At 36.2% G+C, this 69,192-nt stretch overlaps 1 protein-coding gene and 4 long non-coding RNA genes across 5 annotated transcripts; 4 read left to right on the plus strand and 1 right to left on the minus strand.

Annotated features, from left to right (window-relative positions):
- Positions 1-7,053: 7,053 nt before the first annotated feature.
- LOC116169901 lies at positions 7,054-7,531 on the plus strand. Its single transcript, XR_004145111.1, has 2 exons — positions 7,054-7,186; positions 7,237-7,531. It is a non-coding gene; the product is annotated as an uncharacterized LOC116169901 (long non-coding RNA).
- Positions 7,532-28,146: 20,615 nt separating this feature from the next.
- LOC116169550 lies at positions 28,147-29,791 on the plus strand. The gene is made up of 2 exons (XR_004144990.1): positions 28,147-28,370; positions 29,551-29,791. It is a non-coding gene; the product is annotated as an uncharacterized LOC116169550 (long non-coding RNA).
- A 17,571-nt stretch (positions 29,792-47,362) lies between these two features.
- Positions 47,363-49,943, plus strand: LOC116167597. The gene is made up of 3 exons (XM_031482992.1): positions 47,363-49,170; positions 49,232-49,438; positions 49,493-49,943. Exons 1-3 carry the CDS (start codon positions 47,389-47,391, stop codon positions 49,625-49,627), a joined length of 2,124 nt encoding a protein of 707 aa, XP_031338852.1. The 5' UTR covers positions 47,363-47,388; the 3' UTR covers positions 49,628-49,943.
- A 1,861-nt stretch (positions 49,944-51,804) lies between these two features.
- LOC116168660 lies at positions 51,805-52,514 on the plus strand. Its single transcript, XR_004144806.1, has 3 exons — positions 51,805-51,819; positions 51,876-52,087; positions 52,227-52,514. It is a non-coding gene; the product is annotated as an uncharacterized LOC116168660 (long non-coding RNA).
- Positions 52,515-53,874: 1,360 nt separating this feature from the next.
- LOC116169671 lies at positions 53,875-57,563 on the minus strand. Its single transcript, XR_004145026.1, has 3 exons — positions 57,332-57,563; positions 54,113-57,270; positions 53,875-54,060 (listed from the first exon to the last, which is right to left on the minus strand). It is a non-coding gene; the product is annotated as an uncharacterized LOC116169671 (long non-coding RNA).
- Between the last annotated feature and the right edge of the window lie 11,629 nt (positions 57,564-69,192).

Here is a 69,192-nt window from a genome sequence, read left to right on the forward strand (position 1 = left end):
CGAATAGAAAGCGTAAAATACCGGAGATACCGCAAACTGTGATGTAGACATCGCAACCGATAAAGATTATCTCGAGTTTTCAAGAGTTTTGTTGTTCCGGTTAAATATATTTGCACAATTTTCAATTTTTAAAGGTAATCCGCAGGCTGATATATAAAAGGATACTTTTCATTTTTAAAGAAATCAAAGCCATTAGATCATACAGCTTTTTATTTAAAATTCTCTGTTTCTCTGTAGGACAAATCAAATACATAAAGTTGTGTGGTGTGGTACAACAGAACGAGGGGTGGATTCCATTAGTGTTAAAAGAAGTTTAGGCGAGGTGTTTTCCCAATAAATGTCACACGATTTGTTACTAACTCCTTCAGAGAAAACCAAATGTTGGGTTTGTAAGAACTTGATATTGATAGTTTTATGTTATGGTAAATCTATTTCCTTTAAATAGCACTAAATGCCGCCATTTGCCTCAGATTTTTGCCAGTCACCATTACCACCTCCAGTCCTTTCGTCAGAAATGCATTTGAAATTGAACATATAAAAAGAAGAGCACGGTTTGTGAGAGGGGAATTCAAACTCAGATTTTCTTTGACTCTTTGACTTAGAAACAGCATACCAAGACCAAAGACCTTTTCCAAATCTCCTTTACCTCATAACTCGCAACCTGCCTTATTTTTGGCCTACGTTGCCAAATCCCGAACCCCGATTTACAAATTTGATAAAGAATCCGGCTGCAAAATTTCGGTCGTCCATCCGTTCTCTTTGCATCCGATAGACATGAAGCCATCGAGCGAGCAATCGGACGATTGGGAGAAATCAACTTACCGCTAAAAATTAAACAACTCGTCAGTACAACTTGACTCAAACATTAAACTGGGCACTCAGGCCCAAAGGGGACTCGTACTTCAGTATTTCTTCGCAGTATGGTGTTACTTCCCTGATTTTTATGTGCCTAAATAACTATTAAGCGTTTCAAACAGGTTAGAACGATTAGACTAAGTGTTTATGGTCCACTTTACAGTCGAATGCTGATTCGTTTTAGCGTCGCACTTTCGCTAGTGTTCGTATGGCGCAATAAGGGTTTTCTTTAAATCTTGTTAATAACCAATGAATTACTTAATTGTGTTAGACCCCTTACACTTTTATTATTATTGCCAATGAAGCTACAAGCTGCACAGACAAATTATCTCAATGGTTTCTACGGCTGGCCGCTTTCACTTACTAGCTGAATTCAAATTCACGAATTATGCTCTAAAACTGTCTTAGCTAACCGCTTAAAGCTTAATGCCCCACTAAAAAACTCTTTATTGATTTGATTACCACTTTCTTACATATTTCAGAATCCGGTTACAGCCGCTAGTTTCACTCGTTCACCGAATAAAATTCATCCCCTTTCACTAATGGTTCGTTTAGAAAAACTTCGGTCGTTAAGAACTAAACACATAGCGGTTCTCATGACCTGATTAGGAGCGGATTCAAACCATCAAAAAATGACACGTATCGTCCATTAAGTCTGTCTTATCGCCACACAGACTGGTGCTAACAGCTGTTTCACGCAAACTACTAGTGACACATCCGGTTACCATTGACTTCCAAAACATAGAGCGGCGAACTTAATTGGAAACCAATGACTTAAAACAATAAAGCAACCATAAAACTCAATACTAAAAAACGCGCAGCCCTAAATAAAGTCAACCCTAAACTCTTAACTTATTCTTAATCGTTCAAAGTATCCAAATTTAATAAAAGCTCTATTAAAAAAGAAAATTTTGAAACGCTTTCCTTTCTACTATAACGGTTGCAGCTAATAGTCAGAGAAGTATGAGTTTAATTGTAGCTGTTTTCATGGGCAAATACAGAATTGTTGGGCCAGTTCCAAGCAAAAAATCATCGGAAGCCGAACACGATCGGACATTTTTTGACAGTTTACATTTAACGTTAATGTGGATACGTGAATTTCTGCAACATACAATTTCGGGAATCATCGTTCTGGGCTTTTGCAATACCGTCAGCACCCGCAATCTTGCAATCTCAAGCAAATGTAATAATTACAATTCTACGGTATCAAATAGGTACCAGTATGCAATCAAACGTTAATTACGGAATCACGAAAATAATAAAAATTACCTTTGAATTCTGGTCGTAGCGGTCATTTGAATTCAGAAGGGCGTGTTCTTCAAATTTGTAACAGACAGCACAAATAAACAAATAAAAGGTGTAGTGAATCGCGCTGCAACTAAAATATTGCAAATTAGCAATTCTGACACGGAGCTTAATCATATACCAAAAACTGAAATTAATCCTCAAACAGAATCAATTATTCGAATGACTGTCACAAACAGATTGATATTTCTAAATATGGGCCCGGCAGCATCTCTCATATGTTTTGAAACCAAGTTTGCTTTGGCAATTTTTGTCAACGTTAGTTACAATGTAATGCACAGTAGCCCAGAAGTTAGTTTGCAATTTTGTCAGGAACTCGTTAATGATATGATTCAGTTGAAGCTGGACTGTGGTGCTAAGGGTCCCTGGTTCGAATCCGGGTTCGGGCATGGATATTTGTAAATGTATAGTGGGTTGGGTTGGTAGAGCAGCCTTGGCTGAAACCCCGCCCACTCAAAAATAAAGGCAAATATAATTAAATAAATAAATAAATAAATAAATAAATAAATAAATAAATAAATAAATAAATAAATAAATAAATAAATAAATAAATAAATAAATAAATAAATAATAACGTCTTTATTACATGTAAATCCAAAGGGCGAAGTTCACCTAGGGGTAACATCGTAAATTCACTATAGAAGTACTTCAAGGTAATTTCTTTTCATTTAATATTCATTAATCACGAAACATTTGGTTTAATTGCCTCGAAATAAATGCATCACATGGTGGGGGCGGAATTTAAGGAAAGGCTGCCACAATTATTGGATCAGTACTTTGTTTTACCTAAAATGTATCCTGTGCGAAATTATGCTAATAATTATCAATTAAAATTAAGCCGCGTGAAATTAATTGATATTAAGTTCTCAAATTTGCGAGCAGTAAATTAAATTAAATTTAGCTGAAAGGATGAACTATTTTCTTTTGCTTGTCTTTTTTGTATTTTACTTTATAGTTTAATTGTATCATTCCATGAACATAAATACTGGAGTAATCATAACAAGAAAAACGTTAATCATCAATCCAGATATGCGCGATTCAGTTTCTTTACTGATAATTTGCACAAAACGGAAATAATAAAGACATAAGTCAGTACTTTATCGCCTTTCAATTCTTCAACGTTGAAATTTCCTTCTAACTGTGCGATTTTCAATAATCCATTAAACGTCCCTAATTTCGTCTAATGCAAGGCCTAATTCATAAACAAATGCCAACCTCCATAAACAAATCGCAAGCAAAAGAAAACAATAAGCGCTAGACTCCTTAGTTTACGAGTTCACTGCGTTACATGTTCTTGCCAAAAGCTTGCGCTGAACTTAGTCCAGCTTTCGAACAGTTCAAACAGTTTTCATTGATTTTTCTTTGATAATTTTCATATGTGATAAAATGCATGATATTAAAACGCCTCAAGATTGGATTTCTGAACCAAGCAAGATTTCGCATATGACATTCTAACATGAATTAGTAGACTAACTTACGAACTTCACGAAAGGAATTTTAAAAGCACCCTATTGACAAAATGGAAAAAATGGGATTCTTTATGCGGAGTGTAGTGGGTAACAATGAGTAATATTAGCACAAGGTATGCAAATTAACTAGCGGAATGGCCTACAACCGTTGGAATCCGAATCCCCAGGCAATCCCCCCCTTCTATCCCTATTGTAGGGGTTATAGAGTTACTGGAAACGCGATTAAACGACCTTTGATCAGTTTGTTACATTTGATAACCGATACGTTTGAGTAATGCTGCAGTTACACTTCATTAACGCTAATTTTATAATGACTAAACAAATACTTTCCGAAGCCCCTGTCGATTTTTCCATTAAAATTTGAACGTGTCAGTTGATATGTAATTGAACGAGCTCAAAAATTGTAATTTTCTCTCTTTTTAAAGCAATGTTAGCAATATTTTTATAATTTGTTTACCTTTCATGTGTTTGATAAAATACGGTTGACTCAAACATTAAAAATTGCGAATGTTTTTAATTCAGTCTACCCACATTCTGCAATTTAACGTAAATACAAAATGTGCATAAGAAATTTAAATTAAACACTTAAGTGATCAAAAGAAGTCACAAACAACGTTGAAGGTGGAACGATGATCAGATTTTGCATAAATATGTGCAAGATATCGTCTGACAGGCACTTTAACTTCATTAATTACGTCAATTTTGTTGGCATGGCTTGTCTAAACGCATCAGAATATAAGCTCTAGGGTGTTTGAAACCAGCAACTTGGAATTAACTTGGTTAATTTTGGAGTTTACGATATTAAAACTGCAACTTCGCTTGTGATTTGATTTATTTGATGTTAATAAGATGAAAAATTAAATTTACTTGGCCTACAGGTTAATACTTAATTTGAGATAATAATATATAAACTTCCCAAACACTAATTTCTCTTTACAATCTTCTTTGCTTTGAGAAAAGTATTTCAAGCGCTTCATTCGAGGCATTGATTTAGTGCACTTCAAATAGATTAATTTCTGGAACATTAATGCATGCTTGAGTAGGTTAAAGTTTGTTTGTTGTTATACAGGGCGTAACAGAACGAGTGGAATTCCATACAGCAAAAAACATATTTTAAAATACCACGATCTTATTAAAATACATTTTTCAGGTATGCTTCATGCTTATTGCCTTATTCTTGCTTGATCCAGTGGTTTGTGATTTGAGTACCCGTAGCCCTAGCTCGTAGCGCAACTATAATTGTTGTGTAAACCTATAATAATGATGGGTCAGCCTGTTTGTGAATTTAAATTATTTTTTGGCGTAAATGAGGTCATTCATTTGAGATTGAACACAATTTGAATCATGATATTTGAATTTGAAGTCAATGTGATTTTGTTAAGGATTATTTGATGTTTGATTTTGTTTAAATAATTGTCTTTTTATTTTGATTTGTAATTGTAAAGTTATTTTGTACCTCGGGAAATATTTGCATAATATTTGTGAAAAGTTATCACCGGTCGTTGCGATAAGAAGTGTTATCGCACGGTTTTTCATTTATACGAAGACGCGCAGAAATTCCAGTAGAGAACAAGCGGAAACTGAGAGAGTAAAAACAGTCGGTCTTGCCAGTTATAAAGTTTTACACTGGGTCTTTTAATAAGGGTGAGTAGATGTTGAAATGGAATAAAAAAAAACTATGCGAGAGTCTTGTTTTAATTAAAAGGTTTACGTATGCCATTAAGTGCCGAATATGGCATCGTTCAAATAACCCCCTCGGCTTCTTACGGTGGCACGGATCTGAGTGATCTAATTTTCAAGGACTTTTAGGCATAGATCCGGCTGAATTTGGGTGATGGCCTGTGTTTCGCTCACGTTTAGGTTTTCGGGTTTTCGATCGATTGTGGTTTATTTGTGTATACCTGAGAATTCAAGAAACCCACAAGAAAAAGCCTCCTGAGATACACAACACAACCTTACCCTGGTGAACCTCGCCTGGGTTGGTATCGTCCCATATACCGCATCTTCGCTTGTTAACATAACCATTGATGATTTATCGAGTTTTGGGGCGACTCTGAAGGGCACGCAACGTTTGCACTAACGAACACTCATTTTGATAATAAAGTTTTATCATTTGAAAGTGCTATTTAATCGTGTAGCTTGCCATGGTGATTTCGCATAAGTAACTGACTAATAAACAAAAGATTTGACAGATGTCACCTAAACAAAATGGCCGCCACGGGCAACGAAAATTAACCCACTCCGATTGAAAAACCCTGTAGAAGGAAGTCAACTTTGTGCTATAAGAAATGTTTAATACTCCGCAGTTTAAAGTGAGTGTTTAAGTTTTACGAAGAAGTAGTTGGCTTCTAGTACCAGTTAAAGGGAGTTTGTCCACTATCAAAGAGCCAATAATACATCAGAATTACAACGAACCGAGTGTCGTTTAATCCTGCGAATCTATCACCTGCGAGTAAGGTGCGCGTAACGCAGGATTCAAGATTCAAGTGCTATAACTAAAGTCAAAGTTTCCAAAGTATCATCGGTTGGTGCGTTGGTGCGTCAGTTATAGAAAGCGCAGTTACGACCTGCTATTTTGAATTATTTCACACTTTTTAAGGTAATTAAGGTTATTTTTAGTTAATTTGTTGGTCGATATTTGCCTTCTGGCGCTGAGTACATATTTTTCTTTCAGCTTATTTGTTTCAACTGCAAATGTTCTACGTTGTGTCTCATCGAGCCCAAATTACGACCCAGATAAGAGTTCATCAAGACTGCTGATGATTGAGTTAAATTTAAATGTTGACATTTCAGCCCTAGATATACCAGTGTCCCATTTGTAATATTTTGGAGATCATGAATGAAATTACACTCGCTTGTGACAACAATTCTTGTTTATATGTTCTATCCTGTTAATTATTTTATTTTTTTAGCCCTGTCAACCTAATTTTGCAGTGAGCCGCTCTTACTGCTCCACCTAGAAGGTTCAAATACATTTTCGTATATTCCCACTATTAGTTTTGTCATTTGCATATTTTTGTAATAAATAAGTTTGCGTACACTTCTCTTCAATTTCCTCATTAGAAAAGGCACAAGAAACTTCTCGTTTTCATACAGTCCACTTAATTATATAGTCGTTTGCTAGTAGCGCATCACACACTAGCAGACCTCCATTATACACTTTATTCTAGTAGTTTTATGAAAGATATCAAGGTGCTCATGAGTCACAATTATATACTTTTAGCTGTTGTAAAGTAAATTTCATCAAAATTGTTGACAATTTGCGTTATTTAAAACAGATAAAAAAACAATGAAGGAAATCTCTATTATCAAACAATGAATTTAATTACCCAAATTGATTTCCCATATCTGTTATTTTAGTCGCTGTGGGGAATTTTTTTTGATATGTTTGGATTACTTCTGATATAATACACGAGCCCTATAATATCTAATCAGTTCAGTTACAATCCATCTACAACAAGGCTGCAACAGCGTCATGAAGCTCCAAATCTTAGTTTTCGCATTAATTTTCTCCGTAATATTCACCGTGGTGTACTCTGTTCCAGCAGATGGCGCAGGTTGTATGACTATTTTCGAATCTATGGCCATTATTTTGCGTTCTTTACAGGATTGCTAGTTCGATCGAATCGCAAAATTTACTGCAAAGCGGCATCTCCAACACCTAATGATACGAAGTCATACAATGAAGCATGCAGAGCACATTGCATCAGATTTCATGGCAAAAGGACAGGTTCTTGTACCGGCAGATACTGCAAATGTGCTTAATTGTTTTTCAAAATAACATTTCGTGGTTTAAGTGTTAGTACGTAAGATTTCGCTGTTTAATTGGTCTATATTTAGTGACGTGGAGGATCGTTTTCAAACAAACTATTTTGTAGAATTAAAGCAGCATACCAAAGGTATGAAATAACGGTTTTTTGATACCATACAAAGGTTGACGAGTCGATCCCAACATTAGATTTTTAAGGGAAAATTCAAATTTGGACACTTTGTAGTGACGCTATTTGGAGTTATGACGTCAGCAATGCTTTTTTTTTTATAGAATCCTGTATATTTGTGCGGTTTCTTTGTGGTCTTCGGCGATCGTTAGTTATTAATTCCGTAAATTTTAGTGCTATCCAATCAGTAGGTAACATAATTTTTCCAGGTAGAGTAAAAAAGGAATTAAAAGAATCAACGCGAACACAAATCCAATCGGAATTAGGAGTTTGTGGCCCTGTGACGTCAACTATATTTTCTGGTATAAGATGAAAAACACCGAAACAAAGGTTGCCAAATCAACATCAAATTAACGCGTTACAGAAACAAGCTTAACCTGTACTAATAGGTTTTCCCTTTTCATTACTTTCAATGAATAAATGGCATGTGTCGTAAACAATGCACTTCAGCTGTTTACTTTTCTATTTTAGAGTACATTAAGTGCCGCAGGGTAAATAATGAACGTCTGCGATACCTCGGGTCGGATATTGATGTCACAGGGCCACAGACTCCTGATTCCGATTCTATGAAGATTTTAGGTAACTATTACCGAAAATTTGCAACAGCAAATATCAACTCTCCAGATATCAGGTCAGATACCAAATTTTGAAGAAAGTGGATAATGTGGTTCTTATACATTAGCTAAAACGAAGCAAAATGGAAAAGTACCAAAAGTGAACCGGTCTTTTTGTTCTGGTCTTAACAAGCTAAAGAAATAAACTAATTGATAGGGGTAGAACAGGGTGATTTAAAAAATGATCTCAACAATATTACAAACAGGACACTGTTATATCTAGATCTGAACTGTACTTTAATTTTTAAGCTAGTACAAATGAATCTTTGGAGTAATCGTAGGTAATGTAGATCAAATCGGGCCTCGAAAAATATATTATTCGGCAACGATAGAAGCAGTGTAAGTAAAATCAGATACATTGGAGCAATTTACAAGACCGATATTCTCTAAGGTTTCGTTAATACTTACGGTTACAATTCAGGAAGAAATAAGTACGTCTACAGGTATAAACTTCGATATAACTGGGTGACCAGGTAGTTAATTAAGGTAGAATTAAGTAGAATTTTCCAAGCCGGTAATGTAGAAACTCATCTATAGCGTGCTTGAATTGGCAAGATGGCAGTTCATTCTCTTCCACTGTCCACTTATTTGTATCTGTCTTAAATAGGTGGATCACGGTGTTTTTTCATCGAATGTCGGTGGCTTACCTCGAATTTTTATTGCACCAACATTTTCACATAGAAAGCATCCCTTTCTTCGCGTGGTTCAGTTCAGAACATAAATTTTGTTCGTAGTTCATCGTATTTTATACCGCATCAATCTTACTTTGGACAAACCTCTTATTTCTTGTTAACCAGTCCATGGCTTCTATTCCATGGCTCATTGTCCAGGTTCCATTCCATTAATTATCAATAAGCTTTAATGGCTTCTTGATACTGCTCTATAAAATAGCCTTGCTTTCATTTCCGGTAAGTTCGCCTCGGAAGGCTCGCATCGGTAAATTCGCTCCGAACATGTCCACCCGGTATGCCCCCAAGGAAACTCGGCCTCAGGCAGGTTCGCCCCCAGAAGGTTCGCCTCCAGAAATTTGTGTTTGACATTTCTATGTGTTCTGTCCCCGCGTTTTTTTTCTTCCGGGATAAAAAGTGTCCCTTAAGTGCAAGACTAAATACGTTTATTTACTCCACGTAGTACAAAAAGCAATATTCGTTGTGCTTCAGCAATCATCAATGTTTGTGTTTAAACCAATCGTATTTATGATCACAATTAATTCATTTCTAGTGACTTTAACTATGTTTATACTCGTAGATACAGAACTGAATGTTCACAAAATACGTTTTACCTTAAGCAGCACTTTTATTCACAGAATTTCACAAGAAAAATAAAGTGTAACTTCTATACCAAAGTCACGAACTTATAAATTAAGATGGACTGCTGATCAAACAGTTGCATAGAGGTAGAAATGGCCCTACCATGGGCGCCACCATGATGTGCACATTTTAGTTATTTTCTAGGGGAACTTTCCTAGTGCTCAAGTTTTGAGACTAGGTATTGCAGCCTTGGAAAATGACACGTGTCACCGTAATTTACTAAAACAAGTTGTAAATCAGCATATGCATGATTAAAGCGCATTTTTGGTAATGCAGGTCAGTATTTTATTAGCGAAGTTTAAAATTATCGATCTCACGAGTAATTTTGGCTGCGTTAAATAATTAATTTTATTTAATTTCAATTGACGGTAGGTACGTCTTCATTTTGTAAAACAAATCACAAAGTAAATAATAAGTTTTTATACAGGTAGCGCTATCTAACGGTAAAATTATAGCACCCCCGAAACCCATATCGAAATTATTTTCTTCAATTATCGATCTCACAAGTAATCTAACTCAAAATAGACTAGTGCCTGCACATCTACACTATAGCAGAAAGCTTTTAGTGAAAATTTGAAGTCTCTAGCTATTGTAGTTGTGGAGATCTAACGCGGACAGCCGGCCTGCCAGCAATAACGAATATAATAGCGTATTTTTTTCAAAAATGCGCTAAAAACGTGAGGTTACTGTTGGGTTAATGCTTGTTTATTAGTTGATTTGAATTTCGCGCCAAGTGAGTGCACATCATGGCGGCCTCCATGTAGGTGTCATTTGTTAATTCAGCATTAGCAGTCCATCTTAAGTTATAAGTTCGTGACCAAAGTACAGCAATTAGCTCCAATATGGCGACCGGAACCAACGATCAAAAACGAGATACCCGTTGTCGCCACTGTTCTAAATTGAGTCTCTGTAATATTGACCGACCAGGATCATGAACGAAAGGGAAACGCCGATAATATAATCGTTTGGTACAAGTCATTTCGAGACGTTGTCGATATTGGGAATACCACAACAAAGAAAACACGACTCGTTCTGAACCTCACGGTGGAGTGGAAATGAATATACTTTGATTTGACAAAATTATTATAACTATAATATGTAATAAATAGCGATAAACAATCGAAATTACAAAAATTGAGAGTTATTTTTTGTGGAATAATGTTCATATTTCCGCCGTTGCGCTGTAACTCGCGGAACGTTTTTTTCGTAAGAGCAACCGCGGCGGAGTTATTCTGAAAAAACCGATTTTTTTCATCCAAGATGGCGGCGTGAGCGGTCCCCCTCCAAGGTCCAAAACATGGTTTTTGTTTCAAAGCCCAGACCTCGACAAAATATTATTAAACAATTACTACTACAATACCTTTTGTAGGCCAAAAATCACACAAACAATTATTACAAATATACTAAAATTAATACTTAACTACTTATATTACTTGTCTGGGAATTGTAATATCCAAATAAAAGGTATCCGTACACAGTACACGAAAATTGCAATTTTCAATGAACACACTTTACACTAACCACCTCGGGTAATCGCAGCATCTTCTCTTCGGGTAGACAAACATGTTCCAATAAAAAAAAACTGCGTTGACTGTGGCAAAAAACGACGCTTTTCTTGTTAACGTGCTATTTAAGGCGAAACCCTTCTTCCGAAAATCAAAATGACAACAACCAATCATACACAGTTGATAACAAAGACTATCCCCTCAACATACATTAACAGACCAAAAAATAGAGGTCGAATAATTTTTATAAATCAATTTTATATCAGATATTAAGATATAAACCCAAACTTAAATTCTAGGAAAAAATAAAATTTCATCTCTCTTAAATACTCAGAAAAGGTGATAAATCACGCCCACCTGTCAAATTAAGCATTTACAACTGATAACAGATCAAGACCCAACAATTCCTAGAAATTCTACGTTAAATAAAATAAAAATGTAAACAAAAACAACCTTGATCACTTTCTTGTATGACACAATAATCTCCATGCCGTTACATAGAACAACGGCAAATTAATAAAATTTAATTACGAAATTACGACCTTTTAAATTTCGCGCTGGCAAATAGTCATAAATTCGATCAATAAATTCAAAAACAATTCAAGAGATTCTAAAATCAATTTAGAAAGTTGTGCTTTAAGGAATATTTACTGGATAGTTTTATTGGACCACTCATCATATACAATGCTTAGTTCTGAAATAAGACCCATTATTGTAACTACGGCAGCGTATAAAATCGAACTCCGCACGCAGACTTTATGGCGATGAAGTAAATATGCATTTCATCGATAGGTGCTCAACGATAAATCCCTTCGGCATGAATATTCAAAAGTAATTAATAAGGAATAGATTCTCATTAACTTTGCACTAAGCTCGGCTTAATTAAAATTTAAATTTGAAGGACATCGGAAAGAGAGAGGATCCCTAGCTAAACAAGTCTTGCATAGCATGATATACGACAGTCAATAAAAGGGTTAAACATGCAATGCTGATTCATAATTACTGGGCCCGCCGCAAGCAAAAATACAGCCCGTTAGGTTTATAGCACGTGCGTTGATAAAAATCAGTAATTAGCAACAGTAATTATGGCAACTAACGAGGTTTTTGGATGCTCGCCGTATATTTGAATTTAAACCCCAGGATCAGGGTAGCCGCCTCTACGGTCATTTGTTTTATAGCGTATCTATGTATATAGCCTTCTCGCATAAATTTATTCAGCCGTAAAAATGGTATGTGTCCTAACATTAATTTTTTGCGCAAAAAGTACAAATCAGCAACTAATTTAATATCTACTGACGCGTCCTTATTTTATCGGATTATTCATGAACTATTGAGTGCTCTACGTAATTATAAAGGTATACCCAAACAAATTTCCAAATTAAAACAATCTTTTAAACCGTATAGGGGAAGTTAAAGACTAATGATATTTTTCAGGCGACTTCCAATGGGATTTGCATAATAATTAATAATCATCACTCGTCAATCGAGACGTTCGTTTGATATAAAAAGGAATTTTATAAATATTTAACCAACAAGAAGTGGGACAGAACTTGTCCGTGTCAGAATAAATTTTGAATTATTCTGGATCTGGAAGCAGGTAGGTACTGAAATCTCGTCAAACTTTTGACGGCGACAACTGCGTGCCTGACCTATCACCAAAACGTGAAAATGTCACAGCTGTGTAACGTACGAAAGTGTCTAGAGAGTGATAAGGGAAACCAAAAGGGTAAATATTAATCTATAAGGTGCGGCAGTAATCAAAAACGAAGTGTGGTAGGGAAAAAGGTCAGTATTTGCGCGTGTAGGATTTTCCGTGCGTAAATCTGATCGGTTGATGGCACTGTTAAGATGCATACTCAACCCAATATTATACAAGAGCATTCTTTTTTACACTTTCAACATGAGAAATGTGCTGCTTGTATGTGGTACTATTTCTAAACACTGCACGCCATAGCGCGTTAAATTATTACTTGTTTCATTATGACAGATGAATCTTGATTGGGGATGAAAAATTAGTTAATTTTTCTAATTACCTGTATAAGACGCTACTTTGTCGCACTTTAATGTAAAGGGTTATTTTGAGGGTATTCGAGTGCAACAGTACAAAAACATGTCTTTTTCAGACTAGTGCAAAAAAGTAGTGACTCTGGTTTCTGAACATTGGCCAACGAAAGAATTACTATAGGCACACATACCCGGTGACCCAATAAGACTGTTCCTCGGCCAGATCTCGGGAACCGTTCGTCGTATGACTTAGGGGTAAAAAAATTATTGGGTAAATCGGCCATGAAGAATCGCTGGAAAATATTTTCAAGTTCTAAAAATGACCACCAGAGGGCGTAACTGCCATCTTAAACTTTAAAATTGCATTTTCTTTCAATTTCGGATAATAAACTAAACATTCTTTTTTCACATTTTTAAAGAGAACCAGTTTATCTATTATTTTCGTAAAAACAAAAACTCAGTTATTTCAAAAACAAAGATGGTGTGGGGCGTTCAATTGTTTTTGCAATAACCTTCTTTAACTTCTTAATCGTTTGACCGATTTTAACAAATTTGGTATGGTTGAAAAGAGCATTCCTTGGGCAATATAGCAACCAAAATATAGTTAATTTATTTGAATCCTTCTCCGCCAGGAGGCTAGTTTTGACACTATGAAAATCAAAAAACCAAATGGAATGATGTGACTTTTTCTTTATGAAAAAGTAGCCAAATAACATCCAAAGAGGCCAGTGAAAACCGTTTTTCCAAATCTCGTTCCTAACCTCAAATATTGGGAAAATGAGATTAATGAATTAATTAAGTAATAAAAATGTTTAAATTGTATCTTAAATTTACTGTTTACGTACTTCCGGTATTTGTCGATGGCACGAAAGAAAAGCACCCTACACTTTTAGGTAGGCCTAGGAAAATTAAACAAATGAAACACGATGCATTATAAAATAATAACAGCCATAATTTGTAAATTATTCTGCTGGGTTTACATTCAGAAAATGCAGGTTTTTGAATATGTAATCTTTTCTAAAATGCCGATTTCTAACCAAGAACCTTTAACTTCTTAACCGTTTGACCGATTGTAACAAGTTTGGTATCGTTGAAAAGAGCATTCCTTGGGCAAAAAGAACATAGTTAATTTAGTTGAACCCTTCTTCGCCGCCAGGGGGCTAGTTTTGACACTATGATTCAATATCCTAAAAAAATCAAAAGGAATTATGACTTTTTTTTAAGAAAAAGTAGCCAAATAACACCCAAATATGCCAGTGAAAACTGTATTCAAAATCTCGTTCTTAACCTCAAATATTGGGAAAATGAGATAATTAATTAATAAATAAAAATGCTTAAATTGTATCTTATATGACGTATTTCCGGTATTTGTCGATGGCGCGAAAGATTGTTTGGAAAAGGACCCTACACTTTTACGTAGGCCTTGGAAAATTAAACAAATGAAACACGATGCATTATAAAATAATAACAGCCGTAATTTGTTAATTATTCTGCTGTGTTTACATTCAGAAAGTGCAGTTTTTTGAATTTGTAATCTTTTCTAAAATGCCGATTTCTAATCAAGAAGCATTTGATATGCTGGCGGCGATGGTTCGTGGTCGATCCGGATAACGCAAATAGAAGATGCGGGCAGCGATGATCGCATTTTGAAAATACTCAAAATATATCGCCAGCATATTAAATGCTTCTTGGTTAGAAATCGGCATTTTAGAAAAGATTACAAATTCAAAAAACTGCACTTTCTGTATGTAAACACAGCAGAATAATTTACAAATTACGGCTGTTATTATTTTATAATGCATCGTGTTTCATTTGTTTAATTTTCCAAGGCCTACTTAAAAGTGTAGGGTGCTTTTCTTTCGCGCCATCGACAAATACCGGAAATACGTAAAAAGTAAATTTTAAGATACAATTTAAGCATTTTTATTTATTAATTAATTAATCTCATTTCCCCAATATTTGAGGTTAGGAACGAGATTTTGAAAAACAGTGCTGTCGTACAACGTTGGTCACGCTGTACGGCACCTGGAAAAAATACAATAATACAACAATAATAGTACAACAAAAAAATACACACACGCGTAACGTAGTTATGGTCTACCTGACTTTAGACGGGAAAGTCAATGACGCCATACTCGTCGGATAGTTCAACCTCGGCGCGATTGGTGCACTCGTGGCCGTGGAGTTCAGTCCACTTTGTAGCAAGATGTTCTCCAGAGAAGTGAGTTCAATTCCCGGATCCATAAAATCTGCAAACAAAAGAAAACTCCCAAGCTGCAGAGCTCGAAATTCAATGAACTGAACATGTCTGAAGGGCCTCGCGTGACTCGTCGTAAGTTCACAAGTACTATACTTTTTCGACCAGCCTCTCCAGAAGGAACCATAACATTCGCGTGTAAAAGTCGACCATGACTTAACAGTGCAGTTCGCAAAGATAATAAATACGTACTAAAGGTAACAAATTAATTGAATGCGATAGCTTATGACCCTGAAGGGGCAAAATAATGATCAATTATTACGCTCAATAGTTACGGAAGTTGTTTCTTGGTTGTGGATCGAGTGTTGATATCAAATCCGGTGCATGACCCATTCACCTCATTTAGCAAATGGCGGCTCCCATCGCCAGATGGAAATTCCGTCAAAATATTAAAAACCCTAAAAGAAAATAACAGGTAACCCTCTTCGGTGATAACCTTAAAATGTACACACCTATGGCGTACTTAGAAAAAAACGCAATTATATCCTCCTTACTATTGGAGTTAATTGGGACAAATCTTTCCAAACAATATTGCGGAATCCCCAAATTAAATTAATTTAATCGCCAAAAATTCATAAGATATAGGTTGCGGCAATTAAAATCCCATGTGTTTTCAAAACTAACGCCTTACTAACGTGCACTCGGGCGCAGCTTGAAATCAAAATAGGAAAATAAATGTTGACCATCGATAACAACTAATCGTAGCGCCACAAAAATTGCTCGCTAAAAATTGCGTGTTTAAAATTGCAAGGTTACGACTGGTGCGAGGATCATTCAATAAGTAAATATTGGGTGCTTTGTATTGAAGAAAATAAACCGTTACATCGTACATCTTTCCACGCTTGCAGTGATGTAATGATAATTAATGCGCGTTTAAGCGTGACGAAATTCAACATGAAAAGCAATATTTTGTTAAGCTGGACTGGTGGTACGAATGTCGCTGAGCTGCGTAGGTTGTAGGGGGCAGGATCGCCAGACCAAATTGGGATGAAAGTGATTGCACGTTTGTAGATCTTGGGTTTCTTGCTGTCTAATGAACTCCAGGAGTTCTAAGTTTTGTTGCAGCTTCTTGAAAATTCTGTTGACGCGTGGTAGAAAAGGCAATAACTCCGTAAACTTCCAATGCCAGACTTGAGTTTCTTTCCTCTAAAGATACGATGATCCCCCTCTTTCCTCCCAGGCATCAACATTCACAAGTCAGAGTCGGTATTTTCTCTCAGAACCACGGAATGTTCTTCAGATACTTACGCCCGCTGCTGTAGGCACGATGAAAGCGTCAGCATCGTCTTACTCTTACGCTTGAAGTACTCTAACGCCAGCAGCTCTGAGATGCCATGAGAGCATATTGATGAACTTGTTTTGTTCATTGGTAAAAACAGCTTGCGGTATTGATGTTGGAATTTTTAATTGATAAAAAACCATATTGAGGTAAGTACGCATGTAACCATGTAAACGGGTGTTTGTATTTTAGCCTTGGAAGGAAATTGATGTTTATTTCATTGTTTTATATATTTTGACCCGAATTGGGATATTATGCAACCGTGAGGAGGCTAAAAGGGGAATTACCATGTAAAGTAATAATCGCGGTTAGAAAGGCAAATTCATTTTACATGTAAATAAATAGGATCATAAAATCTGCTTTACGTATGTATATTCAGAATAAGGTGAGTAAATAAGTCACTATAATATGCGCAAGGAGAGTGTTCAAATGCGTCTCTTCAGAATGGAGTTCAAACTAACAAAAGAGCTGCGCAAACCTTATAAACGTTTCGTAGTAGGATAGGCGGAACTTATGTACAATAGATAACGAGCGATCAAAAATGAGTGGAGGTCGAGTCGCCTTTGGAAGTTCAAGTTACGCACGATTTCACATGTAAACAAGAATTGCAACTCATTTTTGATCGCATAGTAGTAAGAGAAAGGGTATAAATATAAGCGCATTCGCGCTCGGATTAAGTGATTCCACGGGTTTCTCAGGCGGCCCGTGTGCTTTCCACTATACCTAAATCCTGGGTGCGGACCCAGACCATTTGATATTGAAGCATCCACAAAAGCACATCGAGAACTTCTAGTGCATGAAAAATCGAGGTATTTATAAACAATTACCTGTGTCATAATCTCCCCGTTGTAGTATTATCCCGTTGTCGAATTATCCGTTGCAGATCAGACTCATTATAGCTTATTAGTATAAACTTCATATACCCATTAATGTAAAGACAAGTTTAACTACCTACTTGCGTCGCCTTAAAACGGTGTTTTGTGAACGCCAATTATGCCTATAAAATTTAAACTTATGCCAAGACATTTTTAATGTACTTACATATCACAGTTCGCCTTATTATTATTGTACATAATATTTGTAAAGATAGATGTAATTTTCATTTAGCACCTGGCGGTGATTTATTTGACATTAAGTTAGTTTCATATACGATAATGAATAAAGGTTGAATATTTCCTAGCAATCCAAAGTATGATTTTGCGAATAAATGTGGCCTAACCATTTACGTTACAGGATCGTGCCGCCCTCCAGCCCTCGCCATTTACTCTTACAATAAAGGCGATATTTTAAGAAAAAATAAGGACCGTTAACCTTGAATAAAGATTTTTATTTAATCCTTTTCCCATTATCCTTGAGGCAAGAAGAGGGCTATTAACCGGCGAGCATCCAATGCATATTAATATAGTTACCCGATAAGAACACGCTCAAATTTATCATCCAGAAGAAGTAGAATAAAAGGAAAGTTAGTAACAATTGTTACAAGGGGCAAGGTACGTTGAATAATCCGCACGGGGCAGGAAATCCCATCGCAGCACTTCCAACGTTTCCTTGGCCGATTAGTAGACGTGCAGCCACGCATTGCCGTGGAGTAAAATGATTTTATGTTGTCTCACGTCGTCTTCTGGCCGTTTATGTTTCAGTGCTCGACCCAAACGGATCTTAGTAAACCTTTTCTGTGACCATGACCAAGTTTCATCAACTCTTGATGTACCACTACTGTCTGGTCCCACTGGATGCAAAACATTATCTTGTATCCATGGACACATGTGTTTGCGCTTTGGATTATCCCAGAAGATTCACTTTTCATCTCCAGTGACAATACAATGCAGAAATCCCTCTCTCTGTTGCCTTTGAAGAAGGATTTTGCAAGTGATTTTTCGTCGTTCCATGTCTCTTTCGTTAAACTTGAATGGAGCCAATTTTCCAAGCTTCCGGATCTTTCACGGCTGGAAAATGTTGATTGAGTATCATTTAACCCCCTTGTCAGATCTTCCTTCGTTTGAGTGAAATGTTCATCAAGCAATATGCCTGCAATTCGGCGTTTTCGAGCTTTTCCGGTGCTCCTAGACGTTCTTTTCCTGCAATATGAAAATTTTCTAGCGTTAAACAAATATTTTCCCGCACACAAATAAATCTTTCTTCACTGAATATTGTAGACAGATAAATGAATCTTAAATTTAAACAAGTAAGAAGCTTTTTGCCTTAAGACGAGTAACGGCGTATTTTCCCAAAATTTAATCGATATGTAAGGCATGTTTTTCCTCACTAGAAGCATTTGTGGTTAAAATTTCAACAAAATATAGTAAGTATAAATAAGAAAGTCGAGCCCTCGTCTATTTATCTTTCAGATTTTTCTTGGCTCAGGTGCCCGAACTATAAGCCACCGAATTGAAAAAGAATAAACTAAATATTTTGAAAACTGTAGAAGTAGCATTGTATAATACACCTTCCAACATGAGTTGGGAAATGCGCTAAAAGAATCAGATGTTAAAGTACTGGAAACTACAGCTATCTGGCAAAAATTAACCGAACTTATTAAGGAGTGACGCAGCTCGTTCATGGTTTTGAACTTTCTGTCTGTCCGTCCGTCTGTGTACATGATAACTCACGAACAGTTTCCAATCTTCCAATTCTGTCTTCAGTAATAGGTAAACAACAGTCAAGAGACCAGCTGATTAAATTTTCGTTATTTGGATTTTCTCTCCGTCCGTCTGTTTGTCGCTCGTTGTCTATACTGGTCTGATACAGATTATGTTATGAATTTATGATCACGGAGTCGATGTGTCAATAATTGCAGTCACATATAAAATTTTTAACGCAACGAACGTGTAAATGATAATACGTGTCAGAAGATTTTTTCAGGCCATAAAACCGATAACTGAATCATCCAGTCCTTGTTTTTAGTATGATAGTTGTTGTACTTTGATCGATCAAATTAAAGAATAGGAAGAGTTAAGAAGAATCTATTTCGAAATTAATTTATAGTGAAATTGATAACAAAAACTGATAACCCAATTAATTAAATAAGTTGGCAATATTTTCATAATCGAAGATAACTGTTTGTAGTCGGGTATTTACATTGTTCAAGCACTTGGGTGAAAGGGGATTTTCAACATTTGCATATCGGATTAAATGACGTCCCTTGTAAGTATAAAAAGAGGCCATACACATCCTGAAGCCAACAGACTCAGTCAAACCATTCAATATGAACAAAATCTTCGTTTTCGTTTTATAGTGCAGCGGAGAGAGCCGCGAAATCGTTCAAAAAATTTTTTCGGAGTAGAAAGAATTGGGACCCACACCATTTTGTTCAGAAATGTTTGAACCTTCAGAATCTCGCTTTACGACATTTTCCCGTGGTCCTGACAAAAGTTATAGGCCGCTAAAGTTGAATTTTACTCATTTTCGCGCGCGCGACTAGACCACCGAAAGTATTTATTTTCTCAGCAACTAAGCGATATACATCAATAATTCCTTTTGTAAAATGAAAGTACATTTATAGCAGAATCTAAAGCATTCAATTTACCTACCTTGTTATGCACAGTTTTTAGAAAAATGACCATCAACTTCCAAAATTCGTGTAGCAGATGAAAAGTGCGCACTTTGAACTCTCATAACTTTTTATTTCACGATATCGATTTCCAATATTTATAGCTCATTCGATGCTCCAAAGCATTGTGATTATTTTATTTTCTATAACATTACCGTGAATTTTTCATAATAAAAAAGTTACGGTCATTTAAGTAAAAACCTACCGACCTCACCGAGTCGGTAATCGCGAGTGAGACGGAGAGGGAAGGATAGTCAGCAGCGTTCGCTAAACAAGGAGCGATGCTTAAGAGATTTTACTTTACTAAGAAATTTCTCTCCGAATACCAAAACTAGCTATTTAGGCCGTTTAGTTTACAAATGCATTCCGCCGAGTTGCATTGTAAAATCTCAAACAATTCATTAACTCCATGTATCTCAGTTCTTTGGTGAAATATATAGGTACAAATAGGTACCTTTCCCTGTAAATTTTGGGGGTTACTCCACATTAGGTATCTCTTGTGCTGTGCTGTATATTGCAAGATCAGCAGTAACAACGGTATGATTTTGTCCCAAAGATTTAGGCTTCATTCATTCATTCATTCATTTTTATTTAATTCCTTCCACAAATAACATTTGTATGGAACAAGTCAATATAACATTAATTAAACAAACGAACAGTTAAACAAACAAACAATTAAATATTGGAAGATATAAAAAATTCTTGTATGTTGTAGAAACACCCATTGACTAGATAATCGTACAATTTCTTTTTAAATTTTTTCCATGTAAGGCAAGTTCGATGGTTAGGATGGTATTGTAGCTCGCTGCTGGAGAATTCAAAAACGGCATAGGTATATTATATTGAATGGTAGATACCGGAACTTACTTAGGAGGATTATCAGCAGGTACTTAGGCTGTTAAAGTCAGTTATCTGGTCGTTATCTAGTGATAGGTAAACGAGGAATTTGGATTTCTTCTGTCGATGTATCTCGCTTTTGAAAAAAGACTGTGCGTTGAATTTTTTTCGTCTGTTTCCACAGAATATAGCCTACTTATTCTCATTCTGTGACGGTTTCCTCGTTGATGTCGAAGTTATTAATGGTCGCTGTGATAAAATTATCATTTTTTATTTGACAAATTTTTGTGAAATGTAGGTAGACACCCTTAGCAGAACATGTAATATTGACGTTTACTGTACTTGTTATGCCACTGTCGGAGAACATTTTCTGACCCGAAAGACCAATTTGCAAATGAGTGTAACTTTTGTTTGAAAAATGACCTTAAGAAAAACTGTTCAATAATTTTGTTCCGTAAGTATGTACCTAGACAACAAACTTCGTGGAATTTTGTCAATTTTCGTTGTCCGGCCAAGAATTGCAGTGGAATTATTTTTTTCGAATTTTCAAAAACTAATTTCAGATTCAAAAACCACCAGATACCAAATTTCGTCGAAATCAACATTTTTTCGCACCCCTATTGAGGGGTGTGTCCTTTTGCGGTAGGAATTTTGAAAAATTATTTGCAAAACCGGAAAGGGCATACAGCAAAACCTATTCAAAGACTTACCACCAGTCTCTGTAACTGTTGCTGAGAAAAAAAGAAACTTTACCACTTTTTTGAGGGTGGCTCCTAAACGAATACATGGATTTTTTTTTTTTTGGTGTTTGGATCCATCGTTCCTTGAAATGGGGGTTGAAATATATTGTGTGATCAAAACTCTCTAAACCTTTCCCATATAGTTTTTATTCGTTGAAGTTTTTAAAAATAAAAGCGACTATAGCTTCGGCGTACTGCCATCATCCGGCGATGTGAAATTTAACAGGAAAACGGTAAGTTACAAACGTTGAAGACGAATAAGACGAACATGTTGTTTTTTAATTATTAACTGGCCGAAGCCAAGTGAAAAAACCTGAAGGGTGGTTAAACCGGAAAGGTTGTCCTAAGTTTCAAAACGAATTATTATCAAGCCTTGTTAAGTTAAGACAACCAACCGGAGGGTTGAATTATTACATTAAAAGTTGAAAGTTGAATTTAACACATTTCAAAAGAACCGGGGGGAAAAAATAAACTCATAAAAGTTTTGAACCTATTGAGATGACGACATATTTAAATTATTTAAGTTAAGTTTAAATTCGAGATCATGCAGACGGCATGTCTAGAAATGATTGACCACCAGGTTTACCTATCACTAGATAACGACCAGATAACTGACTTTAACAGCCTAAGTACCTGCTGATAATCCTCCTAAGTAAGTTCCGGTATCTACCATTCAATATAATATACCTATGCCGTTTTTGAATTCTCCAGCAGCGAGCTACAATACAATCCTAACCATCGTCTAGTGAAATAAAAAAACAAGCCTGAATCTTTGGGACAAAATCATACCGTTGTTACTGCTGATCTTGCAATATACAGCACAGCACAAGAGATACCTGATGTGGAGTAACCCCCAAAATTTACAGGGAAAGGTACCTATTTGTACCTATATATTTCACCAAAGAACTGAGATACATGGAGTTAATGAATTGTTTGAGATTTTACAATGCAACTTGGCGGAATGCATTTGTAAACTAAACGGCCTAAATAGCTAGTTTTGGTATTCGGAGAGAAATTTCTTAGTAAAGTAAAATCTCTTAAGCATCGCTCCTTGTTTAGCGAACGCTGCTGACTATCCTTCCCTCTCCGTCTCACTCGCGATTACCGACTCGGCGAGGTCGGTAGGTTTTTACTTAAATGACCGTAACTTTTTTATTATGAAAAATTCACGGTAATGTTATAGAAAATAAAATAATCACAATGCTTTGGAGCATCGAATGAGCTATAAATATTGGAAATCGATATCGTGAAATAAAAAGTTATGAGAGTTCAAAGTGCGCACTTTTCATCTGCTACACGAATTTTGGAAGTTGACGGTCATTTTTCTAAAAACTGTGCATAACAAGGTAGGTAAATTGAATGCTTTAGATTCTGCTATAAATGTACTTTCATTTTACAAAAGGAATTATTGATGTATATCGCTTAGTTGCTGAGAAAATAAATACTTTCGGTGGTCTAGTCGCGCGCGCGAAAATGAGTAAATTTCAACTTTAGCGGCCTATAACTTTTGTCAGGACCACGGGAAAATGTCGTAAAGCGAGATTCTGAAGGTTCAAACATTTCTGAACAAAATGGTGTGGGTCCCAATTCTCTCTACTCCGAAAAAAAAAACTACCTCAAATAAGCGAGTTAGCGCCGGCTCTCCGCTGCACTATTAGTTGTATCCGTTGTGTTTGCCGTTGTATCGGCCGTACCTTTGCAGGAGGAGCCTAACAGTAAGTGAGATTGTACTTTTTTTTTTATTATACCTGAATCACAATTTCATTATTTCGTAGTGAATACTAGTTGTTTTTATCAGACTTCATAGCTGCCACAGTCATCTCAAACAGACCTTGATTCATGTCTATATTCAACACTTTGGTAGTTATCTAAAACGTTTAATCGATTTGCGTTACTCTTTTGAATAATTTGATTTGATTTACCTATGCCTGATACGTGATTCGTGAAGTTAGCATCGAAAATTTTTCAAAGCTCAAAAAATAGCACTAATCTATTACGTTTCATTGGCCACAGGTCCGCTAGTTCGTGGGAAACGAGCCATTTCCTGTAGAGCAGCTTCTTCGCGTCCAAACAATCCGGCCTCCTACAACGAAGCTTGTAATGCACATTGTATTTTGAATGGGAATCGAGGAGGTGTATGTGCCAGTGGCACTTGCGTTTGTTTGGGTTAATGGTTTTACCATTTAATAAGCGGTTCAATGACTTTACCTAACTAGCCATACATTTAATGTAAAAACAACAACAATAATATATGAAATTGATGATGATATACTATAGCAATGAAAATAATTTTCCTACCCCATGTTTAGCACATTACTGTCTCCCAGACTTTTCCAAACCCATCAGGAGGATGTAATTGTATTAAACCGTGAGCCTTACCAGCGCGACCCATAAATATGTTAAGGCCCAGCAAATTTTGTTTCAACCAAATTGACATTGAGGGAATAGAAAAAGATAAGAAACAAGGGACAAATACATTTAATGACTAACTTACATTGAAATCGGATGAAGACCATTGACAATTCAAAAATTCGTTTGTCGTAGAAACTTTGTTTTTTAAAAAATGTTTTAATTTGAATTTTTAAAATTTTGGGTAGCCTTACTACGTCGCTAGATAATTTGTTTAAAAAGCTCCATATCCACTGCATTGCAATCTCATATATTGATGCCTCACCAGTTCACCACCCCTGGTACTTACCGTTGGCAACTCTGGGAAAAAATACGAGCAGAGCGACCTACCTTTCAAGTCGAAACGGTGGACGTTTTGTGTAATAGGTTCTTGTGCGTGTTGGGACGTGATACAATATAATCGGGAAGAGAATTAAATAAAAGACAGAACTTTTGTGCGTAAAAAATGACAAGAACAAATATAGTATATTAAGATACAAGTGTATAATCAAGTCTTTAAAGCACGCGCAACGAGTTTAAGGGCACGACGCAAAGCGGAGTACCTTTAACGTTGCAAGTGCTTTAAAGACCAATTATACACGTGTATCTTAAAGTATTTTTTATTATACCTGCAGTATAATTTAAAAATAGGAAATACAATGAAGTCATATTGACGTTATACTCGAATACATGTCTAATTAAGTGGGCTGGGTGTTCGTAATTTCACGATTGCCATGGAAATGTCACTTGACGTTTGCTTATAAAAATCATCGTCTTTGTGAATTAAACGATTTCCGTTGAAAAAGATAATACACCGTCCATTAAATCGATTGTTGTAAAATCTAAACAAACGTTGGTAGGTGTAAAATCCAAGCCTATTATAAAGAATATGAAAAGTTGTTTCCATGGATGAATAGGAAGTTACTTACGAATACAGTCTTAAATGCATCCATAATGCTGGCATATATGAAGGAAATGTATTTAAATCTTCTATATTTTGGTGCATTCATTCAAAACTTTAAAGCAATGCTGCGATTAAAAAGTGGAACAGATTTGGAAGCATACCCTAAATTACGCGCGTTTGTGAAAGCTTCAACCAAAGGATAGGTACAAAAGCCAAAGAAATGTTCTGCATTTACAGAAAGCGACCTAAGAGGATTTTTTATTTCATCCAGATGACAGTTTCAAAAGTCATACTTGAAGTATCGTTACTTAGCAACTTTAAAGCACGTGTGTTTTAAAGGCCCTTTTTCGCACGCATTTGAGTGTTTAAAACGGAGATTGTGATTCAGGTATAATAAAAAATATATTACGCACACAAGACCATACCAGGGAAACCTTCTACGGGACAAAAACCCCGGCATAGGCCACACAAATACATGAAATAAATCACCTACAACAACGAAATGCAAGAGAACGTACAAACAAAACATGAACAACAAAATTGTATGATAAATCTCATCAGGTAATCGAATCAAATACAATTAAACAAATTCATAAAAACAAAACGTCATAAATGCAGTGGAAAACTTCACGTGAATACAAAAAAAAACCTAATAAAACAAAATAATGGCATAATCACCTGCACAGTATAACAAACAATAAACATGATTCAGATAACGGTAGCCCCTCTCTTCAAAAATCCTAAATGGAAACCCCATACTTGTGACACATCGTGGGAAAGCTACTGAAAAATGCTCTCCAGTGGTACCAATAAAGTCAATATTCATTAAGGCAATTTAACAAAAATTTAATAATTAAAAAAAACATTAAATGTTGACATTGAGGGATTTATGGCAAATTGGCCAAGAACTTCAACCTGAGCTGTTTCATTAAGCAATCTTGGTTGCTTTTTTTTATTGACTTACAGTACAGCTAAACGTGTGGAAATAATATTCATTTATGGCTCCGAAACTCGATCATCTTATAGAACAGCTAGAACGTTTAATGAGAGACATCCCGAGAGAAATGTAAGTCATGCCTATGTCCAAGATTTGGTCGCTAAATTCAAAGAAACGGGAACTGTTACAAACAATTTCAAATTTGACTTCAAAATCTAGATTCTAAAGCAAACAATGGCAACGATCAAACTCCTCGAATTCCAAAACGATCACTTACACACATTTTGAAGGCACCTGCACTAAAGTTTAGGTAAGAATCAACAAAATTAATCATAATTAAGCATGAGATATCTTCCGGGTCTGTTAAAGGGGTCGTATAAACACACGATTTGCATGATTTTACACAAACAAAATTTAATCTACACACACAAATGAACGTAAACATAAAATCCTAATGATCAAAATTGGACTACAATTCAGCGTCTCTTTGAACATACCCCGCATACACCTTCGAATACAAATTAAACAAAATCGAGAAATCCTCCAATACTTACTTACAGTTTTCGGTTACAAATCCCAATATAAATCCGGGCACACAGAAACAACGCACTTAACTAAAACGTAACGCACTAAACGTGATCTTCTTAAATTGTTTTCCAAACAGGTTGCAGAAGCGTTGATTATATTCCAAATTTGATTTAACTGGTTGAACGCAAACACACCGATGAATGGATGGCTGTCCGTTTAACGTGGATCACAACTTCAATGAAAACTGTTATCCCAAACTGTACGTACGATTTCTTCAAAACTTTAACTTGAACTTGGTTGTGATTACCATGTATTGAATTCTCTTTGACGATCAACAAAATTGTTTACACGACGAAAGGCAAAGACTTCGCCACCAAACTTTAGTAGAAACGCGCGTCTTTTAATTAAGGACAGCAACTCGGCCTCAAAATTGACAAAAGGCTTCATCCAACGAACCGCAACTCGGTCTCGCTCCGTTAACCTTGAATGAAGATATTTGAGTTTTTATTTAATCCTTTATTCCTTATCCTTAAGACCAGAATAGGGTTATTAACCGACGCGCAGCCGAGGCATATTAATATAATTACCCAACAAGAACCACACCCAACCAGAAAAAGTAGGAGAAAAAGGAAAGTTAGTAACATCCGTTACAAGGGGCAAGGGTACGTTGAATAAGCCACTTGGGGTAGGAAATCCCATCGCAGCGCTTCCAACCCTTCCCTTGATCGGTTTGCACACGAGTAACTTTAGCGCATTTTCCATGCATTGAATAGTATACTTCCCAAAAGGTAATCGATGTGTGAGGCACGTTTCTCCTCACTAGAAGCATTTGTGGTTAAAATTTCAACAAAATATATAATAAATAAGAAAGTTGATAATGCCCAGCCTACGCATGCGTCCATTTATCGTCAAGACTTTTCTTGGCTCAGGTGCCAGAGCTGTAAGCTACCGAATTCAAAAAGAACGAACTAAATATTTTGAAAACTGTATGAGTAGTTAAGACCTCGGACGGACGGAGAAAGTACTGATTAACGAGCGACCCAGCTCGTGCATGGTTTTGGATTTCTGCCCGTCCGTCCGTCTGTGTACATTATAACTCACGAACGGTTTCCAATCTTCCAATTCTGCTTTCAGTAGTAGGGAAACAACGATCAAGAGACTAGTTGATTAAATTTTCGTTATTTGGCCTTTCTCTCCGTCCTTCTCTGTCGCTCGTTGTCTATATTGGTCTGATACAGTTTATTTATACAGGTTATGTAGTTTGGACGATCACGGGACCGATATTGGAATATTATAGTCTATACAATTTTTAACGCAAAGAACGTATAAATGATAATTCGTATCAGGCCACAAAACCGATACCTGAATCATCCATGGCCCATATGAATAAAAGGAAGCATATGCTTATACTTGCAAAATTCAAAGTAAATACTCGTAAGTGCTCTTTCACACTGGGCGACTTAGCAGCGCTACTAAACAGACCAGTATGAAGGGGCACTTACGAGTATTTACTTTGAATTTTGCAAGCATATGCTTCCTTTTATTCATACGGGCCCATGTTTTTAGTATGATAGTTGTACTTTGATCAATCAAATTAAAGAATAGGAAGGTTAAGAATCTATTTCAAAATCAATTTATAGTTAAATTGATAACAAAATTTGATAACCCACTCAATGAAATAAGTTGGCAATATTTTCATAATCAAACATAACTGTTTGTAGTCGGATGTTTACATTGTTCTACGCACTTGGGTCAAAGGGGAATTGTAACATTTACATATCGGACTAAATGACGTAGGTACCTTTTAAGTATAAAAAGTGTCCATACACATTCTGAAGCCAACAGACTCGGTCAAACCATTCAATATGAACAAAATCTTCGTTTTCGTTTTAGTTGTATCCGTTGTGTTTGCCGTTGTATCGGCCGTACCTTTGCAGGGGGAGCCTAACAGTAAGTGAGATTGTACTTTTTTTTATTATACCTGAATCACAATCTCCGTTTTAAACACTCAAATGCGTGCGAAAAAAGGCAATTAAAACACACGTGGTTTAAAGTTGCTAAGTAATGATACTTCAAGGATGACTTTTGAAACTGTCATCTGGGTGAAATAAAAAATCCTCTTAGGTCGCTACATGTAAATGCAAAACATTTCTTTAGCTTGTACCTATTCTTTGGTCGAAGCTTTCATAAACGCGCGTAATTTACGGTATGCTTCCAAACCTGTTCCACTTTTTAATCGCAGCATTGTTTGAAGTTTTGAATGAATGCACCAAAAGATAGAAGATTTAAACACCTCTGACATTTCCTTCATATATGCCAGCATTATCGATGCATTTAAGACTTTATTCGTAAGTAACTTCCTATTCATCCATGGAAACAACTTTTCATATTCTTTATAATAGGATTTACTGATGGATTTGGATTTTACACCTACCAATGTTTGTTTAAATTTTACAACAAGCGATTTAATGGACGGTGTATTGTCTTTTTCAACGGAAATCGTTTTATTCACAAAAACGATGATTTTTTAAGCAAACGTCGTGACATTTCTATGGCAATCGTGAAATTACAAACACCCAGCCCACTTAATTAGACATGTATTCGAGTATAACGTCAATATGATTTCATTGTATTTCCTATTTTTAAATGATTCTGCAGGTATAATAAAAAATACTATAAGATACACGTGTATAATTGGTCTTTAAAGCACTTGCAACGTTAAAGGCACTCCTCTTCGCGCCGTGCCATTAAACTCGTTGCGCGTGCTTTAGCCTTGATTATACACTTGTATCTTAATATACTATTTATTTAAGTATATATACAGTTTGAGACGAATGTAAGTGATCTTGTACTACAATGCATGAAAATATACTATTACTATTTTGTAGCGAATGTACTAGTTGTTGTTTTTATCAGACTTAATAACTGTTACTGTCCACTGTCAACTCAAATAGGCGTTGATTCATGTCTATATTCAACACTTTGGTAGTGATCTAAAACGTTTAATCGATTTGCGTTAAACTCTTTTGAATAATTTGGCCTTTGATCTAGCTATGTCTGGGGCGTGAAGTCAGCATTGCAAATCAAGCTTAAAAAATAACACTAATCCATTACGTTTCATTGTCCATAGGTCCACTAGTTCGTGGGAAACGAGCCATTTCCTGTAAAGCAGCTTCTGCGTGGCCAAACAATCCGGCCTCCTACAACGAAGCTTGTAATGTACATTGCGTTTTGGGTGGAAATCGGAGAGGTGTATGTGCCAGTGGCACATGCGTCTGTTTGGATTAATGCAAATTAGGATTTGCCATAAATTTAATGTGAAAGCAACAATAATAATATTATACCAATAATATGAAAATAATTTTCCTATACCTCATTATTGTCTCCAAGGCTTTTCCAAGCTCCTCAGGAGGATTTAATTGTATCAAACCCATAATTACATGAACCATATCAACGCGACCCACAAGTATTGTATGGCGCCAGCAAGATTTGTTTCAAAAATGTTGACTTCGAGAGAATTATATCTCTTATTTTGAGGTTGAAAGAATGTGTTATTCAGTTATCAATTTCAGATGCCTCAACCCTTTTTACTAACTTGTATTTTTCTTGAAGCGTGTTTATGAATAAGAATCGTTGTTCTATTTTATTTTCCTTGAGGCGAAGAAATTCAACAAGAGGTGGCCAAGGTAACACAAAACAGGAAATAATGGATTCCATTCCTAAAAACAAAAAAGTATTGCAAAACGAGAAACTAGATGAACTCAGCTTATATGTAGTCTCACTACCTTTCTACATGAAAAATATGCACACATTTAAATGCTTATTATTCCTAAACAGTCTAAAGCAGTTATATGCTGTTCAGAAAAACACATGACAGTGGCAGTAAGACTTTTCCTATCTCCTGTTACTTTATCAGACTCCTGTCAAAACTAATACATTATAGTTATTAATGATACAAGATCGATATGAACATTATAATGAAGCGCGTGTAACGTGAAAATCACGAGGCGGAGTGGACCGTCACCGTTCCGTCGCCGTTACGTCACCGTACCGTCAACGAAACGTCAAATATCTTTACAATGAAACCTATAGACATATTCAGACTACACCGTTACGTCACGGTCAAGATTTGTCAACGAGAATATTTTACGTTACGTTACGGGTTTAGATTAAATTTGGAATTATACGCACGTTCTATAAATCTATATGAACGTTGTTAGGTACAAATGAACAAAGTTAATCATAATTAATCATGAAACATGTATCAGGATTGTTAAAGGGATCGAATAAACACTACACGATTTGCATGATTTAACACAAATAAAATTTATTCTACACACACAAATGAAAGTAGGTAAACATAAAGTCCATTTTTCGGTTCCAAATCCCAATAAAAATCCGGGCACACAGAAACTAACGCACTTAACCAAAACGTAACGCACTAAACGTGCTCTTAGTAAATTCTTTTCCAAATAGGGTGCAGAAGCGTTGATTGTATTCCAAATTTGAATTAACTGGTTGAACGCAAACACTTAGCCGATGAATCGATGGCTGTCCGTTTAACATGGATGACAACTTCAATGAAAACTGCCATCCCAAACTGTACGTACGATTTCTTCAAAACTTTAGCTCGAACTTGGCTGGACTCTTGGTTACCACGTATTGAATTCTCTTTGACGATCAACAAAATTCTGTACACGACGAAAGGCAAAGACTTTGCCACCAAAATGCTTCTTATAACGAACCGCATTTCGCCCTGGAAATTGGCAAAATGCTTCTTCTAACAAACCGCAAACTCAAGTACGTAAAAGTGTGTTCCTTCCTTAAACAAATCGAAATTTAATCTAATTACCTGAGTGTGGCAACTCGAGAAACTAATCAAAGCTTCGATACAGGACACTTCTTCAGCCACGTAGGCAGATTTTACGCGGAATTATCTTATCTAAAATACACAATTTTCTACGAAAACAAACAGTCGTTTTTTTCCGATTAAAATGCATCTTATCTCTAGATAATTACATCAACGCTTTACAAAAGTAAACGAAGTGCGCAATAAATTAAATCTGAACTGACACAAAAAAAAATGATTTAACAGAACAAATTTACAACGAAAATGAGATAAAATTTCCTTTCGTATATTGCTATAGACTGCCAGTGAAACGTTTTTGACGTTGACATTTGTCGGAACCGATGTGCGGTCGCGTTAAAAATAGGAGGTGCACATCCTGGATAGACATACTACAACATAGCGAAAACAGATTTGCAAAAAGTGAATGCGTTTTCCTGTAATCGCGAACATGAACGAGCGGCCGTTTGAGATGATAAAATGATCATACTCATAAATTAATTAAAAAAATCTACGACCGCTTCGTATCAATTCAGCTATAAGTAACATATAACAGTGACTACAACATTAAATTTTGTATAAAATGGTACAAACAGATACCATACCGTCCATCTGCGAATGCGCGATTTTGCCCAAGGGCTTTTCAGCTTTTCGTCTTTGTTTTATTATCTCAATTTTTTATCTCAATGCAGTACCTCCCTTACTAACTTGCGGATGGAAAAAATATGCAAGATGTTTCATTTAGACAAATCGGGAAAAATGTGCTTACTATCTTTAAAAATTACATCCTGTGTATGACAAGAGAAGGATATTGAAACTTCGGGCATAATCACCTGTATTTTTGTGTATGAAGTGATTTTTCATTCGAGAACTTCCCAAAAAACCTTGTGTGTGTTCTTGAAGCTACCGATTGAATAACGCTACGATTTGGGAAATAAGTAATAATGAACGTTGAGTGCCATAGAACTTAGAAGTAGGAAAAGTATACAAGATGTGCCACCTAAACGCATTGATGACGCCACAACACCAAATGGCGTGTAGATAAAATGATGCGTGTAATATTTCTTTAAGCAGTAACTTTTATTTGAAATCTCTTGAACCATTAAATTAAACAACGAAATCTTATGTACTAATACTTAAACCAACAAATATTATTTCGAAAATCAATTAAGTACATTTGCAAAATTTGCCGGAACAGGTGCCCCCTTTTTTGCCATTTAATATGCAATGTGCTTTGCATGCACCATTGTATGATTTCGGATCATTAGGTTTGGACGATACAGCTTTGCAGGAAGTTTCGCGTTTTGCTCGCACCATCAACCCTGTAAAGAACACAAAACGTTACCAACGGCCATTAATGTGAAAATAGTGATAGTACCTGCGTCATCTGCTGGAGCAGCAAACACAAAGGCGAACATTACCGATAAAATTAACGCAAGAACTAAGATTTGGATCTTCATGATGTTGTTGCAACGTTGAACTGATTTGATATTGTAGGACTCCCTTTATATATCACAAGTAAATAAGCATATCAGGAAAAAAATCCCCTGCAATGACCAAAATAACCGATATGGGAAATCAATTTGATTCATTGTTTGATAATAGAGATATTTTTTCATTGTTCTTTATCTGTTTCAGACAATCCCAAATTGTCAAAAATTTCAATGAAATTTACTTTTGCATAACTGTGATTAATATTAGGTACTCATGAGTACATTACACTGTTTTCAAGATAAGACGGTCACTTTAATATTTCTTTTATTTGGTGAGATACGAAAAATTTGTCTAATATAACTGTATATGTGACATTACGATCTATCCGATCGCATATTGACACTTCCGGTAACACCAGAATTTGAGACTTTTGTTTTTCAAATACAGTCACTATGTTATCTTCGATATTGGAAAAGAACAATCCGTTTGCTGAGTATCCGTGTTACCTGTGTATCCTGCCAGCACAGGGCGTGATAGATTTTATAAGTTTTCAATCACGAATTTTTCCATTTTTGTTATATATCAACCATAATATGCTTATTTTATGTTGTCGTACAGCAAATTGATTGCTATATTCAAAGATCTTAAAAAACATAGTCATTGCTTTTGAAAAACAAAAGTTGCTTCCAATTCCGGTTAAATCGGTAGTGATACCCGAAGTTTTAATATGCTATTGGATAGATGTCACATGTCACCTATAATAGTATATTAAGAAACAAGTGTATAATCAAGCGTACAAACAAACATTAAACGTTGCAAGTCCTTTAAAGACCAATTATATACGTGTATCTATAGTATTTTTTATTATACCTGCAATATAATTTAAAATTAAGATGGAATAAAGTGGATTAATAGGAAGCATCTTTCAAACAAGGTCTTAAATGCATCGTTCATGCTGTCATATATGAACGAAATGTCAAAGGTAGAAATTTAAATCTTCTATCCTTCGATGCATTCATTCAAAACTGCAATCAATATTGCGATTGGAAAGTGGAACAGATTTGGCAGCATACCTACTCTAAACCACGTGCGTTTGTGAAAGGTTCCCACAAAGGACACGGGCCAAAGACACCTTTTCCATTTTCAAAAAGCGATCCGAGAGGATATTTTATTTCAATCTTAAATTACAAACATAGTTTCATATGTCATATTTGAAGTAACGTTACTTAACAACCTTTAAAGCTCGGCGTGTTTTAATCGCCTTTTTACGCACGCTTAGGCGTGTTGTAAACAGCGATTCTGACGCAGGTATAATAAAATAGTATATTTCATTAGGAGTCCGGAAAGCAGGCTTTTTCCGTGCGCGCGTGGCGAATTCCCGTGTGAGGCGTAGCGTATCATTTATTAAAAAAATATACAGACTTCACGGAATAAACTCCCGTGGGTCGACTTCTTCCGGAATACTAAATTGACCTTAAGCCTAAATATTTTTCACTCGCCCAATCCTACACCTTCCACGCTCCAGTAGACTATATTGTGGCGTTTCCACTCTTATCTGTTTCCCACTAGCTTCTTATCTTAACGCGCTTTATGTTTTCGATATTAGTTCTGTTCTCATTCATTTTGAAACGGTACATGTTGCGTCCCCAAACTAGAATAAAATATCCTTTCGTTTTTCCTTTAATGAAAATACCCTGTACATGACCGTTTTGCCTTGCCTGTATATATTCCTATTTGTTACGTGTGCGCGCATGAGCCGCAGAAGCGCAATATGTGTACTCGTCGCGCAGAATTCGTCCCATTCTTCGCTTAGAAGCCATCGACTCAACTACGTTGAGAAGTCGCCGTTAATCAATGGCCGATTAGCCTTCGTCGTTCGCATATAGATCTCGATCGATCCACAACGAGTCAAGATGTCGCCGTGCAGTTCGCAACATCGTTATTAACAAGCAGAACGTCAAAGCACCGCACATCAATAAGAAGATTTCGTTGTAACAAAATCGACAAATTCGACAACTTCGTAGAATAGAGCAATCTTCGCCATTGCAACATCGCCTTCGTTGTTAATGGACTTCGAAACAACACGTAAGTTCCTTTGTTTACATTATCCCTTCGTAACTTTACCATATTCTAGTAGCCGTCGTGCCTACGTCAACCATATTCAATAGAAATTCATTTACTTTGTATTTTTGATAATAAACACGTTTATTTATGTGTCTATATTCTTTCATTCCCAGCATAAACAAGGCCTTGGAAGTAATTCATAATTACAGTCCACTTACAATCAAATTCTTTGTTATCCAAGCCCCCTTGTACGGTACAGTACACGTATAAAATTTCTATATCGGCAATTTTATATAATCGGTACCTAAATTTCCTAAGCCTAAAGCGACCACTTATTACATTCTGCATTTTAGAGACGTATAGAGGAACCCGCTTTTGAAGCTTGGAACCAGCGTCCCGACGAGCGCCGTATTGAAGTCACTTTCGTTCCTAACTACAACAAATTATGAAGATTTTTACAAATCCTGACGTGCAATCCTCTTCGAAAAAGTACGATATAAAATTTCAAATTTTTTAGAACATTTTGCATTTTGTATTAACCTACAGTTTTACATTTTTGCAAAATAAGAAATATATTTTGTATTTCGGCAAATCATGAACTACCGTTTAAAATTTCTACGTTACATCAGGACGCATACTTTGTACTTCGGAAAAACAAATCCTTACGTCTTGTATTTCTGCAAAACAGGAAACAAATTTTGCATTTTTGCAAGAAAATGCAATTCCATGGTTTTACGCAAAACAAGATATTCGTTTTGTTTTGTAGTTCCGGCAAAGCAGGTAATACAGTTTCAATTTTCAAAAATACTGGCAATAAAGTTTGTAGGTATTTCGGTAAAACAGTAAACCTATTGTATTTCCACAAATAAATGCAATTTCAAATTTCCGCAAAACAGGATACGTTTTGTAGGTATTTCGACATACCTAACAGGGTATACAATTCCAATTTTCCGCAAAACAGGAAATTCGCTAAATCAGAGAATAGAATTGCAAGTTTTCGCAAAACACGAATACAATTTGTAGGTTTTGCAGGAAATGCATTCTGATTTCTGATTCGGAAAATTTATTCAGCAGTCAGTAGTTATTTACATAAAAATCTGAAACATGCCATTGCTGGCGAGAAAATATTGAAGTACGAGGCTCCATTAAAAAGCATCGGTGACCGCCATTGGTGCCTCCATACAACCACAGTGATTGACGCTTTTGAAAAATTGAGGGAAGTTTTTTTCGTATATTAGGAATAATGTAACCAATTTTTCGGTACTACAAAACTACATTTTGCGTAGTTTTCTGCTTTTCAATATTTTTGAGCGTCAACCTGCAGTATTCAACACAACGGCCGCTTTTCCCTCACAAAACTGTCCGCCACCATATCCGTTTATGAATAATAAGCGTTTAAATACACATATTCCTAGCAAACCATGTACGTTTCCACAAAAACGGCGTCATATATCATTTTTGAACAGTTTAATTATAAGTATTCAAAGGTACCTACCTATTGCGGAAATTAGGACGGAAATAAATCTATTCACGATTGTAGACAGACAAGCCGTCGCAGACTTTTCTCTGCCTACATCCTACCTATTTCGGTCGGTAAATTTTTTATTTCAGTGGGTAGGGCATTAAAGAACTTTACGGACCAGAAGTTAGGCCCGTCAGCTCTGTAAGGTAGTCTTGCTACAACACGAATGGCCTTTCTTTGCATGCCGAAAACCCTTTTTGCACTGGCGACATGGCCCCAAATAGTGATGCAATATGCCATGTGTGACTGGCAAAGGGCAAAGTACGCTATCCTCAACACAGTGGAAGATACATAATATGCTCCGCTCACTGTAATCATGAGGGGTAGCGAACGGCCTAAATGCAAAAATACATTTCTGAGTTTTTGTGCGATTTAGAATTAGGTCGTTTGAACCAAACCATAGTTCAGTGTCCCTTAGTGCTGCTGAACTGTAGACTATAGCAACGTCAACGCTTTCACTCGAAACGTTCAGAGTAGTGTCATCCGCAAAAAATATTGATAGGGCTTTGTTGGCATGGTAGGGCATGTCATTCACGTAAATTAAGAAGAGAAGAGGTCCTAGAATGGAACCTTGTGGAACTCCCTGTTCCAGATTGGCCATGCTAGAAACTAAGTTGCCCATTTTTACCGCTTGAGCTCTATTAGAAAGGTAGGATTTCAGCAGCCGCAGTGCCATCACGTTTAGGCCATATTTTTTAAGTTTCAGGAACAAGACGTTGTGATTAACGCAATCAAACGCCTTGCTCAGGTCGCAAAAGGCTGTCACGGAGTATCTCCCTTGTTCGAAGCAATTATAATAATAATAAATGCCTTTAATTACAAAGAAATAAACAATATATGGATTACATAAGACTGGGGCGAGATTCAATTAATGGTGTTATTCACAAATGTGATCACTGCGTCGCTCGTCGCTTTCCCAGTGCGAAAGCCGTATTGGTTACCATAGAATAGATTATTAGTTTCAAAGTAGTGCCTCAAACGTCATTCTATGATGCGTTCGAATACCTTTGAAAAAACAGGCAGAAGTGAAATTGGTCTGTAGTTTGCCATATCTTCTACATTGCCCTTTTTATGTACGGGTAGAACGAGAGCCACCTTCAGACACTCAGGGAATTGACCTGACTTGATGCAGTCGTTGATCATAGGATGCTAACGGGATAACTAACATGTTGATGTTTCTTTTCATTAAGAAAGAGCTCATCCCATATATATCTTGTGCCCTACCAGAGGATAACGAAGTGATTGCATCACGCACATTATTAAGAGTAACGTCGCCGAATGTAAAGCAAAGTTTATTGGGCATAGTGAGATTAAATAGAGAGAGAGGATCCACTTTGTGGATGGTGTTGTGCGATAATATCGCGGTGGGTATATTTACAAAGTGTTGGTTCCATTGATCAGCACTATATGTTCTGTTTGCCCTATGTTTTGAAAGAAGTGCGGGAGCGTAATTTTTGTAACAAAACACAATAACATTCCATTAGTGGAAGTGTGAGAAACTTCCAATCCCACCGTCGGTTTCTTACACTGCATCGACCACCGTGCTGCTTCATAATTTAACGAGCAGTTCTCCTTATTTTACATTGTGTCAGGAATTCGACGAGCTGACTGTTATCCAAAGAGAGTTAATGGTTTTGCACCTAGCTCAAGCTCTAACAGGACGTTTATGGAATTTTATTATAAATATAATTGTTTTAAATTACGACCCTTATTTGGCAATAACTAAAAATGTATCACGTTGTTGAATGATGGGTTAACTTTAAAGGGTAGCGACCTAACCGTATATACTAGAATTCGATTTCCATTCTGCAATCTGTTGAGTCCAGTATGCTATTAAGATATCGTTGAGGTACGAAAGTACAATAAGACAAACGCATTCAAATGTTATCACTAGAAGCCCATTACGTCATATTGTCATACGCTTATGATCGAAGAGTCTACCATAATTCAATACGATGCAGTACACTTACAGCGTCTTCAATGCACCGAGAGGATGATTCTGATTAATTTGTTGAAATCGCCATTCCAATGTGTGATATTACAGAGCTTGCGAATTTTACAATGAGACGGCGTAGCGATGTGGATCCTTTCAGCATCTCCAACGCTCTGAGTAAAGGAACTAAAAAGACGTTAGTCCTGCCCCAGGAGGTAGTGTCGTCCTGCCCGTGGCATGTGGGCAAGATCACGTGCCCTTTTGGCGTAGCGATGCCCGGGCGTCGGACGGTTGCGAGTAGGATCTATTGGATGAGGCGGCGTTTAGGCGGAGCCGCTCTCGCCTCCAGGAGGCGGTAAACCTAGAATCTATCTCTCAGAAGAAACGTTTGATAAGACCTCCCGCATTAAATTTGTGTAGCAGTTCTTAAATAATGATGAGATTTTTTTGTTAAATGTATCCGAGGTATGACGTAAATAGTAATGGAAGACTTTGGCTCGATTTATATGGGAATTAAACTTGTATTTGTATCAAGGGAGTGATGAAAAATGTTTGACCTAATTGTTTCAGGAGAGCGTTGGGTGTTTAAAATATGCAGTGCGGTAGAATTTGCCATATCCACTTACAAATTAGTAGAAACAGCTCGTCGAACAACTTTTCCTGTTCAATTAGAAATGTAAATACGTCTGCAATCAAAATGAGAATAAAAGAAACCACGTTTGAGGACTGTATCTATTTCGCATTACTATCCCTGTACAATCTTTTATAGGTTCACGTAATTTGTGTTTGGGATACTGCATCTATTGCTAGTGGTAGTGCCTATACCTGGGTACCTAATACCTAACTAAAATTACTTTATCGTTGTAAATGTGTTTGTTGTTCGTGAAACTGCTAGACTGATGGCTGAAGTCAAAAATAAACGCTCCTACATGATAAAAATTTCATGGAAAACAGACATCTAGCAATTACATACTATTAGCCCTTTCCTCTACTAAATTCGTTATGGGAAAACACGCCGGTATCTATTCGAATGCAACAAAATGTCAAGAAAATGTAAGAAAACAGTGCTTGAACTTAAAAAAAACATGCAACCAGAAAATTAAACAGAAAATGATCGAACAAGTCCAATTTGTAATGAATAACAACTCAATTTATCTCATTTCTAAATCTTACGCTTTATCCCCATAGATGGGGTGGGTAACATCTTAAAAAACTTTCATTTGATACAGAGTCGTATAAAGTGAACGTTAGTCTTACTTTTCATCGCTTGGCTCCATAATAATTTCTGTTACTGTCTATTGTTCGAGATTATAGATACCTTCCACATTTCCATATGCTGTGATACCAAAGAACGAGGTTGTACCAGTTTTCGTTCTAGAGCAATACCTAATCAAAATCAAATTATCCACCCTCTTCAATTACCTCCTGAAGTTATTCCGAGACAGGATGTATGAACTGCATTATTACAGTTTTTACACGTTGTTCATTGTTGTATTCTCGAAGACTCGAATGTAGAAAATATTATTATTTCGTATAAGAGACCCCCTTTGGGGCCGAGTATTTTAATGTACGAGTTTTATCCAAATAACTTACGTTACATTATTATATATACCTACAGACTGTTCTACAAAAAGAGCTCAAGGCTATAGCGACTTCAATTATGATTTAACGATTAGCAAACCCTTTATCATTTTACTAAATGGGATAGTATAAGGTACACCTTAGCAAAAAAACATCTATCTATCTTCTCACGAACGAGCTAGCTGCATATCTTGAAAAGTTTCTACTGATGGTGCGGAATATGTTTTTCCAGCAAGACGGCGCCCCTGCCTATAACGCCAATATTAGTACAAATTGTTTGAACGAAGTGTGGATAGGTAGGTACTTCTGGGCCAATGAAATGGTGCCTTCCTCGTTCTTCAAGAAGACGAGATAAGGTTTTTTCAACATTTCCTCAAAACGCAGATTCTTTTGTTTTTAAGATTGTACGAATCTGATATTCGACTAAGTCAGCACAATCTTAACTTAGTTAGTAGAGGGGACACAAATCTTAGATCACTAATAATCATTTATTTATTTATTGTCTCTCTCTTGTTCTGGGCCCTCAACAGGCTTTCCCCAATTACAGAGTGACCCGCATAATGCTTTGTAGAGGTGCAGGAACGCCAGTTTCGGAATTCCCTTACCAAAAGAGTTTAATACTATTTGCAGAGTAGGTATTCATTCATCTTCACTAACAACTGACTAAATAATTTTCAAAGATCTACTTGGTTAACATTCAGAATACGAAATCAAGCAGAAATTCATTGGCAGAAAAAGTGTTCTAAGCTGATAATCAAATCCTAGACATCTAAATGACATATCATAAAGATAAAATCCCGCTAAACACGAACTATCTATGTAACGTTGCCGCCTTCTTCATGACAGATTCAAATCCCATATTTCATAGAAATGTGGAAAAAAACAATGGTACGATCGAAACAATTGGAATATTTGGAATGCCATACGATCACATGTCATAAAACATATTCTGAAATACTTGAAACGTTTTATTTTTAGGGTTCTGGGGGCGGGCATTAAACATTAACGAGTAGCTACATGCGTAATGCGTCATAAACATTTATGTACCTACTAGTTTCTGAGATGTAACACGGTTCACAGCTTCATTTCTGAGATGTAACATTTGGTATTGTGGTATAGTAGGTGTCGTAGTCGCGTATTTCATTTGAGCCACTTCACACATTTTTCTGGGGAATGGCCTTTGGAGGGTCTTTGAGTTCATCAATAGACATTTCACAATTCAAATTCGGATATGAACCTGGATACAAGCAGATTTCCTCTTCTTGGAGTAAATTTGGTGCTATTCAGTTTTTGCTCATGTTGGTACCTACTTCTGTTATTTAGTTATCCGCTATATTTACCGTATTATTGATTTTGGTCAAAATACCTAAAATCAAGTGTTTTTATTACCTAGGGACTTTATCTCATAATTTTGCAACAAAACTTTCATTAAGTACCAACAATGTCACAATTGTTTCACGTATTTTAGTAAAACCCATTAATCTTATCTACGCTTAACTCTCAAACAACTCAAGGCTATCTCGAAATGACTTGGCACACAATACATGCAATTCCGGGTTGATAAAGGGCTTAATCGCTAATCAGCGTCTACTTGATTTGACAGAACCCTTATGTTGACTGTGTATTTCGAAGTACAACAACAATATTTATAATGGGATGTCCTACGCAATCCAACACAGCAGTAGGTACATCATTTTAAAGAAGCAATTCATACCTAATTGGTAACAATGTATAGCATACCGCCAGGTTAGTATGAAAGCGTTTAGATACAGTAAGTAATAGTTTCTCACGAAACCCGCCATTTGCTAATTTATAGGATTGCACTTGAATAACCTAGAGCGTTCAAAACCAGTGTATATCCTCTAATACAGTTTTTCGCTATTAGTCCAGGCTATATAAAATTTTTTACAAAAAAAATTAGTTACAGGTTCAAACCGGGTTTTTCATGCTGGTGAAATGATTAGAAATTGTGGAAAAAAATTAAAACAGCTGAATTTTTCCGAGGATGAAATCACGGGGGTTCAAAGGGGTGGAAACTGGTATTTTGAAATTTGTGGCAAAACTATTAATTTTTAACGAAAATGTTCAATATAAAAGTTATATAGAATAAAAAATGAACAACTTTTGTATCTGCACTATTTACACGATAACCTCCAATTTTCTTAGTAAAACCGGAAAAACCTTTTTTTTCGATTTTTATTCTTATTTTTACGAAAAAAAGTCATAGGGATTTGAAATTTGGAGTAAAGATAGCTTGTTTTATGATAAAAAAGGAAACAATTTTTTGGGCCCGTAAAGTTGAACCGTTTCCGAGATCTCACGAGTTCTGAAAAAACCACCTCTTCGTCAAGGGGATGAAAAATCTATTTTTCATCGTACAAAGGTGCGCGGAGTAGCAAAATTTTCGAAGACTTATATTTTAATAAAAAAATATTCCTACAGCAAAAATTCGAGAAAATCGCCAAAAACTGGAAAAACAGTTTTAAGATATACACGGTTTTTTACATGATAAATCAACGTTTTTGCTTTTCTTTAATGTTTGCTTAAATATTCTCTTGTGTTCAACTGTTTTAGTTAAAACATCTTTATTATTTCTTTTTTCTGTATTTTTACCGCAATAAAAGCAATTCGAAATAAAATCGAATTATCTTGCTTTCTGATTCCTGAACTGTTTTATAGCTGATGCAATTGCGTTAGGCCTGTTGATAAACTTGCAAAATCTGCAATAAGAACGTTAGCTTCACCGGCCAAAACAAATGAATTGAGATGTAAAACCTGGGAATAAACTTCTTGAGGATTTTATTCATAATTCCTGTAAATTAACGATCAACAGCTTAATCCCATCAGCTGTAAAACAGACAGGAAGAAGAGTTAGTGAACAAAAACAAATTGTTCAGGAAGCAAAAGAATTATAATCTCTATAACTTTTACATTGAACATTTTCGTCTAAAATTAATAGTTTTGCCACTATTTGCAAAACACCACTTTCACCCCTTTCAACCCTCGGGATTTCACCCGCGGAAAAATTCAGCTGTTTTAATTATTTTTTCCCAATTTCTAATCATTTCACTTGCCTGAAAACCCCGGTTTCGCCCGGTAACTAATTTTTTTTGAAAATAAATTATTTTAGAGCTCAAAAATTAACAATTATCAGAAATTAACAATTATTTCATGCTTTTGCATTCTCGTTAAGGCATAAAATGTCCATAAAGGCTATTAAAATCGAAAAAAACAAATTTGAAAGTGCACTCTTCGCCTCTTGCTCACAAGCGGCTTAACGAATTTTTTTGGGACAAAAAGAACGAAATATCTCCTGTTTACGGTAATTAGGGTTCGCCCTTAGCGACTATCATCTGTTTGGTACTCTAACAATAAGCGTTCATTACACACTGATGACAAACATATTTTGGCGATCGGTGAGAAGACTTTCGGATCTCACCTGCAGCAGAATAATACACGTGTTGTCATGGGGAAATACAAAACGTTGAGTGAAGTTTATTCAAACATAAAATACAGAATTTTCAACTGTCAGGATAACACATGCCCAATCAAACGTGATCAGATTGATCCCAACACCCATGACACTATACAATAACCTTTTCACTGAACAGATTTAGTGAAGCCACCCCCATTAAATTTTGTCCAATATCAGTCAGTTTTACATCCAGACCAAGATCAAAAGCGGGAAATTAAAAAAAAGTTCATATGAACTTGTCGCGATAAATTTTCAGTCTCATTAGTGTCATGTATTTGACATTGGTTATTTATATCACACCACAGAAACTCGTTTAATTTATTATTTACACCAAACATAACATCATTTAAATCGAGTACAATATCATTACAGTAACGCAAATTTTGATAATTTGATAATTTAAATTTTTTTTGGAAGCGTTTTCCATTTAAAAAAGTGAGATTTTTTAATATGTAGTTTTGTAACTTTGGATCTACAAAAAAAACACATTGTAAGCTATTTTTTTAACGTTTCATAGTAGATGTATTTATTTGACTTTCACTTAAGGCTGGACAGTACACCTCTACCGTTTCGCCCGAAAACGCTTGATTTCGTTCCACGATATCTGCATTCTGAGGGAAGATGGAAAAGGGGTCGAATATTCCAGTGAAAGGTGAATGCTATAGCTAGACAATAACGCCGGGGATTATTAAAATGTTTTGAAATAATATTTTTTTCTGGGGGTAACGTGGAGGGCTGTTGGGTTGCCATATTTTGAAATAGAAAAAAGGAAACAAATATTCCTGGCGTTATTGTCTAGGTTTTAGTATTACAAACTTATCGCAATTTTTGAAATGTTTCCAACTTCGTGTATAGATAAGTTATCTTGGAAAAATAACTTAACAGTTTACCTCGTGAGCGCGAAAATTAAGTGTTGAGGATAGGCAGCCCACAATACATCAAGGCCTCTGGCAATATTTCTCCGGAGACATTAATTATAAATGGTCAATAAGCTGCTGCCGATAGGTAAGAGAGGTTAGAAAACTGTTCATTGTTATGTAGGTCATTTGCATAAACTAGTACCTCCTCATTCTCATAAATCTCTAATTGTTCTTTCCTCAATAAATAAATAATGAATGCGTTATAAATTATATTGGAAGTCATTATATTTACAACAGTTTCGGTGGGAAAAAGTGCAAAAGTTACAATGCCAGAGAGATAAATGGTATGCATTTTTTATGACCTTGTGTATTTCGCCCTAAAGGTGTCAAAATTAATATTTTTCAATCAATTTCGATGGTAAATAATGCCACCTTCGTTCGAAATAAATATAACTTTGGATTATAGGTAATAATTACACCGTTTACAAGTTTAGTTTGGATAGGAAAAGTGTTTTTTTAGCGTATTTTCCTCAATGTGAAAAATCGCTATTGGCTGCACTTTGTGGTTCGTTCGTCCGTCCGTCCGTCACACGTACTCCTTTTACACCACTGCACCGATTTGGGCGATATAGGACTCATTTGAAATGGTTTGGTCCAAGGATTCCGTGCATACCGATATTTTTTGGTTTTGCGCATACGCAGAGCCAACTTTCTTATCTATGAAGACATTTAAATGAAATGTTATACATAGGCATTTGGAATAAAGACAAATCTAAGACTAGGTGCAAAATTTGGTTTTGCGCATGCGCAATTTCAAATTTTTTATTTGTTAAGACATTTAAATGAAATTTTACATGTACGCACTTCGAATAAAAGTAAAACTAATGCAGTATCAAAAAATTTGTTTTGCGCATGCGCAATCTCAAATTTTTTATTAGAAAGCGGAAGCGAATAGTGATTAAAACATCGTAGAACGCTTGGAAAATATTCACTTCAATCAAATTTGATAGATGATATGGAAATAAGTAAAACATATACCTACATGAAAACAAAAAAAATAAAAGTTTATTTAAAAAAAAAGTAATATATGGATTGGTAATCGTGTATACACAGAATATACTTCTAGTAAAGGCAACCATATCGCATGTAGTAAAAATCAGAGATATGCGCGCAACCTCTCTTATTTATGGAGATATTTCTTTAAAATTTTAACCAAAGATGCTTTTAGTAAAAGCAAACATATCGCATATTGTAAAAATAAAATGCGCGAATGCGTAGATTTCCCAATGTAACTATCTTATTTATTCAGATATTGCTTTGAAATATTAACCACAGATGGTTTTAATAAAGAAAAACATAGCGATAGCCTTTTGAGAAGTACTGATAAATGCATGGAAAATGCGCTAAAATACGCGCCTTCGGGCGAAAACCTTTTTACTTGTTTCACATTCCCTTTGAAATATGTACCTACTAATCATATATTTTTGATTAGTAGGTAACTATGGCACATGTATGTTTTAAATTTACCTGACACTGCAGCCGAGGTAACATCCAATTCGTTGCTTTCGGGGTTCTCAGTGTATATTACGTCCTCTGCATTACACATTCTACACTTGGTCGTTATAACACTCACAAATCCTATCCGTCGCTCTTTGATAATATCTACATCTCGCAAACTACAGTTAAAGCCCTTATGGTTTATAGATTGGAGTTGTTCAAAAAAATATTTAATATCTACTATTCTCCGTCCAGTGATAGTAGACTTTTTTACCTCGCGAATGTCATCACTAACATTGTATTCTGATTCTACTAACAACTCTTCTAAGTCATCTGAGTTGTTATCAGTGTCCTGTGTGCACATTTCTATATCATCACAATTCACTTGAGTATCAGGACTACTACCCCTAACAAAGTTGTCATTACTTTTCTCTGAATCATCAGAACTATAGTTATCAAATACGAATTCGGATGCCGCTGAAAAGCTATTTTTCATTTTTTCTATTTGGACTTGCATTTTTTTTCATTGTTACGCTTTTACGTTTCGTTGATTTTGATGGATGTCGTCCGTATTTTCTTCCCATTTTTACCAAATCCACACAAATTAGATAATAGATGATTCGAAAAGTATTTTGCTTCGTTGTCTGTACTTAGGGATGTCAATGGACACGAAATACTGAAGAGTGCAACACGGAATCACAATGTGGATAATACCAGTAAAACAAAATAACAATCCAGTACCGTTAGTAAAAATACAGAGAAAAAAAATTTAATTACTAATCAGTCCCCTTTGCAGTCTGGTCTGACTAGTGATGTTGATGGAAATTTTACACTTTGTAACTTACAAAAATGACGGTAAAATTACAGGGAAATTTCAGAAACCCTATAAATTACTGAAATCTTTGAAATTTATGAAATTTATTAAGTTTCATAAATTACATAAATTACGGTAACTTACGTGAAATTTCATCAAGGTTAACGAGTTTCATTTTACCCCTCCCATTGCTTTTATTGGAATTATGTTGCATTGTGCTTACGGCTTACCGCGTGTCGCCTTGTGTAATTGTGCTGACTTTAGTTTTGCGTACCTATGCCTATGCGTCTCTTGTGTGTTGTGTTGACGAATCAGTAAAATAATATACCTAATCTATTGGATTCAACGAACAAGGTATCTAAATTAAATTATTAATGTTGTCACAAAATTAAGATCACATAAATCTGGTAGAACGTAGAAGTACCTATTTAACAAGTAGGTAGACAGACTTAACCCGACGTTAACTATCTGTGAAATCATATGATTATATTTATTCTACTATGTCAATGCGGTAAATTTTTAAGAAAAATAAATTGCGTTTCTACCAGATATGTGTATGATATAATATATCACGTTTTTTATGATAAATAAATACAATGATGTATCAGAAACGTCAAATTTAACGTGCAGGTTATCTGTCAAAAAACGTTATTTTGCATTGTTTAGTATAGGCAAAATAACGTTTTCTACAAATAACCTGCACGTTAAATTTAACGTTTCTGAATTCTGATACATTACAGGGCTGAATCTCGAATATTTTTCCAGCATTATGGTTAAACCAAGGTCTTCAGTGTGGATGTATTTTGAAGAATGTATAGATAGTAATAAAAAAACAACATGTGTTCAATGCAAATTTTGCAAAGAAAAATATTCAAAAAATTCCACTAGGATGAAAATCCTATTGGAAATTGCATGAAAGCCCCCACCAGTATTCGCTCTAAAATGACAGCTTCATCGCGTACGTCTAGTCCTAGTACTAGTACTAGTACTACTAGTTGTAGTCGTCATGAGAGTAATGTTGAAAAAAATACAGTACGCACTTTATCTGCCGTTACACCCGTTAAAAAATCAAATTACATTTCTAACAAACAAAGATCCATGGTAGAAAGTTTTGTAGACGTAATGAAAGTAGAAGAACATCAACAACTGACAGCCTTATTTGCAAAGGCAGTGTTTACTAGTAATACACCACTATCAATTACAGAAAACAGAAACTGGAAACTATTCTTTAAAAGACTGAGACCCTCCTTTACGTTACCTGGGCGATATCTGTTATCACATCGTCTACTTGACGAAGAATTTGAGAGAGTACAAATTCATGTGGAGGAAACTTTGAACATTTCAGAAAATTTGGCCCTTCAGTGTGATGGGTGGTCAAATTTAAGAAACGAAAGTGTCATTAACGTTATCATCACAACCCCGCGCCCTTTATTTGTCAAGTCTGTTTTAAGTGGCACTGCAAGTCATACTGCTACCTATTTAGAAGGTATCATGTTAGAGATAATCGAGAAATATGGGTCACATAAATTTAGCGCAATAGTTACCGACAATGCCGCTAATATGCGTAAAGCAGCACGTAACATACAAGAGAAATATCCCCATATTGTGTCATATGGTTGTATGGCACACACTCTTCATTTGATGTGCTCAGATATATTGCGAGTAGAATCTGTTGAGCAGATCATTGTGTCTGTTAAGAATATTGTTAAGACCATAATGTCCAGTCAGATATTGCGAGCAAAACTAGAAGAAATAAAAAAGGACATGAAACTTACAACTTCGTTAAGTATGCCTGTCAAAACAAGGTGGGGTTCACATGTTAAATCAATGGAAGATCTCGTTAAGTGCAAATTTGCCTTGCAAAGACTTAGTATAACAGAAGACACACAAAAAGTTGTTCATACTATAAAACCCGTTATCCTAAGTGAGGATTTTTGGGTCAGTGTGGAGGGTGTAATAAACCTTTTAAAGCCCATAACACAAAGTATAACACTTCTGGAAGGTGATAGTCCTTCTATTCATTTAGTGTGCAAATCCTTCAATGCAATAAATTTAGAATTTGATTCTAATTTACAACTGCTAAAATTACAAGAAACGGAGAGGAATAACATATTACAAAAATTTTCAGAAAGGCAGCAGTATGCAATGCAACCTGTCCACATGGCTGCTGATCTGTTAAATCCTCACTCTGTTGGCTCATACTTGTCAAGTGAACAAAAAATGCGTGCTATGAAGTTTATTAATGGTTTGGCAAAAGACATGATGTTGCCAACTGCAATAGCAGAATTAGGTCACTACATGGGCAAACTCCATTTCTTTGCAGAGAATTTTTTGTGGGAAGTACTACCTACGGTTGATGCAATAACTTGGTGGAAAGGTTATTGTGGAGATCTCTCACTTTCAAAATTAGCTGTACGGATTCTCACAATGCCATGTACATCAGCTGCCACCGAAAGAAGCTTTAGCACTCAAAGTTTAATTCACACAAACAGAAGAAATAGGTTAACAAGCAAAAGAGCTATAAAACTAAATTATATTCAGCACAACAGTAAATTGTTTAGTTCTCAAGAACCTACGACGGTTCAGGATGACAGAAACTTCCAGCATCAGCAATCAAATATTAATAACCCTGAAGCACCACCTACTAGCAGTTCCAAAGAAAAGTACTCACGAAAATCATTCTCAACCAATCAAGTTTGTTCAGAGAGTTCTGATTCTGACTCTGTAAGTTACATAGGTACAGTACAGCACCTGTATGTCCTATTACAATTTATTTTCTGTATAGAATATTTCGTGGACGTCGGATATAGAAGGAAATGGAAACTCTGACGATGACTTTAGTTACAATGATACCCCGTCTGATGCAGAAGAGGAGCATATTGATGAAACTCCCCAAACCAAAGGACAGAAACGCAAACGCGATACTACTTGTCTACTTAGTGCAAGTCATATTGCTGGTTCCGACAGTAAAGATGATTCATTAGAAGTACTGGTAATATAAGTGAACAAGTACCTTTTCCGATATATTATATTATTTTACTTTCAGAACTGCAGTATACATAATGCAGATGAGTCCGTATATGATCCTGATCCCCAAGAATCCCTACTCGAATCTGATCTTCAGTCAATAAGCTGTAAGTCGTTTTACAAAGAAACAATACCGATAACACGCAGAAAGTAGCGTAAAGTACAAGTACAAGTGATTCAACCATTTTAGTTAATTAAAGAAGACTGTGAATTTCTTTTTTATTAGTTTGATAAGTAGTTCATTTGTTTCGTGCTATAGCATAAGTTTATGTCTATTATACAATGTTACTTTGGGTTAGGAGTTTAAGTTTTTAGTTTTTCTTATGTTGATTTACAATATACCTACTTCTAAACGTATTACCCATGAGTCTTTTCCAGCAAAGTATCAAACATCCACACTACACAATAAAATATCTTCCAAAACTCGTATATTTCATAAATTTCATAAATTACAGACAAAACTGTAAGTTACGTCATAAATTACGTGGTAAGTTACAAAAAGATAAATTTCATGAAATTAAACATCACTAAGTCTGACTCGATTTGGAAACACTAAGTATTGCAACTTTATGAATCCACAAAACAATATTCAAAGTTCTATTAGCAATAAAAAAATAACCCGAATGGCAAAGTGAAACGAAAGACTTCTATTCCACGCTAAAATAGATAGGTAATGTAAGAATAATGATCCATACGAAACCGCTTTCTTTTTAGATGGAGCGTAGCTGTGTAATATTACCATTGAATAAAATTCGATGATATTGTGTCTTTATCATTTATAATTGGCAACCTCAAAGGAATCAGCAATCTGGTGATAAGTTTACACTTATCGCGCATACGGGCCCGATTCGGCCGCACGCGCTGCTCGTTTTATACAGATAGAAAATGTGTATTATAATAGGCAACTTTACATACTCCGTTCTGAAGTGAAAATCATGTACTGTCTAGCCTTAACCCATGATAAAAGATATAAAACCTGGAATCAAAATTTAAGTAATAATTTTGACAATATACTGACGATTGCAAATGCCCAATTATTCTTAAAAATCGAATTATCTTCAAAACTACTAGCTTTTCGGTTATTAAAAAAGACGTACAATTACCCATAGAATTCAAAAATGTATTCAAATACAGAGGGTTCTATTTAAAAAAATGTACCATTTTGGCACCCTACTTGGTAGTGACTGTATGGAAATATTGCAGCCAATATTCTAGAAATCCAGATAGACAGGGGAGCGATAAAAGATTGCTCACCGGCGAAAAGAAATGACGGCAGATGTGATGCATTCTTTCTGCGAAATAGAATGTGTCTTCTTGAGAATATTCCTTTAACTGCAAAAAATTGCTTATTTCCGAATGTTTTTAAAATGTTACCCAAAATCGTCCTGCAACCTTAATTTTCATGCTTACTTTCTGTCAGGAAGTTTTAGTTTCCATGACAGAGGCAGAGCAGACAACGTTTACTGCCGCTTGTCACTTTACTGGCCGCACCTGTCACTTTACCGGCCGGACGGTCACTTTACCGGCCGCATTTGTGACATTTCCAAATGTCTATAATGACTCCTTTCATCACTGACAGATTCTATATAACAATTGAAATTTTATATTAAAATACGATTTTGGGTAAAATTTAATACAAAACTCGTCAGTAAAATGACATTACCTGACTCGGAAGTTAAAGTAGGTACTCAGCCCCTTGAGGTCTCGCACTTCAATATTTCCTCGCCAGTAATGTATCATAAAATTGCACTCGGTCTGTGATATGAAATGCGTTAAAGCGGAAACGGTTCAAATTTAAAATTGGCAGATACTGTAACCTTCACAAAATGTACTGCGAAGTCTGTGGGAATACACAAAATTGGTAGTGTGCCCAAATTTTTGAATTTACCTGACACAAGCTCTTATGCCGGGCATTCCTTTCGTCGAACTTCGGCAAGTATTTTTACTAATTCTGGAGAAGAAGCGGCACGGAGGTGGACTTCTGCTTATTTGTTCAACATTATGTGGAACAGTCGCAAAGTTCCAAAGTCGATGTCGCCAAAAAAATTTTAGGCAGTCGATTATCAAGACACCGAACGGACTAATAAATCACTAGTGGTTCGGTAACAATGTATATTGTGTATTTAATATGACAACTAATTAGCAATAATTATTGTTCTATTTTTCAAAACAGATTTACTTTGAATCGACTCCTACCTACGACTGTCCCATTGATAGGCGGCTCTTCTATTTTATCTTTATGGAATCCTTAGGCCATGATATGGCCACTAACAGCGACTATAATCTCAGTATTATCAACCAGTCGTAAATAAATTATATTGTGAGCTGTCGGCTGTAATAAATCAAGTATATCTGCTTCGTTAATTAGTTATATAAATAATACATTTTTTCAATATTGTTAGTAATCGGGTAACTACACTGTTCTAAGTACGTGGTTTAGAGGGGAATCCTATCGTCTTTGCACATTCGGATAAAAGGCAGGCCAATTCAGTTCATGCACAAGTTGTAAGCTACAAATCTATGAAGATGTACAAGAAAGTGTTCGTTTTAGCTGTAGTTTTGTCCGTAGTATTTGCAATGGGGTCAGCCGCATCCTTTCAAGGAGAATCTATGGGTGGGTGTAAACACTTATGTATGATTTTAAAAAACGATGATCAAGTTTGACGAATGATTTAAAATGTTCGAATTTGGACAAGTTCTCTTCCACTTGTAATAATTATCCTATTATTTTTCTAATGTTGTATTATTAATAGGTCAGATCGTTCGTGAGAAACGAAGCACTCCTCTATGCAAGGTATCCTGCGAAGAAGATTGCCGTTTGAAAGGGAAAACGGGAGGCGATTGCATTAACGGATTTTGCGTATGTCCGGATTAAAAATAATCTAAAAATGCTTGCTTTCAAGTGTTACAAATAAAAAAGCGAGTAAAAAAGCTTCATTATATAAATGTTTTGTTTTTATGTAGATTGCGGTCAATAGGTTATAATGACGGTCATACGGATACCGTACTCCAGCCAAATAAATGTATTCCTTTACAAGTAATCTTTTCTTCTTGTTGTGTACACAAACACTAAATATATTTAAATGTGTCATATGCAAGCATTAAACGGCATAGGTCAGTTGAGATACACAGGGTTATCATTGAACTGTGAACAACCACATGCCACCTGAGCCCCACATTCCGGATTATTTGTTGAATATCATCATTCGTTTTTGTTTCACATCCAAAAAATCGCCACTCCTCGCTCTGGTATTTCTATCAACCAACCGTCCTAGCTGCACCTCTTCGGCAGTTCTGATGGCCGTGTCTACATCGTGTCATGCCATAAAGACAATGTGTCAAGCCAGCTCTTATTGCCAAAGTCGAAGATGACGCTAATGAATTCCAAGACTAGAACTATGCACTTTGTTTCTGTGCGTGTGGGGCTGTACAAACTTTATACCATTTCTTTGTATTTTTTTTTAATTTTTAACCCCTTTATTTTGTCAACTTTTTGAATTTCCGTTACAAGTTTGACTCGTTAGATGGCACTGTGTCTTTCCTTGAATATCATCGTGTATTAAATTACAGTGCATTTTTAACGTGCGTAGTTAGCATATGTTTTAAACAAGCCACCTGTTACCACAGTCGTCTATAATTACAAGCCATGCTGAGAAGTTTGGCAACGTTGTTCGAAAGTCAATCGGTGGGCTGATTTAAGTTTTAATGGCGTCTTGTTGCTCGTGAAAAATGGCATTTTTCCTCTCTCCTGTGTTTCGCCTTGGTGGTTTTAATACCGAAGGTAAATACTTAGGCAGTTTACAATTGTGCATAAATATTTTATTTATTTACAAAAATGACTTTAAAATTCGGAACGCTGTAAATTGGTAACTGCATCATAATGTGCTTTCCATCGAGATCTCCGAAATTGGTGAACTTCTGTCGAAAGAGGTCGAGGTGAAGCACACGCTTGAGCACTTAATTTCGGCAAAAGGACAGTAAATCGCTGTGCATCAGCGAGGTTTTATCAACGACCAGGTGCGATTCGGAATTGCAGACTTTAAGCCAGTCGCTACTCCTTCAGAACACCGACTTGACATGTCCGTGCTAGAATACCTGAAATACAAACTAATAAAATAATAATTGTATTATTTCACGATAAACACATACCGTACTTACGTACCACGTAGTTTGTAGGTCATATTTGAGCTTGTACAGGTACTTTGAACAATTGCAAGTGCTTGTAAAGGGTCCAGTAACGCGTAGCTTGCTTTGGAGGTTATGACAACAAATCGATATATTTCGTTTAGCAACTTACCTGAATAATAATTTCTTTTCATTCCATACGGAGTAACACAAATTGTCGCAATCTCGCTCTGTTAAAACAGGTAAATAGGAATATTACACCCAAAACACATATAAAATACACCTAAAATTTGTCAAGTTGAATTAGGAAATCGGCCTACCATGCAGTGTTGGCATAATTCTCAGCACTGCTTGTAAATATAGATGGTTGAGCTGTTACGTAATGAGTACATGTGGGGCTATATTTTTAATTGTTCTCGACAACCTGTGTTTCCATTACTAACGTATATCCTGTTAGTTTAACTGTAAACTGTTTTGTTCAATTGCTTTATTAAGAAATCTTGGCACATGTCACCATTTAACAATCCAAGGTTTTCTTGACTTTTTTCATCTCACATTGTAAGTACGCTTTATTTGATTACAAATGTCTAAATTAAATGTGGTTCCACTGAGGAAAAGTCGCGATTGGCACTCGAAATAGCTGGACTTCCAAATAAATAGTTGAATTTACGTTCGCCTAACAAATACCATCGATTTAACCCTAACGAAGGCCGATTACTTCCCATCAATTAAGTAAAGTTAACGTTTGACATGTTCAGCAACTCCAACTCGTCTCGCTCCGATCGATGTTGAAATCCAATGAGCTCAGGACCGCCCACTGCACGCAGCAATTCGAGTTTCGGTTCGGCCAATCACAGGTAGGTAGGTTTCAACGCGACTTTTTCGTCACCCTCCAAGTAGACTGTGCACGGACCGCGCATAAAACAGAAAATGACACTGTTCTTCGGAAATCTCGCAATCCTCCTAATTTTCTCTGGAGTGCCGTGAAGGATCGTCTTCGATGTAGTGGCTGGATGGAGATGTCTTCGCTCGGTTCTTTCTCTTGATTTTCTTAAAAAAGTCGCCTCAATTCACTATTACAAGAAAACGCGCTTATGATTTACGGGCGCGACTGGTACAGACGTTGCTCCGTGAAAAGACGGCTTTTGTTAATTCGACAGCGATAGCGAGCACAGACGGATTCAAATCGTTCTACTAGCTCTAAATGAATTATTTACAATGACTCGGACTTTGACCTTAGCGTTAATACTCGATATTTATATGCAGTTTTTTCCCTAATTTACATTATGGTGAACACAATTCTATTTACGCCGCGATTATTACTTATATTTAATTTCCTTTCTGGTGGCCATATTTAAAATCCACATTCGGATACAATCAACAATGAACTGAAATAAATTCCTTTAGATACAATAATCTCATTCATCGGGATTCGTACTTGGGAGTCATGATTATACCTATTTAGACTTAACATTTTAATTACGTAAAAATGAACGTCTAAACAGAAATACTATTACAAGCTGTCAAGTTTTTCCGCGGGTAAACTCGAAAAAACTGCTGACAGGTGCTGTCATACAGTTTTTCCATCTATGGGGATTTACGATAATTCAACCGGGTTGGTAGATTTTGCTATGGTTACAATTATTGCCACAATTGTTTCTATGGTGCATTTTGACATCCGTGAGCTACAGTTTTCTGGAGGGCGCTTCAAACTCAGCATTTGCTATTGCTGACTGGTTATCTTCAAACACGACGAAAGACTGTTTCTCACGAATCTTCAATTCTTCCAACAGCTCCCTTAGAGTGGCTTTATATAGTCACTGCCAGATACTGTAACATGACAACCTGTACTGCGAAACCTATGGGAATACACAAAATTGGTAGTGTACCCAAAATTTTGAATTTACTTGACACAAGCTCTTATGCCAGGCATTGCTTTCGTTGAACTTCGACAATATTTTTACTAATTCTGGAGAAGATATGACTGATATATATATTATGCCGCACGGAGGTGCTTATTTGCTCAACATTATATGGAACAGTCGCAAGGTTCCAAAGTCGATGTCGCCAAAGAATTTTAGTGATTGTCAAGACACCGAACGGACAAATAAATCACTAGAGCCAATGTGGTTCAGCAACAATGTTATTTGTGTATTTAATATTACGATTAATTAAAAATAAATATTGTTCTTATCAAGCAGTCGCACATCAATTATATTGTGAGCTGTCAGCTGCAATAAATCAAGTATATCTGCTTTGCTAATCAATTATAGAAATAATACATTTTTTCAATTGTTAGTAATCGGGTAACTAGCAAGTCTCTGAGTAACTACACTGTTCTAAGTACGTGGTTTATAGGGGAATCCTAACGTATTTACACATCAGGATAAAAAGCAGGAGAATTCGGTTCATGCACCAGTTGTAAGCTTACAAATCTCTGAAGATGTACAAGAAAGTGTTCGTTTTAGCTGTAGTTTTGTCCGTAGTATTTGCAATCGGGTCAGCCGCATCCTTTCAAGGAGAATCTATGGGTGGGTGTAACATTTATGTATGATTTTAAAAAACGATGATCAACCAATGATTAAAAATGTTCGAATTTGGTTCTTCCACTTGTAATAATTATCCTATTATTTTTATAATGTTGTATTATTAATAGGTCAGGCCGTTCGTGCGAAACGAAGCAATCCTCTATGCAATGTATCCTGCGAAGAATATTGCAGTTTCAAAGAGAAAACGAGACGCAATTGCGTTAACCGATTTTGCGCATGTCCGGATTAAATAATCTAAAAAGGTTTGCTTTCAAGTGTTACAAATAAAAAAGCTACATTATATAAATGTTTTGTTTTTATGTCGATTGCGTTTAGTAGGTAATAATGGACGGTCATACGGATACTAGGGTAGTCTTACTCCAGTCAAATAAATGTTTTCCTTTACCAGTAATCTTTTCTTCTTGTTGTGTAGGTGTAGACAAAACACAATGCAAAATGCCGAGATTTTACAGCTAAATTGGGTCCACGATTTTTAGGACCCTCGGAGTGGAGTGGTGTATGTGAGCCATGAATTTAAGATGATTAAGGGAAGGCCGCTGGTATTTGGCAGTTGGCACGTACAAAATTTCAAACCTCACTTTGAACCCGAAGATCATTCAACTTTGGTTTGATTGTGCACAGAACCACCGTGGCTATTTTATTGGATTTTTTAACCTGATTTGACTTTGATGTTCCTTTACCGTTCCTTAGTCTTAGAACCGTTTGGTTCTTCTGTAATAATTACGTACGATATTACCTTCCAAAAAACAACGTGTTTTTGGAACTACTGCTGATTAAACAACACTGTGAAATGAATCATGAATATTGAGAGCCATATAAGCGTGTAAAAGTATTCAAAGTGTGCCACCTAAAACTATACTGCTCTAATTCTGCAAATAGTTTGTTAGAATATACTAGATATAAACCAATTAAACAATGAAACCTTACGTACTAATACTTAGACCAAGAAATGTTATTTTGAAAAACAATTAAGCACAGAAGCAGTATCCGCCAGCGCAAGCCCCGGTGTTTTTGCCATTTAATATGCAATGTGCTCTGCATGCTTCATTGTATGACTTCGGATCATTAGGTCTAGACGATGCAGCTTGGCAGGAAATTTCGCGTTTAGATCGCACCATCAACCCTGTAAAGAACACAAACCATTAAAAGATGTCTTTAATTCGAAAACCGTCTTAAATAGGTACCTCCTTCATAAGATGGAGCAGAATTGGTTACTACGCTGCATGTTATTAATAAAATAAATGCAAGAACTAAGATTTGGTTCTTCATGATGTTGTTGCAATGTTGCAGATGGATTGTAAGTGAACTGTTTCGATATTACGAGTATATGACTCCGACTGGTAAGTAATCCCAGCATTTTAAAAAATCCCCTGCAATAACCAAAATAATTGATACGGGAAACTACTGAGAGTGAGATTCATTGTTTGATAACAGATATAAATTTTTCCTTGATGTGCTACTCAAATTGTAAATAATACTGATAAAGTTTATTTTAAAAACTTATCATACAGCGGGCGCTTTATATAATTATGACTAATATTATTTACGAGAGTAAGTAGGTATCTATTGAAAACAAATCCATTATAAAGCTCCAAGTGATTGCAAGTGGTTAGGCAATTAAAAATGCACGGGTGGAAAAACTGATTATGCCCCTATGCATGTTACTAGTGAATTCCCAGAATTATTCCATAGCCTAATATTTATTTCGATTTTACAAAAGGTGCTTAAAATGATCACCATTCCTTTCCAAATTCCAGCAGTGAACCGAATCGAAATCTTTATTCCTTTAGAAATGAAAACCTATTGAGGACCGGAACCCGTATTATTTTTTTCGGTTCTTTTTGGTATTTTACGGTTCTTAACAGGTTATTGAAAGTTGAAAGACACGCCGGCAAACACATTCTGAAAATAGGTAAAATATTACCCTACGATTGCCGTCGGGGGATTATAGATACGTTTTTTATAAGGTGTCGAAATTGAAAGCAGTTCGGGTGGCGGTAGTGGTAATTTAGCCACTATTGTAAATGTAAATAATAAAAGGAGGGGCGAGGTTTTAGAAAATAAAAATAAAAAATAATACCCCATACATAATTCTTTTACATAAGTTTTTGCGTATTTTTTCTATTTTTCATTAATAAATTAAGTTTAAATGCATATTTCCCTCTTCTCCCTTTATTAAGCGGCAGAGCAAAGCGATGCAAGCATTATAGGGGAGTCGAAGGTGTCCGTCTGTCCGTCTGTACGTGAACACGATAACTGTCAAACGCTTGGACCGATTTGGCTTAAACTTTGCACAGTTGACCTATAATAAGCCTGTTGAAAATGGATCAAATCCAATGATTGGGGTCACACCGTGGTGCTCTGCCGCTTTTTTAAACGCTCTTTATGGGTTTATTCCCCTTGCCGTTGTAAATAGCTACACTGACGATACGTCACGTTTTGGTATTCATGACTTTTGACATCTTTTCACACCTATGAATTAATAAATTGTTATAATGAATTTTTTAATACCATACTTTCTAAAAGACTAGAACCGAAAATAACCGTTATAGATCGAAAAAAATGCGCAAAACCGATCGTTATTTTTTTAGAACCGAAACCGGACCGGAACCGTCATAAATATTTTCGCTTAAATATAAACAGAACAGGAACCGATATTTCATTTGCGTTCTGGTCTCTGCTTTCCAGGCACAAATTAACTTAATTTTACGATACCACTCTCCGTTTACAGTTTCCTAAAGCAAATGGCTCCACTTATCCTCCTTCTTGACATACCTACCCAAATGTCAACCTCTTGGAGATCTAAAGGTATTTTAAGAAAAATGTGCGGATTTTCTGCTGCCCAAACTGACAAATGTACCCATGCTTCGTTTGAACAAAATGTTAAGTACAACAGATTGTTGTTTTTTAAGCGTACTGTGAACCATGCAATATTGCACTTAACGACTGCGGTAGTAGGGAAGAAATTTTGTATGGATACATGTGTAATACTACTTTTTAAGCTTTGTGGCAAGTGCCAGTTGTTACTATAAAAAGTTTTATTTTTAAGTTGTTTGCTAGTTGGCAGGTTCTTAGGTGACATCCTTCCTCCGCAACTCCCGGTTCATTGCCTCTCCCTACATCCCAACGTAGTCGATCCTCTTCTACAAATCAGCATTTTCCATTGTTTTGGGTGTTTTTTTTGTATCAGAGTAGTTAAAAATTTGTGGGAAAAAGTGCTCACCTTCAAATTTATATTTCTGCCCTGTATACAAGCTGTCATTTAATTATTCGTATTCGATATCTTATATGTTGGTAGCACTGTATAGAACGTAACCGCTAGATTTCGACTGGGGTTTGGGCTGGTTTTTTTTTTTGGGGATCCACCGTCGGAATCAGGAAGTATCTACTCAATAACGAAGAATGCAAGTAATAAACTGTATACATGTAATAGAATGCGAGAATGCACAACATACACTCTAAACCCTAAATTCATTACCTTGCTAGCTCACCGGATGTGTTACGGCTGAAGGTCATGGAGCGGGCTGAGCAAAATGGTTCGGTGCAGTCTCCCATTTGCGACACATTTACGTCTCGGATGTGGACCAACATGAATCTTCCGACGACTTCGTTCAGGCTGTATATCTCGGAGGGTAGGGGTGGGGTTTCCATAAAAGCTGGCTCTGTTGCCCGTTGAGAAGTCGTAGTTACATCGTGGATTTCCTGGTTTTCTTCGATGTGGATCCCCCTTTCTCGTAAGGGCCTTCTACACCTGCGCAATAGGCAGATGGGGTTAGTCATTTCTTCACCCAAGCACGGTCTGGGGTACATTCGGATTCTTCAATTAACAAATAATATACATGATTGGTGTCACTACCTCCAGGATTTGATAAGAAACATCCTTGCGGGTTGGTAGTTTTGCTGTATAAGCATCTTGCGCGGTATTGACGAATAATACACGATCGCCAACTTTAAAATGTACATTTCGCCGATGCTGGTCCTGGTACACGTTTCTGCGATCTTGGGATTTCTCGTGATTTCTTCGCGCTTTTTGAAGGCTTCACATCAACGTCACTAACTATGGAGTAATGAGCAATTTAGAGTAAAAAGAAAAGGATTATTTAGATAGAGTATTATTTAAATCTTTACGTTTTATTTTTTTTATTGCGTTTACGTGGCCCTTTTTGTCAATATGTAACAAAATTGGATCACTAAAATAAGAACTTGTTTTGCAAAATTAACCTTAAAAGCCAGTTTTTATTTCAATAGAGAGAGAAACGAGATTGAAGATACCAATGTGAATTAATGTCTCTTAAGTTTGCCAGAATATAATGCATAAAATCGGGTTTTACTAATTTTTGTAATTATTTCTACTGTAGCGTTTATATCAAAGCAGTGACGAAGAAACGCCGAAACGGAGACAGCAATACGCGACGCTTTGCGGCCCATCCCACACGAATTCCCGCCGAAAAACAGTTCAACGTTGCCATTTTAGGTAGTATATGGTTGGTTGCCTAAGTGGCAGTATAAGCTTCCGATTATCATTACTTTTGTCGGTGATCGTACCTATGTTCTTTCGGCACCATAATGCCATGAGATGTTGGCGTCGTGATACTCGGTCACTATGGGTAGTCTTTGCCCACTTGATGCAACATGGTTTTTACCCATTGAAAAGTTTGCTGCGTGTGCTACCGAATTCCAGTAAATCTGGCTTAAAGGGTGTCGTATCAATTTACCACACTTGCCCTCTAAAAGACTGACACAAGAAATGGCGATATTGGTACGCGGAAAGTGCTGCGTATTTGACATACCTATGCTTGGTTAGATGTAAACTCTGGAGCTTGTAGGTAAAAACATTTAGCACACGAAGCGGTAACAAACTCGAGAAATGTTCACAGAATGTTTAGCGTACGAGGATAATAATAAAACAACAAAATCGAAAATTATACCCGTTTTTCGAGCTTTTGATGTCGCATATTTTCTGTCAAACACGGCCCTTGGGTTGCGGCTGGAAGTTTTCAAGGGAGCTTTGAGCTCCTACCTGCTCCTTGTTGCGAAATATGTGCTTAATTAAAACATACTATGACAAATACTTAACCGACCATGTAGAGGCTTCTCAAACGGATGGTTGGAATTTGCATGATATAAAATAAACACGGAGCCTGATGTGTATCAGAATTTCGCGTTTATATTAGCATGCGAATGCATTCTTAAGTGTTAATTTCTTCCTTTTAACCTTTTAAGTAGTACACATTTATTGCAGGTAATGTGAGTTAATTAACAAAGCTCGAAACGTTCGTCGGCGTCGGAAACGCACAATTTAAAAAGCGAACGCGACGTCGTCGAGCGTCGAATCTGGTTATATTAAAGTAGGAGTAATTGGTCGTTCATTTAAATATGTTTTAGATATTCACACGTATAAAGTTGGGTTGAATAACAGTCACTGTCCAGCTTTGCGCGTAATTTCGTGGCTGGCGACAGTTGGTACGACAATCGCGCGGTCACAGCCGCTAATATACAAATTACGGTCCCATCATTGATATATTAGCAAACAAAACCCCCGTGGTCCTCTTTGTGGAATCAATCATTGCACCATATTGTCGAACTACGTACCTAATTGCCTATTCTAGGACGTTTGAGTACTTTTCAAATTAATTAAGCCGTGGACCATCAATTATTTCTATTTCGTGTCCGAATGTTCATTTAATTTTTATTAAAGTGTATTGATGTGTGGAGTTTTTTGGCCCACGTGTCGCTGGTATCTAATTACTTACTTACGGGTATTTTTAATTGCACTTAAGGAGGAAAATCCTTTGAAGTCACCATGCCATCATAATATCAAGTAGGTCATTTTTCACAGTATGCGCCTCGGTATGCGCCAAAGTTTTATCATCGGAATCGTTTGTCCGAATATGCACTCGCTTTTCTAAAGGTGTAGTCCACCCATTCGGGGGGTTGAAGTTTTGTACAAAATCGGTAAGAACAATCTAGGTAAAGTTAGTTCTATCCGTCAATGTGTTATGGTTACCGAAATAAAGTAAATAAGAAACACAGTTTTTGGGACCTTTGGAGACTTAGCTTCCATACGAAACATTTTAGACACTTGATTTTTTAGAAAAATGGTTTGGCTATCAAATTTTACAGGTTTATATACAGTGCGATTTTTAAGAAGAAGACATAGGGATTTATGTGTACTGTTTTTCACTATGTCTACTTTTAAATGACAAAATCTCTTCTGAAGGGCGCCTAGTATTATGCAATCAAAATAAAGATCTGACTGGAAAAAAAACAATACACATAAATCCCTATGTCTACTTTTTAATAAACAGCACTGTACATATGTTACATCATCTATACTCAAAATCGCTTTCGTCATAACTGATGTGCGTATGAATTACCTTATCAAAAAAAGCTAGTCAAATTTGACGCTGACTCATATTTATTGCTGTGTAAAAATGGTACAATAACACAAACAACTATTACAAATAGACAAAAATTATGACTTAACTACTTACATTACTTGTCCGGGAATATCCAAATAAATGGTATCCGTACACAGTACACAAAAACAATTACAATTTTCAATGAATACACTTTACACTAACGACCGAGTAATCGCAGCATCCTCTTTTCGGGCAGACAAGGTCGTTCCAATAAAAAACTCAACTTCAAACTGAGTCAGGTTGAAAACACACTTATGGAGGCCCCGACAAACACCTCTTCCTGCAGCACTTTTGATGGCCAAGACTTTACGATAATCGTCCAGCACGAACAAACGTAGAACAATAATTAGCCGCGAATTCTGCTCCAGCTTCACAAACGAAATTTCTTCAACCTTCAAACTCACATTGAACGAAAACTTTCAATGCTGGTTGTGGCTTCAAATCAAATAATCATCTATGGAACTCGCAAGGAGCGAATAAATTCTCTAACAAAACGTAACTCGGTGCTGAATGTAGCAAAAAGATGATTTTAATTTTCAAAGAAACGCAGATCTGCGTTGACTGTGGCTAAAAGCGACGCTTTTCTTGTTAACGTCCTATTTGCGGCGAAACCGTTCTTCCGAAAATCAAAATTATAACAGCCAATCATACACAGACTATCCCCTCAACGTACGTGAATAGACCCAAAAATAGAGGTCGAATAAATTTTATAAATCAATTTACCCAAAATCGTCCTGAAGCCTTCATTTTCATGCCTACCTTCTGTCAGGAAAGTTTAGTTTCCATGACAGATAGGCAGAGCAGACTACGTTTCCTGCCGCTTGTCACCAGCCGCATTTTTGACATTTCTAAATGTCTATAATGATTCCTGTCACCACTGACAGATTGACATTAATCAAAAATCAACATTTTATATTAAAAAACGATTTCGGGTAAAATTTAATACAAAACTCGTCAGTAAAATTAAAGTAACCGGCCCCAAAGGGGATGCCCGAAAATTTCATTCTGCCAGACGAAATAAACACAGTAATATTAAATATCGTTTATAAAGCGACAAACTAACACGTATAATTAACAATACCCTATACAATAACCTTAAATTTATTTTATTTTATTATTTTACAGATGTTAAAATGACATATTAAAATAAGTTTGAATGAGTAGTCTCTCTTTAACAGTAAGAATAAATAGATTGACCACTTCAACGGCAAGGGTAGATACAGTGAAACAAATGATTGTGCATTCTAATGATATATGTCGTTTTTATTAAAAATGGGCACCAAATATTCGTTAATTTCAGAGACACATCGACAATTTTATTGCCAGATTTCCTTTCAAATGGACAAATTCTCTTTAAACAGGCGAGTGGGCCGCGTTCGACTTCGGCTGCCGAGCGATATGCGTGACGACTACAGAATATAGAAGCGTGTTCTACATTCTGTGGCGTTATGCATGACAATATTTTACTCCCGTCCAAGACATACAGTGCATAGCAAGCCATAAGAAGTAGTCACTTACACAAAATTATAATTTGTATTAATGACTTCACACACCCACATGTTTCATATATTTGTGGTGGTTATTATTCAAAATAAAATATCAAATTTTATGAGGTAGGTTGCAAAGTAAATTAAAATTTCAGAACCTTGGTGATCACCTATACAGCCACAGTGACCTTCATTAATATAATTTTTGCAATAGCTACGTTAGCAACTTGATAGCCTTACTTCTAAGAGCGCTATACATTTTAACACTTCGTTGAGAAGAATTTTGTAAAAACCCTAAAACTATAAACAGTAAATACAACGAAATATCGAAGGATCCTCAGTATTACCATCACTTTTTTATCGACTATTTATTTTACCCTTGGAAAATTCATACCGGGTGTCAATCTATTAGACAACCCATAAATTCTAGAGTATTAGGTCCATCAAAATGAAATTTGGTACAGGTAAATGATACGTGAAGAAGAGTTTTCGCATATTTTTTCTTTTCGCTTACTTCCGGCATCACCGGAAATGGTCCAGGTTTTGAATTTTTAAATGGAACACCCTGTATATTTTTACATTTTTGGTTTTTACCCCTACTTGATTTTTTAGAGCCACTTTTAATATTGCATCTATGCGGCTATGATTGGACCCAAAGTAATCTAAGGAACTTGCGTGACCTCAACTAATTACAATCACAAAGTTTGAGTGGCTAATATGAGAGACAGAAATAAAACTATTCAAGATAATGCATTTGAAAGCGTCCAAATTCATGCGTAAAGAATAATGTTGGGTACATAAACTTTTGACCTAGGCTGCAAAGAAGTGTTATATTGAATTGTTACACATCTAAGAGTCTAGCGAAAGTCGGAATTCCCAGTGGCATTTCCCAATGAACTTATAGAGAGATGATGGGATCCGCTAATTATGTTTACGCCGCAATCCCCAAGTATTCGTACAAAATCTGGTGTAAGTCGGGTGGCCTACCTTCCGGGATTATGCGTAAACGTATCCCTTGGTCTGCTCAAGTCGAAGATTTTAGGTTCATGTATCACAGGAAACAAACTAAACCTTTTAAACAAGTGCACATTATAAACAAACTGAAATTAATAAACAAAATGTTCCACCTTGTATATACAACTTACGATGATGCATACATTTTTGAGAGCTGGCAACCGCGAGACTTTTGCCTGCGCCATCTCGGGCAATACCATTTGTGGACATCTTGGATTTAGCGGTAAGCGAGAAGGTATCGTTTAGTTTACGTCTGTTGTTATTTTTGTGTTATGCAGGTTGCAATCTATTGCATTTCTCTATAATTATTTTTGTTTTTGTTTTTGAAGATCACGTGTTTGATAACGTTAACTTTTATCGTTTAAAATCGCTTTCATTTTTGGTGTAAATGTTTGCTCAATTTAGGGTTATGTTTTAATTACATGGTCTTGATCCGAAGTTAAAGTTATATTTTTGATCATTCATTTAACTTTGTGGTAATAATAATAATTTTTTTTGTTAGCGTTGGCTGTTGTGGCCATCAATTTTGGTAAGTATGAATTACATACTATTCCTATATTTCTTTAATGTGTTTTTTTATTATACGTACGACGTACAGACAAACACTAATCGTTACTTGATTTTAATCCGTGCGATTAGTTAACCAGGCTAGACCTGAGTTCTCACAAGAAACTCCGTGAATAGACAGTCATAGAGATGGTAAAAAACAACAACATTAGTTACGACACCTAATGCTGGGACTGATCTTGATTCTCAAATATAGGTTTGGAAATCTCGGACGAGGGTCATTGCTACTTGTCTCAAGGGTGAGAAAGTGTTTATAAACTTCATATCATTACAGTGGCACTCTTCAGTAAAAAGTGGTTGAAGATGAGTAGTCCGAAGAATAGACGCGATAGCAAGAGAAACTACTATATGGAATCATTTACTAAGTGTAGGGTTTATATGACAACGCCATAATCCTGCGTGACAAACTGGTGACAATACAGGCAAGTCTGCCATCAGTTGTGTTGTCACCGGCAAGCTGACAGTGACATACCCCCACCAAACATCGTTCCCCCACCATGGGAAACAGGATATAAAAGTGCAGGCGTCGGTATGAAAACCTTTCACTCTAATTCTGCTACTATTAGCGAAGGAAAACTTACCCACTCCTACACACCTTCTGCTGCTATTAGCGAAAGTGAATTTTCCTACACCTACACATCTACCGCTGTTATTAGCGTAGGAACGCCATCACTCCCACAGTGTGTCATATCACGAAGATCTGATGTCACTTCTTCCTACGACTTCGAAGAGGGAGAGAGAACACCTTAGAAGCACGCTAAGGAACTTCTTCAAACGTTCTCCATTACCGACATCGGTATCACCTTTACCAGAGACCCCGAAGTGCCTCTGTAGAGATGACGTGAAAGCTGGTACAGCTGATCCATGCTGCTGCGCTCCGCACAATAATAAGCATTTCATAAAAACCACGGACGGCTCGCCGCGCCAGTAGCACACAAACCTCGGTGTCTAGATCCAGACAAACCATGATTCAACAAGGAATAACCCGCCCACCCAGCCGTCCTTGGGCAGTTCCACTACACATGGTACCTAAGCAATCAAATGAATTGAGACCATGCGACGATTAGAGCGCACTCAACGCAAGTACCATCCCAGATCAATACACGGTACCTCACATAGATAGAAGATATCGCTCAAAGCCTTGATGGGAAGAAAGTATTTTCCACAATAGATCTCGTCAAAGTCTACCACCAAATGGCCGATGAGGGCATCCCCAAAACAGCGATAATAACACCTTTCGGACTCTACAAGTTCGGATTGAGGAACGCAACCCTCCAAATATTTATTGACCCCACCATTAGAGACTTACCTACCAATCTTCTACGCATATATCGACGACATGTTAGTTGCGTTGGAAAGTGTCGAACAGCACACAGAACATCTCAGGGTACTCAGCGCTTGGATGAAAACGGTATATTAATAAACGTAAACAAATATAACGTCAGGTAGACGCAGGTGCGATTCCTCGGATATCAGGTGTCAACGCACGCTAAGGAACTCCTTCAGACGTTCTCCACACCGGTATCACACACTAAAAACCTACACAAACTAAACCTGGGAAATAAAATGTCACAACATTAGCATAAATTGATGGGTACGAAAGTGCGAAATTGGCTGTACCCATCTGCCTTTGTGTGAGTTCTCGCTCCGTAAGAGAGCACACAATTTGTAATCTTCAGCAATAAATAGCACAAAATTAGCACAACATTATGTGCGGAATCAATCAGATCGGTGGGCACGGCAACGTAAAGTTACCTGTATTCATTTCTTTATATTGCCATGTTTATTTCGTCCGGTAGGATGAAATTTTAGGAAATCCTAATTAAGATGGATAAGGACAATATCCGTTTTGTGTAATTAACATATGTAATTAAATTTTATTAATTTGTCGTATGTAACGGAATGGGGATTATTGTGTCATACGAGAAAGCGGTCAAGGTTGTCTTTGTTTACATTTTTATTTTATTTAACGTAGAATTTCTGGGAATTGTTGGGTCTTTATCTGTTATCAATTGTAAATGCTTAATTTAATTGATAGGTGGATGTGATTTATCGCCTTTTCTGTGTAGTCAAGAGAGATGAAATTTTATTTTTTCCTAGAATTTAGGTTTGGATTTATCTCTTAATGTCTGATAAAATATGATTTAGAAAAATTATATGACCTCTATTTTTTGGTCTATTAACGTAAGTTGAGGGGCTAGTCTTTGTTGTCAATTGCGCATGTTTGGTTGTCATAATTTTGATTTTCGGAAGAAGGGTTTCGCCGTAAATAGGACGTTAACAAGAAAAGCGTCGCTTTTTGCCACAGTCAACGCAGAACTAAGTTCCTTTCAAATTTACATCAGCTTTCTTTGCTACATTCAGAGCAGAGTTACGTATCAATGAAGATTTTATTTCGCTTCTTGCGAGTTCCATCGTGGATTATTTGTTTTGAAGTTACGGCCAGTATTGAAAGTTTCGTCCAATGTGAGATTGAAGAGAGAAGAAGTTTCGTTTGTGAAGCTGGAAGTCGAATTCGCGACTAGATATTGTTCTACGTTTTGAAATTTTGGCCATCAAAGGTGCTGCAAGGAGATATGTGTAAAGTGTGTTTATTGAAAATTGTAATTTAATTAAATAATATAACTCTTCTTACGAAATATGCACACACAAGCATAATGGCAAGTGTAATCTTAGATTATTCAGGATATCAATGAAAATTCTTGTAGAAAGTGGATACACGTTACAATTGAGAAAGTAGTTCTGCGTAATATACGACAATAAGGCTAAAATAACATGGTTAGTACAGAACTTTAGGTACATTTCGTATTATAAAAACAGTAAGTTAATGTGTTTGGTTTTAGTGCAGATAATATTCAGACGCATCCAAAGTTTGTTTTATCTAGAGCTGCTACATATTTATATTAATAAAATACGCACGGTTACACAACATAATTAAAACGGCGGTGGCCAGCACAGTGTTGTAGACAGATTGCTGTCATGTAAATATGGCTCCAGGCAGATTTAATTAACAATCTGCATATCGAAAATAATGCGAGATATCCACGCTTGGTTAGCCGACTCCCCTATGACAAGTAAGTATCCAGCCAGGACTGTAATTTCAATTTTTTAAGCAGCTCATGTACTTAGGGTTTACGCTCGTGTACTTGTAATTAATTCCACAGTCGAAAAAATGTTACTGAAAACAGCGCGGGTTCAAATTGAAAATAGGTAGGTGTACACACCACCCGCATGTGGTGTACCTGGAGATTTAAACGTTAATAAATGGCCTTACCGGGGAATCACAGGTGGCTTTGACAAATTACGCATTTTGGAAATTAAATTAAAAGTACCCATCTAATCTAAAAAATATTGACAGCTAATGAATTCAGAGGAGATTCAAAGCCCGCGTGTCTACCTTTCCATTTCATATTATATCAATGAGGGTAATTGAATTTACGCTTGTGCGTTTTCTGTCATATTCATTGCTTGCCTCCGATAGATAGGTACACGATGATTAATTAAATATTTATAGATAGATGTCATTCCATTGCAGAGGTTTTGGACATTCTACGA

The sequence above is a fragment of the Photinus pyralis genome, unplaced genomic scaffold (assembly GCF_008802855.1).
Source record: "Photinus pyralis isolate 1611_PpyrPB1 unplaced genomic scaffold, Ppyr1.3 Ppyr1.4_LG4, whole genome shotgun sequence".
NCBI lineage: Eukaryota > Metazoa > Arthropoda > Insecta > Coleoptera > Lampyridae > Photinus > Photinus pyralis.

What these genes read in the sequence shown, in the direction of transcription:
- LOC116167597 (XM_031482992.1), top strand. Translation starts at nt 47,389, where the DNA reads ATGACAGCTTCATCGCGTACGTCTAGTCCTAGTACTAGTACTAGTACT. An exon ending in AGAGTTCTGATTCTGACTCT is followed by an intron (nt 49,171 to 49,231) that starts GTAAGTTACATA and finishes TTTTCTGTATAG; the next exon opens with AATATTTCGTGGACGTCGGA. An exon ending in ATGATTCATTAGAAGTACTG is followed by an intron (nt 49,439 to 49,492) that starts GTAATATAAGTG and finishes TTTTACTTTCAG; the next exon opens with AACTGCAGTATACATAATGC.